The sequence below is a fragment of the Oncorhynchus mykiss genome, chromosome 9 (assembly GCF_013265735.2).
Source record: "Oncorhynchus mykiss isolate Arlee chromosome 9, USDA_OmykA_1.1, whole genome shotgun sequence".
Lineage (NCBI taxonomy): Eukaryota > Metazoa > Chordata > Actinopteri > Salmoniformes > Salmonidae > Oncorhynchus > Oncorhynchus mykiss.
This window is the reverse complement of record NC_048573.1, coordinates 12,174,264-12,245,281: the sequence shown is the minus strand read 5'-3', so window position 1 is coordinate 12,245,281 and position 71,018 is coordinate 12,174,264. Positions and strand designations below refer to the sequence as shown.

The following is a 71,018-nucleotide window of genomic DNA, read 5'->3' as shown; positions in this document are numbered from 1 at the left end:
CAATTTTTCAGGCTTTCCTCTGACACCGCCTACTATATAGGTCCTGGATATCAGGAAGCTTGGCCGCTGTGATATACAGTGCCGTACGCACTACCCTCTGTAGAGTCTTATACCAGGCGGTGATGCATCCGGCCAGGATGCTCTCGATGGTGCAGCTGTAGAACTTTTTGAGGATCTGGGGACCCATGCCAAATATTTTCTGTCTCCTGAGGGGGAAAAGGTATTGTCGTGCCCTCTTCAAAACTGTCCTGGTGTGTTTGGACCATGATAGTTTGTTGGTGATGTGGACACCAAGGAACTTGAAACTCTCGACCTGCTCCACTTCAGCACCGTCGATGTTAATGGGGGCCTGTTCGACCCTCCTTTACCTATAGTCCACGATCAGCTCCTTTGTCTTGCTCACATTGAAAGAGAGGTTGTTGTCCTGGCAACACACTGACAGTTCTCTGACCACCTCCCTATTGGCTGTCCCTTTGTTGTCGGTGATCAGGCCTACCACTGTTGTGTCGTCAGCAAACTTAATGATGGTATTGATGTTTTGCTTGGCCACACAGTTGTGGGTGAACAGAGAGTACTAAGAGGGGACTAAGCATGCAACCCTGGGGATCCCAGTGTTGAGGATCAGCGTGGCAGATGTGTTGTTGCCTACCTTACCATCTGGGGGCGGCCCGTCAGGAAGTCCAGGATCCAGTTGCAGAGGGAGGTGTTTAGTCCCAGGGTCCTTAGCTTAGTGATGAGCTTTGTGGGCACTATGATGTTGAACGCTGAGCTGTAGTCAATGAACAGCATTCTCACATAGGTGTTCCTTTTGTCAGTGTGGCAGTGTGGCATGTGATTGAGTCATCTGTGGATCTGTTGGGGTGGTATGCGAATTGGAGTGGGTCTAGCTTTTCTGGCATGATGGTGTTGATGTGAGCCATGACCAGCCTTTCAAAGCACTTCATGGCTACCGACGAGAGTGCTACAGGGCAGTAATCATTTAGGCAGGTTACCTTCATTTTCTTGGCCACAGGGACTATGGTGGTCTTTTTGAAACATGTAGGTATTACAGACTCGGCCAGGGAGAGTTTGAAAATGTCAGTGAAGACATTTGCCATTTGCCATTTGGTCTGCGCAATGCTGAGTACATGTGTACCATGTGTATGTGACAAATAAAATGTGATTTGATTTGATTTGATACATGTCCTGGTAATGCGTCTGGCCCTGCGGCTTTGTGAATGTTGACCTTTTTAAAGGTCTTGCTCACATCGGCTAAGGAGAGAGAGCTCACACAATCTTCTGGAACAGCTGGTGCTCTCATGCATGCTTCAGAGTTGCTTGCCTCGATGCTAGCATAAAAAGGCATTTAGCTCATCTGGGGGGCTCATGTCACTGGGCAGCTCGCAACTGGATTTCCCTTTGTAGTCCGTATTAGTTTTCAAGCCCTGCCACATCCGACAAGCGTCAGAGCCGGTAACGTCCTGGTAATCCTTCTGGCCCCACAGCCTTGTGTATATTGACCTGTTTAAAGGTCATACTCACGTTGGCTACGGAGAGTGTGATCACACAGTTGGCCGGAACAGCTGATGCTCTCATGCATGCCTCAGTGTTGCTTGTCTTGAAGCGAGCATAGGAGTGATTTAGCTCATCTGGTAGGCTCGTGTCACTGGGCAGCTCGCGGCTGTGCTTCCCTTTGTAGTCTATAATAGTTTGCAAGCCCAGCCACATAAGACGAGAGCCGGTGTCAGAGCCGGTGTAGTATGATTCAATCTTAGTCCTGTATTGACACTTTGCCTTTTTGATGGTTTGTCTGAGGGCATAGCGGGATTTCTTATAAGCGCCCGGATTAGTGTCCCGCTGCTTGAAAGTGGCAGCTCTAGCCTTTAGTTCGGTGCGGATGTTGCCTGTAATCTATTGCTTCTGGTTTTGGGTATGTACGTACAGTCACTTTGGGGACGACGTCATTGATGCACTTATTGATGAAGCCGGTGACTGAGGTGGTATACTCCTCAATGCTATTGGATGAATCCCGGAACATATTCCAGTCTGTGCTAGCAAAACTGTCCTGTAGTGTAGCATCTGCGTCATCTGACCACTTCCATACTGAGCGAGTCACTGGTACTTCCTGCTTTATTTTTTGCTTGTAAGCAGGAATCAGGAAGATAGAATTATGGTCAGATTTTCCAAATGGAGGGTGAGGGAAAGCTTTGAATGCTTCTCTGTGTGTGGAGTAAAGGTGGTCTAGAGTTTTTTCCCTCTGGTAGCACATGTGACGTCATGGTAGAAATTCAGTATAACGGATTTAAGTTTGCCTGTATTAAAGTCCCCGGCCACTAGGAGCGCCGCTTCTGGATGAGCATTTTCTTGTTTGCTTCTGGCCTTAAACAGCTCATTGAGTGCGGTCTTCGTGCCAGAATCAATTTGTGGTGGTAAATAGACAGCTGCGAATAATATAGACAAGAACTCTCTTCGTAGATAGAATAACTCATGATAAGCTGTAGATCACACTATCTCAGGCGCGCAATACCTCAAGACTTCTTTTATATTAGACATTGCGCACCAGCAGTTATTGACAAATAGGCACACACCCCCGCACCTCGCTTTACCAGATGTAGCTGCTCTGTCCTGCCGAAACACTGAGAAACCAGCCAGATCTATATTATCCATGTCGTCTTTCAGCCAAGTCTCGGTGAAACATAAGATATTACAGTTTTTAATGTCCTGTTGGTAGTATAGTCTTAATCGTAGATCGTCCAGTTTGTTTTCCAATGATTGCACATTGGCTCATAATACAGAGGTTAGTGGTGGCTTACCTACTCGTGCACAAATTCTTACAAGGCACCCCGCCCTCCTCCTCCTTCTTCTCGGTCTTTTCTTCACGCTGATGATGGGGATTTGGGCCATGTCTCGGCAAAGCAGTATGTCCTTGGCGTAATCACTGTTCTGATGTCCAGAAGCTCTCCTCTGTCATAAGAGACGGTAGCAGCAACATTATGTACAAATGAGTTACAAACAATGTGAAAAAAATAAAATAAATAACACAGTTGGTTAGGAGCCCGTAAAACGGCAGCCCTCCCCTCCGGCACAATTATTTACAGTACTTGTCCTCAACACAAGGTGCACTTGTGTAATGATCATGCTGTTTAATCAGCTTCTTGATATGCCACACCTGTCAGGTGGATGGATTATCTTGGCAAAGGAGAAATGCTCACTAACATGGATGTAACACATTTGTGGACAAAATTTGAGAGAAGTAAGCTTTTTGTGCGTGTGGATATTTCTGGGATCTTTTTTATTTCAGCTCATGAAACATGGGACCAACACTTTACATGTTGTGTTTATATTTTCGTTCAGTATAGTTAGACAGGCCCTCTAATAACCAATAGCGGTGCGTGGGTAAAATCACTGTGGAGGCCAAGCCATAAAAAAAGCAATATTACAACTTATGTGTTCTGATAATTGCATTATTTGGTCTATAACCTGTGTGTGGCTGTGTGTGTTTGTGCAAGTAGAAAAAACATGTTGACCCACCTTACTTGTAGAGAAATGCCAATGTCATCCTCTTTCATGTTGACAAAACGCTCTATGACTATCATCCTAACACACTTTTAGTTTTTGTTGTGCTAGGTTACTTGGCTAAAATGCTTGCTTGCTAACCTAACTTATTTTCATGGCAACGTTAGCTAGTTAACAATAGCCTTCTACATCTAGCTACATATAGAACTTCCATCCTCTCAGTCCAAGGGCACAATGTATGAATTAATGGTTGTATCAGAATCTCCATTGTAATCATTGCCCGCTATGGATAATTAAGTAAAACCTCAAGTCCAAATCCCTATCGCCATCCATGGCTTATTTAGGAAAGGGACACTTTTAGCTAGCTAGCCACTGGAGGACAACAAGATGCAACAATTCATGTTGTTTCTGTCAATTCCCTTGGTGCGTCAGGACCATTCACAGTTGAGTTCACTCAGTTTAGCTCAACGCTGATTGGCTATTATTTTATAACAAAATATTTCAAGGGAGGCCAAAAGCTCACTGGCTTCCTTTGCATTCAATGAAAACATTTTAATCGTCTTAATTCGACAGCATCAGATAGATAGCCTACACATACAGAGACAGAGGGGCACTGTTTCACTCGTTCGGATGCTTTCTCTGGTGAGATGGAATCAAGCCTCTTTTGCGAATTGAAGGAAAACTATGAAAGACAGAGAGACGAAAGATACATTATTTTATGTTTTGTTTCTTTCTTCTTGGTACATTTTTTGGGGAAGCCTGGCTTCCCTTGTCATCCATGAATACACGCCACTTCTAGTAACTTTGATCAACTCTAAGTTCAACTCAGACTAACTGGTAGTGTACCATGAAAAGGGCTCACCTTTTAGCCAGGTACATTTCTATGGCAGTGAATCATTCAGAACTAACCTGATCTCCAACTTCTAATTTAAAGATCCGCCCCTTCTTTCCCAAGTTTAGCCTAAAATGACATACCCAAATTAAACTGCCTGTAACTCAGGCCCTGAAGCAAGGATATGCATATTATTGGTACCATTTGAAAGGAAACACCTTGAATTTTGTGGAAATGTGAAAGGAATGTATGAGAATATAACATAATAGATCTGGCAAAAGATAATACAAATGTTTAAAAAATTGGACCATCATCTTTGAAAAGCAAGAGAAAGGCCATAATGTATTATTCCAGTCCAACTGCAATTTAGATTTTTTACTCTTATACTGGTGCTGTTCAGTACTCTTATACTGGTGCTGTTCAGTACTCTGATACTGGTGCTGTTCAGTATTCTTATACTGATGCTGTTTAGTATTCTTATACTGGTGCTGTTTAGTATTCTTATACTGATGCTGTTCAGTATTCTTATACTGATGCTGTTTAGTATTCTTATACTGGTGCTGTTTAGTATTCTTATACTGATGCTGTTCAGTATTCTTATACTGATGCTGTTCAGTATTCTTATACTGATGCTGTTCAGTATTCTTATACTGTTGCTGTTCAGTGCTCTTATACTGTTGCTGTTCAGTAGTCTTATACTGGTGCTGTTCAGTACTCTTATACTGGTGCTGTTCAGTACTCTTATACTGGTGCTATGTCAACAATGTAGCCTATTTGTTTACGTGTAACTCTGTGTTGTTGTTTGTGTTGCACTGCTTTGCTTTATCTTGGCCAGGTCACAGTTGCAAATGAGAACTTGTTCTCAACTGGCCTACCTGGTTAAATAAAGGTGAAATAAATAAATAAAATAAAATACAGGCTACCCAACCCCTCAAACAGTTGCACTGGACCAGATCATTACCATCTTGCAATTTGCACATTTAGGCCCATGGGGTTAGAATCTCAGTTACTAGAGGGTAAACATCTTAGTAGGCAGGATCTCAGTTACTAGAGGGTAAACATTTTAGTAGGCAAGATCTCAGTTACTAGAGGGTAAACATTTTAGTAGGCAGGTTCTCAGTTACTAGAGGGTAAACATCTTAGTAGGCAGGATCTCAGTTACTAGAGGGTAAACATCTTAGTAGGCAGGATCTCAGTTACTAGAGGGTAAACATCTTAGTAGGCAGGTTCTCAGTTACTAGAGGGTAAACATCTTAGTAGGCAGGTTCTCAGTTACTAGAGGGTAAACATCTTAGTAGGCAGGTTCTCAGTTACTAGAGAGTAAACATCTTAGTAGGCAGGTTTAGGAAGGAGAGAATATTAAAGTATTGCAACCCCAAAAAACAGAAGCAAATGCATTGGTTTTGCTTGGGTTAGGCCTATTCCCAGGTTTTCCAGAAACCTAGGAAGTCAGGAGGGAATAATTAGGGAATCTGGGAATCCCCCATCCAGAAATCTATGGAAGGTTATTGATATTTTGCAACCTTATGGGGAATCGTTAAAATCGACACATTACATTAGAGTTTGGGGCGGCAGGGTAGCCTGGTTAGAGCATTGGGCTAGTAACCGGAAGGTTGCAAGTTTAAATCCCCGTGCTGGCTGACAAGGTACAAATCTGTCGTTCTGCCCCTGAACAGGCAGTTAACCCACTTCCTAGGCCGTCATTGAAAATAAGAATTTGTTCTTAACTGACTTGCCTGGTTAAATAAAGGTAAAATATATCTTTTTTTTCTTAAATGAAAACAACCCTCCTCCATTCAGAAGCAACGAGGCGACGAGTATAAGGTTATACTGTTCGTCATAACCTTACTAGAGGGTAATCAAGAAGAATACTGGGTAGGGTTAATTTGGAGACAGGATAATACTAGAGGGTTAATTTGGAGACAGGATAGTCATGTGATTAATGAGGCGCATCCAGACGCTGCACTTGATGCATTTATGAAATTGCTTCTTCCAATTATTGATAAACAGGCACCTGTTAAGAAACTGACTGTTAGAACTGTTTTTTGTTGTTTTTTTTCACCTTTATTTAACCAGGGAGGCAAGTTGAGAACCAGTTCTCATTTACAATTGCAACCTGGCCAAGATAAAGCAAAGCAGTTCGACACATACAACGACACAGAGTTACACATGGAGTAAAACAAACATACAGTCAATAATACAGTATAAACAAGCCTATATACGATGTGAGCAAATGAGGTGAGATAAGGGAGGTAAAGGCAAAAAAAAAGGCCATGGTGGCAAAGTAAATACAATATAGCAAGTAAAACACTGGAATGGTAGATTTGCAATGGAAGAATGTGCAAAGTAGAAATAAAAATAATGGGGTGCAAAGGAGCAAAATAAATTAATTAATTAAATACACTAGGGAAAGAGGTAGTTGTTTGGGCTAAATTATAGGTGGGCTATGTACAGGTGCAGTAATCTGTGAGCTGCTCTGACAGTTGGTGCTTAAAGCTAGTGAGGGAGATAAGTGTTTCCAGTTTCAGAGATTTCTGTAGTTCATTCCAGTCATTGGCAGCAGAGAACTGGAAGGAGAGGCGGCCAAAGAAAGAATTGGTTTTGGGGGTGACTAGAGAGATATACCTGCTGGAGCGTGTGCTACAGGTGGGAGATGCTATGGTGACCAGCGAGCTGAGATAAGGGGGGACTTTACCTAGCAGGGTCTTGTAGATGACATGGAGCCAGTGGGTTTGGCGACGAGTATGAAGCGAGGGCCAGCCAACGAGAGCGTACAGGTCGCAATTCTGGGTAGTATATGGGGCTTTGGTGACAAAACGGATTGCACTGTGATAGACTGCATCCAATTTGTTGAGTAGGGTATTGGAGGCTATTTTGTAAATTACATCGCCAAAGTCGAGGATTGGTAGGATGGTCAGTTTTACAAGGGTATGTTTGGCAGCATGAGTGAAGGATGCTTTGTTGCGAAATAGGAAGCCAATTCTAGATTTAACTTTGGATTGGAGATGTTTGATATGGGTCGGGAAGGAGAGTTTTCAGTCTAACCAGACACCTAAGTATTTGTAGTCCACGTATTCTAAGTCAGAGCCGTCCAGAGTAGTGATGTTGGACAGGCAGGTAGGTGCAGGTAGCGATCGGTTGAAGAGCATGCATTTAGTTTTACTTGTATTTAAAAGCAATTGGAGGCCACGGAAGGAGAGTTGTATGGCATTGAAGCTTGCCTGGAGGGTTGTTAACACAGTGTCCAAAGAAGGGCCAGAAGTATACAGAATGGTGTCGTCTGCGTAGAGGTGGATCAGAGACTCACCAGCAGCAAGAGCGACCTCATTGATGTATACAGAGAAGAGAGTCGGTCCAAGAATTGAACCCTGTGGCACGCCCATAGAGACTGCCAGAGGTCCGGACAGCAGACCCTCCGATTTGACACACTGAACTCTATCAGAGAATTAGTTGGTGAACCAGGCGAGGCAATCATTTGAGAAACCAAGGCTGTCGAGTCTGCCGATGAGGATGTGGTGATTGACAGAGTCGAATGCCTTGGACAGATCAATGAATACGGCTGCACAGTAATGTTTCTTATCGATGGCGGTTAAGATATCGTTTAGGACCTTGAGCGTGGCTGAGGTGCACCCATGACCAGCTCTGAAACCAGATTGCATAGCAGAGAAGGTATGGTGAGATTCAAAATGGTCGGTAATCTGTTTGTTGACTTGGCTTTCGAAGACCTTAGAAAGGCATGGTAGGATAGATATAGGTCTGTAGCAGTTTGGGTCAAGAGTGTCCCCCCCTTTGAAGAGGGGGATGACCGCAGCAGCTTTCCAATCTTTGGGAATCTCAGACGACACGAAAGAGAGGTTGTACAGGCTAGTAATAGGGGTGGCAACAATTTCGGCAGATAATTTTTAGAAAGAAAGGGTCCAGATTGTCTAGCCCGGCTGATTTGTAGGGGTCCAGATTTTGCAGCTCATTCAGAACATCAGCTGAACGGACTTGGGAGAAGGAGAAATGGGTAAGGCTTGGGCGAGTTGCTGTGGGGGGTGCAGTGCTGTTGACCGGGGTAGGAGTAGCCAGGTGGAAAGCATGGCCAGCCGTAGAAAAATGCTTATTGAAATTCTCAATTATGGTGGATTTATCAGTGGTGACAGTGTTTCCTATCTTCAGTGCAGTGGGCAGCTGGGAGGAGGTGTTCTTATTCTCCATGGACTTTACAGTGTCCCAGAACTTTTTTGAGTTAGTGTTGCAGGAAGCAAATTTCAGCTTGTTAAGGCTCCATGGATTGATGTGGAATTGAACATCTGTATGGTTGAAAGAGACGGGGCAAAAGGAGTGGCTAATAAGTCTGGCTGTACATCTGACTGGCTGACTTACTGCAAATTGAGAAATAATGTGACTAAACTCAACAAAAAGAAGTAGAAACTCTATTATGAAGCCAAGATCAATGATATAAAAATTGTGTTTGACCAAATACAATGCTATTTCTCTGTAAACAAATTAACAACAGACTTTCAGCATGCTTATAGAGAAGGGTACTCAACATGTACTGCACTGACACAAATGACTGATGATTGGTTGAAAGAAATTGATAATAAGAAGATTGTGGGAGCTATACTGTTAGACTTCAGAACAGCCTTTGATATTATTAACCATAACCTGTTGTTGAAAAAACTTAAGTGATTTGGCTTTTCAACCTCTGCTATATCGTGGATTCAGAGCTATCTATCTAATAAACTCAGCAAAAAAAAAACGTCCCTTTTTCAGGACCATGTCTTTCAAAGATAATTTGTAAAAATCCAAATAACTTCACAGATCTTCATTGTAAATGGTTTAAACACTGTTTCCCATGCTTGTTCAATGAACCATAAACAATTAATGAACATGCACCTGTGGAACAGTCGTGAAGACACTAACAGCTTACAGACGGTAGGCAATTAAGGTCACAGTTATGAAAACTTAGGACACTAAAGAGGCTTTTCTACTGACTCTGAAAAACACCAAAAGAAAGATACCCAGGGTCCCTGCACATCTGCGTGAACGTGCCTAAGGCATGCTGCAAGGAGGCATGAGGACTGCAGATGTGGCCAGAGAAATAAATTGCAAAGTCCATACTGTGAGATGCCTAAGACAGCACTACAGGGAGACTGGAAGGACAGCTGATCGTCCTCACAGTGGCAGACCACATGTAACAACACCTGCACAGGATCGGTACATCCGAACATCACACCTGCTGGACAGGTACAGGATGACAACAACATCTGCCCGAGTTAAAACAGGAACGCACAATCCCTCTATCAGTGCTCAGACTGTCTGCAATAGGTTAAGAGAGGCTGGACTGAGGGCTTGTAGGCTTGTTGTACGGCAGGTCCTCACTAGACATCACCGGCAACAACGTCACCTATGGGCACAAACCCACCATCACTGGACCAGACAGGACTGGCAAAAAGTGCTCTTCACTGACGAGTCATGGTTTTGTCTCACCAGGGGTGATGGTCGGATTCGCATTTAACATTGAAGGAATGCGTGTTACACCGAGGCCTGTACTCTGGAGCGGGATTAATTTGGAGGTGGAGGGTCCATCATGGTCTGGGGAGGTGTGTCACAGCATCATCGGACTGAGCTTGTTGTCATTGCAGGCAATCTCAATGCTGTGCGTTACAGGGAAAACATCCTCCTCCCTCATGTGGTACCCTTCCTGCAGGCTCATCCTGACATGACCCTCCAGCATGACAATGCCACCAACCATACTGCTCATTCTGTGCGTGATTTCCTGCAATACAGGAATGTCAGTGTTCTGCCATGGCCAGTGAAGAGCCTGGATCGCAATCCCATTGAGCACGTCTGGGACCTGTTGGATCGGAGGGTGAGGGCTAGGGCCATTCCCCCCAGAAATGTCCGGAAACTTGCAGATGCTTTGGTGGAAGAGTGGGGTAACATCTCACGGCAACAACTGGCAAATCTAGTGCAGTCCATGAGGAGGAGATGCACTGCAGTACTTAATACAGCTGGTGGCCACACCAGATACTGACTGTTACTTTTGATTTGATTTTTATCCCCCCCCCTTTTTCAGGGACACACTATTCCATTTCTGTTAGTCACATGTCTGTGGAACTTGTTCAGTTTATGTCTCAGTTGTTGAATCTTATGTTCATACAAATATTTACACATGTTAAGTTTGCTGAAAATAAACAGTTGACAGTGAGAGGACGTTTCTTTTTTTGCTGTGTAGAACTCAAAGGGTTTTCTTTAATGGAAGCGTCTCTAATGTCAAACATGTAAAGTGTGGTGTACCGCAGGGCAGCTCTTTAGGCCCTCTACTCTTTTCTATTTTTACCAATGACCCACCATTGGCATTAAACAAAGCATGTGTGTCCATGTCTGCTGATGATTCAACCATTTTCGCATCAGCAACCACAGCTAATGAAGTCAGAGAGAGAGATAAAGCCCTTTGAATTGAATTGGCGGTGATGCAGTCAGACCAGTCAAACCAGTCAAACCAGTCAGACCAGTCAGACCAGTCAGACCAGTCAGACCAGTCAAAGCTCATGTTCAACATAAAGTAAGTTTATGCCAAATTATTCTTACTCAGGCAGTTGCCTTAGACCTTCACCAGGGACCACAACAGCACATAGACCTAGTAATACTGGGCCATAGGATCAGCCTAAACTAGTGTCGTGTGTTTACTATCATTAAATTGAAGACTTAGTTTATATCAAAGATTCTCTGTAATTAGTATTACGCGATTAAACTGATTAATCATGTAACTGTAATTAACTAGGAAGTCGGGGCACCAAGGAAAATATTCAGATTACAAAGTTACAATTTCCCAATATAACTTTTCAGATATTTTATATCTGATCAATTAGTCTTCGAATTAATGAATTATTTACTTTACCTCACGTTAGTCTCATTCCAAACGTCGTAAATTGTTAGGTATCTGCACAAACCCAGTCTTCACTATGAGTCATCCATACATCAATTGTCTTAAATCATTTATTCACTAACTAAGTAACTCACAGAAATGCATAAACAAACAAACAAAGTGAAAATGGTATCAAGAAATGATAGGGGAATGTGCCCTAGTGGGCTAAACTGGCATGGCGGCTTGGGGGCTCACAAAGCGCTGACCTCAATCCTATAGAAAATCTGTGGGCAGAACGGAAAAAGCGTGTGCGAGCAAGGAGGCCAGAAAACCTGACTCAGTTACACCAGCTCTGTCAGGAGGAATGGGCCAAAATTCACCCAACTTATTTTGGGAGGCTTGTAGAAGGCTACCTGAAACTTTTGACCCAAGTTAAACAATTTGAAGGCAATGCTACTGAAGGGTTGAAATTGATTATGGGGTTATTATTTTGCTTACGTTCCATTGTACTTATGCTCACTGTATAGCTGAAAATTGAGGTCTCTGTCTGTGTCTAGCTCTCTGCCAAAACCCACAGCCTGGCGTCTGTGAGAGAAGGTGAGAAAAGGGACTTAGGGTGATAGCGAGACACAGAGAGACAGTGGCTGTTTTCTCTGAAACAAGGGCAGGTTTGCATGCCACTGAGACAGGTTCTCAGAAACCTTGTGTTAAGAATAACTTGTTCTTTGAGCTGCACATGCAGGGTTTGACAGAATCAAATCAAAGTTTATTTGTCACTTGCGCCGAATACAGCAGGTGTAGTAGACCTTACAGTGAAATGCTTACTTACAGGCTCTAACCAATGGTGCGGAAAAAAAGTGTGTGTGTGTGTGTGTGTGTAGGTAAGTAAAGAAATAAATCAACAGTAAAAAGACATTTGAAAAAAGAGTAGCAAGGCTATGTACAGACACCTAGTCTGTATATAGTCAGGCTTATTGAGGTAGTATGTACATGTAGGTATTGTTAAAGTGACTATGCATATATGATGAACAGAGAGTAGCAGTAGCGTAAAAGAGGGGTTGGCAGGTGGTGGGTGGGACACAATGCAGATAGCCCGGTTATCCAATGTGCGGGAGCACTGGTTGGTCGGCCCAATTGAGGTAGTATGTAAATGAATGTATAGTTAAAGTGACTATGCATGTGATAAACAGAGAGTAGCAGCAGCGTAAAAAGAGGGGTGGGGTGGGGGGCACACAATGCAAATAGTCCGGGTAGCCATTTGATTACCTGTTCAGGAGTCTTATGACTTGGGGGTAAAAACTGTTGAGAAGCCTTTTGATCCTAGACTTGGCACTCCGGTACCGCTTGCCATACGACGGGGGTGGCTGGGGTCTTTGACAATTTTTAGGGCCTTCCTCTGACACTGCCTGGTGTAGAGGTCCTGGCTGGCAGGCAGCTTAGCCCCAGTGATGTACTGGGCTGTGCGCACTACCCTCTGTAGTGCCTTGCGGTCAGAGGCTGAGCAATTGCTGTACCAGGCAGTGATGCTCTCAATGTTGCAGCTGTAGAACCTTTTGAGGATCTCAGGACCGATGCCAAATCTTTTTAGTTTCCTGAGGGGGAATAGGCTTTGTCGTGCCCTCTTCACAACTATCTTGGTGTGTTTGGACCATTCTAGTTTGTTGTTGATGTGGACACCAAGGAGCTTGAGGCTCTCAACCTGCTCCACTACAGTCCCGTCGATGAGAATGGGGGCGTGCTCAGTCCTCCTTTTCCTGTAGTCCACAATCATCTCCTTAGTCTTGTTACGTTGAGGGATAGGTTGTTATTCTGGCACCACCCGGCCAGGTCTCTGACCTCATCCCTATAGGCTGTCTCGTTGTTGTCGGTGATCAGGCCTACCACTGTTGTGTCGTCTGCAAACTTAATGATGGTGTTGGAGCCGTGCCTGGCCATGCAGTTGTGGGTGAACAGGGAGTACAGGAGGAGACTGAGCACGCACCCCTGAGGAGCTCCAGTGTTGAGGATCAGCGTGGCAGATGTGTTGCTACCTACCCTCACCACCTGGGGGCGGCCCGTCAGGAAGTCCTGGATCCAGTTGCAGAGGGAGGTGTTTAGTCCCAGGATCCTTAGCTTGGTCATGAGCTTTGAGGGTACTATGGTGTTGAACGCTGAGCTTTAGTCAATCAATACCATTCTCACACAAGTGTTCCTTTTGTCCAGGTGGGAAAGGGCAGTGTGGAGTGCAATAGAGATTGCATCATCTGTGGATCTGTTCTGGCGGTTTGAAAATTAGAGTGGGTCTAGGGTTTCTGGGATAATGGTGTTGATGTGAGCCATTACCAACCTTTCAAAGCACTTCATGGCAACGGACATGAGTGCTACGGGTCTGTAGTCATTTACGCAGGTTGTCTTTGTGTTCTTGGGCACAGGGTCTGCTTGAAACAGGTTGGTATTACAGACTCAATCAGGAACATGTTGAAAATGTCAGTGAAGACACCTGCCAGATGGTCAGCGCATGCCCGGATCACACGTCCTGGTAATCCGTCTGGCCCCACAGCCTTGTGTATATTGACCTGTGTAAAGGTCATACTCACATTGGCTACGGAGAGTGTGATCACACAGTTGGCCGGAACAGCTGATGCTCTCATGCATGCCTCAGTGTTGCTTGCCTTGAAGCGAGCATAGAGGTGATTTAGCTCATCTGGTAGGCTCGTGTCACTGGGCAGCTCGCAGCTGTGCTTCCCTTTGTAGTCTATAATAGTTTGCAAGCCCGGCCACATAAGACGAGAGCCGGTGTTGGAGCCGGTGTAGTATGATTCAATCTTAGCCCTGTATTGACACTTTGCCTGTTTGATGGTTCGTCTGAGGGCATAGCAGGATTTCTTGTAGGCTTCCGGGTTAGTCCCGCACCTTGAAAATGGCAGCTCTACCCTTTAGCTCAGTGTGAATATTGCCTGTAATCCATGGCTTCTGGTTGGGGTATGTACGTACAGTCACTGTGGGGACGACATCCTCAATGCACTTATTGATAAAGCCAGTGACTGATGTGGTGTATCGGAAGAATCCCGGATGTTCCAGTCTGTGATAGCAAAAGAGTCCTGTAGTGTAGCATCTGCTTCATCTGACCACTCTTTCATAGACCGAGTAACTGGTGCTTCCTGCTTGAATTTTTGCTTATAAGCAGGAATCAGGAGGATAGAGTTGTGGTCGGATTTACCAAATGGAGGGAGAGGGAGAGCTTTGTACACATCTGTGTGTGGAGTACAGGTGATCTAGATGTTTTCCCCCTCTGGTTGCACATTTAACATGTTGATAGAAATTTGGTAGAACTGATTTAAGTTCCCTGCATTAAAGATTCCGGCCACTAGGAGCGCCACCTCTGGGTGAGTGGTTTCCTGTTTGCTTATTTCCTTATACAGCTGGCTGAGTGCTTTCTTAGTGCCAGCATCTGTCTGTGGTGGTAAATAAACAGCCACGAAAAGTATAGCTGAGAACTCTCTAGGCAAGTAGTGTGGCCTGCAATTTATCACAATATACTCTACTTCAGGTGAGCAAAATCTGGTGACTTCCTTAGATTTTGTGTTACCAAATATGTACAGCCCGCCCACCCTCGTTTTACCAGAGTGTGCTGTTCTATCTTGTCAGTGCAGCGTATATCCCGCTAGCTGAATATCCATGGCGTCATTCAGCCACAATTCCGTGAAACATGGGATATTACAGTTTTTGATAACCCGTTGGTAGGATATTCGTGATCGTACCTCGCCTAATTTCTTGTCCAATGATTGCACGTTGGCAAGTAGTATTGACGGTAGGGGCAGCTTTCCCACTCGCCTTCTCCGGGTCCTGAGCAGGCATCTGGCTCTTTGTCCTCTGTACCTGCTTCCTCTTGCAAATTATGGGGATGTAGGCCCTTTGGGGTGTTTGGAGAATGCCTTGTGCGTTCTCTTTGTTGTAGAAAAAATCTTTGTCTAATCCGAGGTGAGTGATCGCTGTCCTGATATCCAGAAGCTCTTTTTTTCCGTAAGACACGGTTGAAGAAACATTATGTACAAAATAAGTTACAAATAACGTGGAAAAACTCCACATAATAGCACAATTGGTTGGGCGCCCGTAAAACTGCTGCCATTTCTTTTGCCGCCATTTTATTCCTGTCACCATCGTTACACGCACATTTGCGTCATCGCTCACCTGAACACCATCTCTTCCTTGATTACCTGCCCTATATATGTCACGCTCTTTGGTTCCTTCCCGAGGCGTAATTTTTTCTGTTCCAGTGTCATGTCTGTGAGTTGTTCGTGGTTTCTTGTCTTGTATTACATTACGTTTATTTATTAAAACACTCCCTGAACTTTTCTTTCCGACTCTCAGCACACACGTTAGTCTTTTGTCTTCTGGACTGACAGAAGACCCGATGCACTTTCTGAACATTAACACGCATTGTTTACAGTACGGTTTTGGAAACATAAAGAAACCATCTTTCATATCAGTGAGAAATTATTTTGAAGAAACAGAAGGTTAAATTAGTACATACAGTGGGGCAAAAAAGTATTTAGTCAGCCACCAATTGTGCACGTTCTCCCACTTAAAAAGATGAGAGGCCTGTAATTTTCATCATAGGTACACTTCAACTATGACAGACAAAATGAGAAAAAAAATCCAGAAAATCACATTGTAGAATTTTTAATGAATTTATTTGCATATTATGGTGTGTTGGAGTCAACAGAAATACAAAATTACAACATAAATATTCCCTTACCTTTGATGATCTTTCATCAGAATGTAGTGCAAGGAGTCCTAGTTCCACAATAAATCATTGTTTTGTTCCATAATGTCCAATACTAGTAGCTGCATTTGCTATCATGTTCAGCTCACGTGCCCAAAAACTGACTGCTGGTCCAAGATAACTCGCACGAAAACTTCCAAAAGATATATTCCAGGTCGAATAAACTGGTCAAACTAAGTGCAGAATCAATCTTCAGGATGTTATTATCATATATATCCAATAACGTTCCAACCGGATCATACGTTTTCATCTGGAGCCAAATGGAACAGCCGTAGCACCCACAGAGAAATGCGCCACAGCAAAATGGCATTCTGTCGGGACACTGACTATTTTCCCTCCCATTAGGTCAAAGTTCACAGCAAATGCTCCATTACACTTTCTACTGAATGAGGACATCTAGTGGAAGGCGTATGAAGTACTTCCAGATCCATATCTTGTTGGGAAAGGAGGGGGCGATGACGTCAAAGTTGCCCCAACTTTCAGAATTTCACTTCTTGTTTGGAAGATTGCCTGCCCCATGAGTTCTGTTATACTCACAGACATAGTTCAAACAGTTTTAGAAACTTCAGAGTGTTTTCTATCCAATAGTAATAATAATATGCATATATTAGCAATCTAGGACAGAGTTTGATGCAGTTCACTATGCGCACGCAATTCCTCCAAAGTGAAAATACTGCCACCTATCCTCAACAGGATATAACTTATTAGAAGATAAGTTTCAGATGTCTGGGGTTCTCGAGGGCAACTTGCAAATCCAACATGGGGATATGACTCTGGTATAAAATGGAATCCACTCTACATTACTACAGAGGTGACCTCTTCATACGTCAACACTTGCTACTCTTTGGTTGCGTGTTTTGTCACAAGAAATGTTATTTTGAAGACTGATGCCTGACTGAACGTACTATTCAACGCAGATATTTCAAAAGGAGGCAAATAATTTACATGAAAATATTTTGTCATTGTGATGTAGCCAGATTGTCTGTAGATGCAGTATAACTTTAGCTAGCTAAAGTTAGCATTCATTTTCCAACTTATTATTTTCCTACTTTAGCAATGTCATTTTATTTCAGGTCCACTATAGTGTAATTTAGACTAAACAGTCATTAGCCCCACTTGACTTTCAAGCACCACTTTGGCTGAGGCTAAATATAAATGCTGACGCTAGCTAGCTTAATACATTACATGGGCTGAAATTGACCTATGAAATCATGAAGTGTGATTTGTAAACACAACACCACTGTTAAGGGTATGTACTGGAGACGAAGTCAGGTGCAGGAGAGCAGAGTGTAGTGAACAGGCACACTTTTTATTCCGGTCCAACGAAAGCACAAAAGTACATAAATGTACCCAAACACGGAACAGACAAAAAGTATGGCGCGTAAGAATACCCACATAACATAAATACATGCAGTGTGATTAGGGAATGAAAACCAGGTGTGTATGGAACAAGACAAAACAAAAAAAAGCCAGTGACATCGATCACCGAACGCCGCCCGAACAAGGAGAGGAGCCGACTTTGGCGGAAGTCGTGACAACCACAGACTCTGCAAAGCAAATGCATGTGGTGCTTAGAAAAGTTAGGCAAGCGAGTTAGTCTGGCTAGCTCTACAACATGTCAAAAATATATAGCCTAACACTTTGTTGGAACATAGCACAATTCATTTTAGATGACTAACTAGATAGACATAAGGTATGATTTCTACCAAAAATTAATAGCAAGTAGCCCTAAATGTTGCTAAACTAACATTCATTTTGAGGTTTGGCTTACCAGGTTTGAGTACTTCAACGTTAGGGTCCATCAGTTCCCGAAGTAGATTTATCCAGTCTATCCGATCACATGAGTCTTTCCATAACCTTCATCCAACTTCCCTTTTGGCTGACCAACATATTATTTAGCAGATAAATGCTGTCAGTCTCCTGTTGAAAGCATAGTATTAGTGAGATTTTTCTTCATCCCTTTCCGAAATGTATTGTTGTGGGGTGACTGTCTGGGCAACCTTCTAAGTGGGTGACTGTAGTCTAATCAGGTGCTCTGGGGTCTTGGGAGAGCCTTGCCACTTTGATATGGCCATTTAGAGCTATCTGAATGAACAATTCTTACATATTTTACCTTTAAAGTGGCCCTCCAGTCTCCTTTCACCTAATTTGACACCTTATTTACTTACTAAAAGGCACATCTCAATAGGTGATCCAGGTAGTCATGACATCACAAGTGGGGGGGGCTTTCCTCTTTTGTTCAACGCTCCTCTATTGTTCCTCAAACAAGGGGGAGGCCGATGACATCACAGATTCCCATCAGACCAACTCCTTGAAGTTTATAGTTGCGTCTCAAAAACACTATTTATTTGTTTTGTTCAAAACGTATTTGTTTACCTGTGTCTTTAGTGTGTGTACTTTTCTGTATTTATACTTGGGATATTGCTTTTCAACAATTAAAAAGAAGCTATAACTTAGAAAGTAGGTACCGATTTTATGCAGACAAATGTACTTAGGCTTACGTGGAATTGCTAACCGTTTCCACAAAATAAATCAGATTTAAGAAGCTAGCGGTTAGTTTACGCAACCACTAGCTAACTCATCTAGTCTAGCGAGTTCGAACCTTGCACTTCCAAACTCTCTGCAAAGAAAGACTGCAAATGTGGTCCTAATGTTTGGTAAATGTGTAGCTTAGCATCTGAAAATCCAATAGAGAAGTGGACAGAACGGGCAAAATCAACCGTTGTAGAGTGTGTTCAAAGTCTTCCCTCTAGCAGCCTACTTGCTAGAAGACAATCAATCCTTCCCCTACTAGCCTCATCCCTCCCACTCACTATCCCTGACTAGTCCATCACTGCTGCCTACATCCCCTCTCTCTCCTTCAACAGTAGCCACACAGAATGTGTATGTGTGCCATGCAAACTCCCATGCCAATTCTTTATTGGTGAGAGATTATATGTTCTGAAGGAACATGTGGCAGTTGAAAGAGCCACCTTGCCGTCCTATAAATCCGCATTTAAAAAATGTTTATCTTGTAATCCAATTGAATAAAATTAAGTAGATTCTTTCAAAGCTCTGGTGCTTAGGCAATCGTTGTTCAAATATATATACTGTATAATCAGGGAAAAATGTATAAACAATGCATACATAAAAATGTTATTAAATTGACATAGTTAGTCTTGAAACTGAACCCACGCAAAGGCAACAGAAGTTGCACAAGCAATCGGTCTTCTGTCTCTTCCTCTCCCTCCTACCCCATCTGTTCACCAGCAGTACAATATTCCTGCAGAAAACAAAAGCTCCATTCATACCCGCTCCTCTCGTGCTGCTGGCGGAGGAGAATTAACCTTGAGGGGGATCCGGGGGAACACAAGCCATGCAAGAGAACAGAGACTTTTGGGGCCCCTGTGACTGAGAGAAAGACAGAGTGGTCGCTTGATCAGTCTTTGAGGTTTCACACATTTTTTTAAAAGAGCTCATCTAGTGTTTACTTGCTGGATTTCCTTTCAGATTAAACTCATTTCATCCCAAACTCTTCCTCTCTACTAATTGTATAGCAAACAGAAGCTTAGCCAACAGGTCTAAAACAGGTACACAGTAGAGACACTTCTTTTTCAGAACTTTATGTGTCTGAAAAGTGGACCGCAGAGTATGTATGATGTTTCTGAGTGAATCAGGGGCCTCCCTAGCCTAGCTAGACAGGAACTTTTCACATGTTATGTTACTCATACTCTTCACCCCAGCCACCTCCCTCTGCAATTCTGGTTCCACTGCTCCACATTCTCTCTCTCCCACCTTTCTCTTTCGCTCTCTGTCTTCTCTCTCACATGTACACTAGTGATGTGCGGGTCAGCTGTTTGCTCACTAGCACAATTTGCTAATAAACACATTTTTATTTAACTAGGCAAGCCATTTAAGAACACATTCTTATTTACAATGACGGCCTACCAAAAGGCCTCTTACTGGGATGAAATATATATATATATATACACATATACATACACACACACACACACACACACACACACACACACAGGGGCAAAAAAGTATTGTCAGCCAACAATTGTGCAAGTTCTCCCACTTAAAAAGATGAGAGAGGCCTGTACTTTTCATCATAGGTACACTTCAACTATGACAGACAAAATGAGAAGAAAAAAAATCCAGAAAATCACATTGTTGGATTTTTTATGAATTTATTTGCAAATTATGGTGGAAAATAAGTTCAAGGTCAATAACAAAAGTTTATCTCAATACTTTGTTATATACACTTTGTTGGCAATGACAGAGGTCAAACGTTTTCTGTAAGTCTTCACAAGGTTTTCACACACTGTTGCTGGTATTTTGGCCCATTCCTCCATGCAGATCTCCTCTAGAGCAGTGATGTTTTGGGGCTGTTGCTGGGCAACACGGACTTTCAACTCCCTCCAAAGATGTTCGATGGGGTTGAGATCTGGAGACTGGCTAGGCCACTCCAGGACCTTGAAATGCTTCTTACGAAGCCACTCCTTCGTTGCCATGGGCGTTGTGTATGGGATCATTGTCATGCTGAAATACCCAGCCACGTTTCTTCTTCAATGCCCTTGCTGATGGAAGGAGGTTTTCACTCAAAATCTCACGATACATGGCCCCATTCATTCTTTCCTTTACACGGATCAGTCGTCCTGGTCCCATTGCAGAAAAACAGCCCCAAAGCATGATGTTTCCACCCCCGTGCTTCACAGTAGGTATGGTGTTCTTTAGATGCAACTCAGCATTCTTTGTCCTCCAAACACGACGAGTTGAGTTTTTACCAAAAAGTTATATTTTGCTTTCATCTGACCATATGACATTCTCCCAATCTTCTTCTGGATCATCCAAATGCTCTCTAGCAAACTTCAGATGGGCCTGGACATGTACTGGCTTAAGCAGGGGGACACGTCTGGCACTGCAGGATTTGAGTCCCTGGCGGTGTAGTGTGTTACTGATGGTAGGCTTTGTTACCTTGGTCCCAGCTCTCTGCAGGTCATTCACTAGGTCCCCCCGTGTGGTTCTGGGATTTTTGCTCATCGTTCTTGTGATCATTTTGACCCCACGGGGTGAGATCTTGCATGGAGCCCCAGATTGAGGGAGATTATCTGTGGTCTTGTATGTCTTCCATTTCCTAATAATTGCTCCCACAGTTGATTTCTTCAAACCAAGCTGCTTACCTATTGCAGATTCAGTCTTCCCAGCCAGTGCAGGTCTACAATTTTGTTTCTGGTTTTGACAGCTCTTTGGTGTTGGCCATAGTGGAGTTTGGAGTGTGACTGTTTGAGGTTGTGGACAGGTGTATTTTATACTGATAACAAGTTCAACAGGTGCCATTAATACAGGTAACGAGTGGAGGACAGAAGAGCCTCTTAAAGAAGAAGTTACAGGTCTGTGAGAGCCAGAAATATTGCTTGTTTGTAGGTGACCAAATACTTATTTTCCACCATAATATGCAAATCAATTCATTAAAAATACTACAATGTGATTATCTGGATTTTTTTTCTCATTTTGTCTATCATAGTTGAAGTGTACCTATGATGAAAATTACAGTCCTCTCATCTTTTTAAGTGGAAGAACTTGCACAATTGGTGGCTGACTAAATACTTTTTTGCCCCACTGTATATAGGACAAAACACACATCACAACATAAGATAACAACATAGCAAGGAAGCAACACATGACAACACAGCATGGTAGCAGCACAAAACATGGTGCAAACGTTACTGGGCACAGACAACAGAACAAAGGGCAAGAAGGTAGAGACAACAATACATCACGTAAAGCAGCCACAACTGTCAGTGAGTGTCCATGATTGAGTCTTTGAATGAAGAGATTGAGATTAAACTGTCCAGTTTGAGTGTTTGTTGCAGCTCGTTCCAGTCGTTATCTGCAGCCAGGCAACCCAGGGATGTGTGTCCTTTAGGGACCAGTACGTGACTGGCAGAATGGGTGTTGTATGTGGAGAATGAGGGCTGTAGTAGGTATCTCAGATAGGGGGGAGTGAGGCCTAAGATGGTTTTATAAATAAGCATCAACCAGTGGGTCTTACGACGGGTATACAGAGATGACCAGTTTACAGAGGAGTATAGAGTGCAGTGATGTGTCCTATACGGAGCATTGGTGGCAAATCTGATGGCCGAATGGAAAAGACCATCTAGCCGCTCGAGAGCACCCTTACCTGCCGATCTATAAATTATGTCTCCGTAATCTAGTATGGGTATGATGGTCATCTGAATCAGGGTTAGTTTGGCAGCTGGGGTGAAACAGGAGCGATTACGATCGAGGAAACCAGGTCTAGATTTAACTTTAGCCTGCAGCTTTGATATGTAATGGGAGAAGGACAGCGTACCGTCTAGCCATACTCCCAAGTACTTGTATGAGGTTGACTACCTCAAGCTCTAAACCCTCAGAGGTAGCAATCACACTGGTGGGGAGAGGGGCATTCTTCCCACCAAACCACATGACCTTTGTTTTGGAGGTGTTCAATACAAGGTTAAGAGTAGAGGAAGCTTGTTGGACACTAACAAAGCTTTGTTGTAGAGCATTTAACACAAAATCCAGGGAGTGGTCAGCTGAGTATAAGACTATCATCTGCATATAAATGGATGAGAGAGCTTCCTACTGCCTGAGTTATGTTCTTGATGTAAATTGAGAAGAGCGTGGGGCCTAGGATCGAGCCTTGGGGTACTCCCTTGGTGACAGGCAGTGGCTGAGGCAGCAGATGTTTTGACTTCATAAACTGCACTCTGAGAGAGGTAGTTAGCAAACCAGGCCAAAGACACCTCAGAGAGACACCAATGCTCCTTAGTCAGCCCACAAGAATGGAATGGCCTACCGTATCAAATGCTTCGGCCAAATCAATATAAATATCAGCACAACATTGCTTAGAATCATGGGCAATGGTGTTATCATTGAGGACCTTTAAGGTTGTAGTGACACATCCATAACCTGAGCGGAAACCAGATTGCATACCAGAGAGAATACTATAAACATCAAGAAAGCCAGTCAGTTGATTATTGACAAGTTTTTCCAACACTTTTGAAAAACATGGCAAAATAGAAATTGGCCTATAACAGTTAGGATCAGCTTGATCTCCCCCTTTGTTAAATAAAGGATGAACCGTGGCTGCCTTCCAAGCAATGGGAACCTCCCCAGAGAGGAGAAACAGGTTAAAAAGGTCAGCAATAGGCTTTGCTATGATAGGGGCAGCAACCTTAAAGAAGAAAGGATCTCAACCATCTGACCCAGATGTTTTTTTGGGGTCAAGTTTCAGGAGCTCTTTTAGCACCTTGGACTCAGTGACCGCCAGCAGGGAGAAACTTCGTAGCAGGGCAAGGGAAAAAAGAGGGAGGAGCATCGGGGATAGTCATATTAGAAGGGGTGAGATATGAGGAAATGTTGGACGGGCAAGCAGGCATGGCTGAGTCAAATAGGAATCCTGACTTAATGAAGTGGTGATTAAAAAGCTCAACCATGTGCTTCTTGTCAGTAACAACCACATCATCAACTTTAAGGGACATGAGCAGCTGTGAAGAGGAGGGTTTATTCTTCTGGTATTTAACCGGTTTCCAGAACTTCTTGGGGTTAAACAAAAGTAACTAACTTTGGCCTTCCGGCTAGCCTGAGTGCATTTATTTCTCATTTGCCTGAACGAGAGCCAGTCAGCCTGAGTATGCGTGTACCGAACCCAAATGCAATTCCTGAGGTGGAGTATCTCTGCAAGATCACTGTTGAACCAGGGGCTGAACCTGTTTTTAATTCTCATTTTCTTTATGGGGGCGTGTTTGTTAACAATTCCACTGAGAATATCAAAAGTGTCTATGACAAATCAGGACAGGTAGTTTCACTGAGCAGCCATTACGAACACAGGCTGCAAAACAGTTATCACTAAAGTTATTACAGAAAACACTAGACTAATACCTATCAGGATTATTTGTGAGGAAAACATTGATGAGACTAGCCTTTTCTGGGTGTTTGGAGTCATACTTTGTGGGATTGGTAATAATCTGAGAAAGATTTAGGGAGTCTCATTGCTTTAGGACTTGGTCAGGTGGTTTAAGCATATCCCAGTTTAGGTCACCTAGCAGGACAAATTCAGACTTCGTGCAAGGGGCCAGGAGAGAGGGCAAGTGGGGTACAGGCCGGTGCTGATGGATGACGATAACACCCAGCAACAGTCAACAAAGAGCTATTTGAAAGTTGAATGCTTAAAACCAGCAAATCAAATTGTTTGGGGACAGACTTGGTGGAGACAACAGAGCACTGAAGGTGATCCTTGGGAAAGATTGCCACTTCCCCACCTTTGGAAGATCTGTCTTGCCAAAAAAGGTTATAAACAGAAAGGTTAACATCAGTATTCAAAACACTCTTCCTTAACCACGTCTCAGGAATGACCAACACATCGGGATTGGAGCTGTGAACCCACACTTTCAATTGATCCATTTTAGGTAATAAGCTTCTAGTGTTAACGTGCAGAAAACCCAGGCTTTTACGAGAGCAGAAATCAGTGAAGCAGATATCATCAGCAGTAATACAATCAAGGCACGGCAGAAGACAAGGAGAGCTCTGCAGTGCTGATTTATGACATATGAATGTGCATTAGATGGCAACAAGATCATATTGTACAGCAATTTCATCAGGTAACATGAATACAAAGCCGGCGAGCTGCAACTGCCCAACTATATGTGATAGATTTTCACTCTGAGGCCCACATCCGACCATAAGCCGCAAATTTAGAAAATGCGCTGTACAGTCAGAGATGCGTGATTTTTTTTGTTTTGTTAAGCCTAATTTAGATAGGTCTATGTTTCTGCTTATAATTTCCGACATTTTGGTAGTTTATCTATAAGCCTAATTAGATACAGGCAGGTTCTCTTCTGTCATTACTTGTTGCCCTAGAAGACTAAATAAACCCTTGCTCGACAGGAAATATGTCGTACATCAGTGGAATTAATCTTTCCAGCTATTTGACATCGGTAAAGCTTTCTCTTTCATCTCTGCCTCTCCTGCAGCAGACATTTAGGGAACGGGGAGAAAATGCAACAACGAAAAAAAACATTCGGGAACAGTTTTCTGTGAAAAATGTCTAAATGACATCAGTAGGACCGGTTTTAAAGGAATTAAAAGCTATGAGAATGACCCAACATGTTTCTGATAAGATTTTGGTTTGTCTTGGATGCATATTTTTTGTGGTTGAAATTCAATCATCTTTTTTGATGCTGATAAAAATAGCACCTCTACAGACGGTCCCTAACAAAGCATTAATTCTCTCAAGATGCTGAAATAAATAAATCACTTTTATCCACTCCTCTTCCCAAGTCACAACTTATATTTGGTGTTTCATTTTACTGCAACAACTGCTTACTTCTGCATTAGTTAATATTATATTAGGCTATTTGAACCCACAGAGAGAAGCACAAGATTGAATTTCACTCAACTTCCTAGAGCAGTGGTCACCAACCGGACAATCGCAATCAACTGGTCGATCTCCAAGGCATTCCTAGTCGATCGCCAAACATTTCTGTTAAAAACCCAACGATAAAGCCTTGTATTCCTATTTTCTTGGTTTGTCAAGGAACTCGTGAATCCAGTGATAGAAAAAGTACCCAATTATCATACTTGAGTAAAAGTAAAGATACCTTAACTGGAAATACAAATAGCAGATACATTCCATTACAGCTGCGTCATCGTAGGTTTCAACAGCAAGTTTGTCCGGGAAGTTAAACACAGAGTTGGCATCACACCCACTTGACACATCAAAGTAGCCCAAGAAACATTCTTGAATAACACCCTGATCATCTACATACCTGACATCTACAAGCAGACTGGTGGCACCATAGGTCCCAGAGCAGGGGGCAATTTTTATCCTCTGGGGCCCGGAGTTTTTCCTCATCTGTTAACCTAACAAGGAAAACTCTGGACCATATAAGGTATGACAGTGATTAATCAGTTGTAAAAAGGTTTTATAAGGGCTATGATGGGACCAGTGTTTCGTAATCAGGTCACACAGTTTTAAACTGAGAAAAAAAAACTCCTGGCCCTGGGGTAGATGAAAACCCTTTCAAACTGCAGCAACCTTTTACTTGCTCTTATTCATTATATTTAGATTAGCAGGGGGATTTCCTCTACCCAGACACAGAGACAACTGATAGACAATATTACTCACAGGGCTGAGCTTGCTTTATGAATGTTTCCATCATGCAGTTATATGCAACTGTAGGCCTTATAAACCAATTAACTCACATCTGTCATCACTATTATGTTGATTGATTAATTCCAGTCAATAATTTTGGATTGAAAACGTTGTGGCAGCCTAGGCAGACCAATTTCAAATATATTACCAAATTTGATCACGTTCACATTTTGTCCTGACACACAAATGGACTATAAATACATAACGTTACCAATTAGTTTACCCTGACCAACCTGACAGCTCACATAGGCTACCAATAAGAGTATATGCATACAGCCTACAGTTGATCAGACTGAATGGTCTAGTTTTCATTCCATACAGCATCTCTAATGTTTAGGTGTAGCCTAGGCTGCTGCAATATTTATATCATGAAATTTGTTTGTCTGTAAATAAATACCGGAGGAAAGTGGGGCCTACTTGAGCACCTAAACCTCTCACTTTAATTTTTTACTGGATGATGCGATGGAAGTTATCAAATCATTCAGAACTGATTTCAACATCCCAGAAAATACCGTTGAAATTTCAATATGCAAGTAAAGCATTGTTACGTGCAATTACCGCTGCAAGCTCATTGTAGTTTCCCTTGTCGGCAAAATTTACCAGCGTGTTGTAAAGGTTTTCTTGTGTTGAAGGAGAGGCGGACCAAAACGCAGCATGGTTATTATTCATGGTTCTTTAACAAAGAAACTATACATGAATGGACTAACAAAACCAAGAAATGTGAAAAACCAAAACAGCCCTATCTGGTGCAAACACAGGAACAATCACCCACAAACACACAGTGAAACCCAGGCTACCTAAATATGGTTCCCAATCAGAGACAATGACTAACACCTGCCTCTGATTGAGAACCATATCAGGCCAAACACAGAAACAGACAAACTAGACACACAACATAGAATGCCCACTTAGATCACACCCTGACCAAACAAAACATAGAAACATACAAAGCAAACTATGGTCAGGGAGTGACACTTGTAGTGTCCTCGAAAAGCAAATTCTTGCAAGCCCAAAAACGTAGTGGTGTTGACAAGCCGCTTGAGAACATCCCTGTTTCTTCTTTCTCGTTGTGTCGCACAGTTTGAATACGCAGACCTTCGTCATGATCGATGCAGCTTTTTCCCTGAAGCATGAATCTGATGTGGGCATTTATATGCTGCCTGCGGAACGATTGGTGTTCTTCAGGTCCCTGTACCCACCTTTTGACCAGGTCTCAGACCTTCCAAAAAGCAGGCAAGGCAAGCAATACAGGCGGCTTGATGAAAGGCTCCATGTTAACCAACTAACGTTATACTTTTGATACCAGTTGGTATTGAAAGCCTGCACCTTTTCACCCTTCTTCATGAAACTGATCTAAGGCAGAGGTCGACCCTCACTTTTAATTCGCACCGTGTACCCAAGAGAATTAAAGGGGTTCTTCAACAAAAAGTCCACAACATTTTCGGCATGTTGGTTATTCTACTGTACCATTCTGGCGGAGAAAACTGAACACTCGCACTGGTAGCTAGCTAGCTACTGAAGTTAGCAAGGCAAATTTAAATTAATTGCACTAACTACACACAAAAATAAAGCTAAAAAAACGAGAAAACAATGTATAATATACTTCCTCCGTCTCCTGTAAATTGATTTGAATAATATTTTTAAAAATGCTCAACTATCACTTTTCACTCTTAATCTCTATCCAACAATGTCACCAAGCTTCTCAACATATAGAACCCCCATAATGAACAATCCCAATACAACTCACTAGGTTCGTTCTCTGATCCTAATTCTATGATTGGATGGACAACATGTCAGTACATACTGCAAAAGTTTTGATTGGTTGGAGGATGTCCTCCGGAAGTGGTCATAATTACCATGTATGCCTATGTAAGGCCTACGAGCCTCCTAGGTTTTGTATTGAAGTCATTGTAGCCAGACACCTACACCATGGAGCTACCCCACAGTGCTGTTGAAGTTACTGTAGATGTTCATTACAAAACAATGTATTTTAATAAATTATTTGGTGACATATGAATATATTAAATACAGTTTTATCAAAAAATGATAACTTTTTTAATGTTTAACTATTTTTATTTTTATTAAATTTCACTGGGGAGGATGGTCCTCCTCTTCCTCCTATGAGGAGCCTCCACTGGATGAAACCAAGATTGAACTCTTTGGCCTGATTGCCAAGCATCACGTCTGGAGGAAACCTGGCACTGTCCCTACGGTGAAACATGGTGGTGGCAGCATCATGCTGTGGGGATGTTTTTCAGCGGCAGGGACTGGGAGACCAATTGAGATTGAGGGAAAGATGAACGGAGCAAAGTACAGAGAGATCCTTAATGAAAACCTGCTCCAGAGTGCTCAGGACTTCAGACTGGGGCGAAGGTTCACCTTCCAACAGGACAACGTCCCTAAGCACACAGCCAAGACAACGCAGGAGTGGCTTCAGGGCAAGTCTCTGTGTGTCCTTGAGTGGCCCAGCCAGAGCCCGGACATGAACTCGATCAAACCTGAAAATAGCTGTGCAGCGATGCTCCCCATCCAACCTGGTGGAGCTTGAGAGGATCTGCAGAGAATAATGGGAGAAACTCTCCAAATACAGGTGTGCCAAGCTTGTTGTGTCATACCCAAGAAGACTCGAGGCTGTAATTGCAAAAGGTGCTTCAACAAAGTACTGAGTAAAGGGTCTGAATACTTACGTAAATGTGAAATTTTAGTTAATTTTTTTATAAATAGTTTTTGCTTTGTCATTATGGTGTATTGTGTGTAGATTGATGAGGGAAAATAACAATTGAACCTGTAACGTAACAAAATGTGGAAAAAGTCAAGGGTCTGAATACTTTCTGAATGAACTGCAGCTCTCAACCCATCTTGTTTATCATGATTTATTGTTTGTTTTTATTGAACTTTTGACAAGTGAACTTTTAACGAGGCACACGTGTTCATTTTAAGGCATTCCAGCTCATGAAGCCGTTTGAGAGAATGCCAAGAGTGTGGAAAGCTGTCAACAAGTCAAAGGGTGGCTACTTTGAAGAATCTAAAATATGAAATATATTTTGATTTGTTTAAACACTTTTTAGGTTACTACATGATTCCATGTGTTATTTCATAGTTCTGATGTCTTCACTATTATTCAACAATGTAGTAAATGGTCAAAACAAAGAAAAACCCTTGAATGAGTAGGTGTCTAAACTTTGACTGGTACTATATATATATAGTATAGCCAGGGATTCCTAAAAAATAAATTATGCAACAGGGACACCTAGTGGTGAAATCTTTTTGGCTTACGAATGTACACTGCGGACATCACGGATATATATTTATTTATTTTATGCGACAAGTGACAACTGTTTCCGGTAAGTATTAAAGATACATGATTTATAGCATATTTAAACTACGAACTGGTATTCGCAGTTGGCAATGGGGCGTTCGGTAAAAGGTAATTCCTACGGTCAGGCCAAATTAAATTCGGTCAAAAGCTTGCCTGACAGCGGTGGGATTCGAACCCACGCCCCCGAAGAGACTGGAGCCTTAATCCAGCGCCTTAGACCGCTCGGCCACGCTATCCTGTGCTATTTCGTGTACATGGAACTAGAGTACTTTCCTAGACCGATTTTTATATATTGTTTTAAATCCATACAATATAATGGTATTTCTATCATTTGCTATTCATAACTTCAGCATACAAAAGATGGTTCACATTTACTATTGTTTTAATGCCGTTTTATTCAATTCTGAAAAACAAAGATCCAGCACACTTTATTTTAGCTGTTTCAATATGAAACATTGAATATACAAGGATGAAAACATTTCCAAAGTAAGCAATTCATTATAATTACAAACAGATCTGAATCAATTAATCAAATCTGTTTAATAAATGAATCAATCAATTTATCATCAGTGTGTGACAAAACAAATTCCACATTCTGTGACCATTTTCTACACATTGAAAACATAAAATGAACACCAGCGAAATATTTGGAAGAAAACACAAAATTGTAAAAACAATGCTTACTTCTGGCCAATCTCATAAAAAAATATACAAATATTTGTATGTCTAAAATGTGAAGCATTTAAACGAAAAATGAGACCATAGAACCGCTGGCAATGCAGTTAATATAGCAGAACACTACAGACATGTTCCTAGAGAGCTGATGCATCTGTCAATCACACCACAACATATTGGATTCAATTTGACAGGAAGTGAAACTTGTAGATCCACCTAGATCTTTATCTCCTGACTTCTGCAATAAATCCACCTAGATCTTTATCTCCTGACTTCTGCACTAAATCCAGGAACAACAGAGTTGAGCGATTCCATGAGATGGAATTAGATCAAAAACAAAGAGTCCCTTAGTTTTTCCTGACCACAGCATGAGGTGACTGGGAAAAACCCCAGGCCTTAGGTGGTCTGCTGCCAATAGGGCATTTTTTCACTCAGATCACAGGGTGAGGAAAAACTCAGGGGTCCTAAAGTGATGAAATGTGTGTGTGTGTGTGTCCTCTTTCACCAAGGCCTCCACATAGAGGGGTCTCCCACAGGGCCGAAGAAAGGGGGCAGGGGGGCGGGGTGAGACACCCCTGGCTGGGGGAGGTTGGGTGAGCTAGAAGGGGAGGAGGCAGGCAGCTGCTCCCTCCAATCTCTCCCAGAATGCACCTGCCTGTGGGGGGCATGGAGCGGGGAACATCTTGTGGGCGGGGTCAACGGCGGCGAGGCATGATGCATCTGTAAACGGCGAGGTCGGAATAGACCTACGCCTCCAGAAGGCAGTGAAAGCGGAGACTGGGGAGGGGATCCAGGTCCAGAATTGGGACTAGCACCACTACTACTACTACCACCACCACTACCAATTCTACCGTTACAATTACCAATGGCCCTTATCAGAGTCCCATTGACCTCACCAGTGATAGGCCTTGTTGGGGTCCGATTAGGCCCATTGCCACCAGTGTTTCCAGGCCCAGTCTCTAAGCTGATGTGGGGCAGAGACTTAAGGAGGTGATTGAGGAGCTGGGCCCCTAGAGGCTTGTCCATGTCTGGACAGCCCAGGAGCAGGTTATGGACCTCCTGCATACACTGGATGTATCCACTGCTGTAGCGCTGCCGGGACTGGAACCCGACACGGGGACCAGCAGGGATGCCAGTACCTAAATACAGAAGAACCACAGGGGAGTGGCAGTGAGTCAGGGGTGAGAACAACTCAGTCAGGTTTAGAACGTCCTACAATGCATCAGAGGAGGCTGGTCGGAGGAGCTATAGGAGGAGGGGCTCATTGTAACGACTGGAATGGAATTAATGGAACGGTATAAAACAACATACATATCAAATGTTATTGGTCACATACACATGGTTAGCAGAGGTTAATGCGACTGTAGCGAAATGCTTGGACACCACGTGATTGACTCCGGTCCATCGATCCCATTTCAGCCATTATAAATGAGCATGCTTCCTATAGCTCCTCCCTCCAGCCACCACAATGCATAGTTACAATATTGTTGGGAATGCAGAATATTGATGGTGTTATGCACTAATGTATATGCAGTGAGCTGAGTGAACACATTTATATCTGTCAATTAAATGTATTACTTTATATAACAAATAAAATAAATCGGTTATCAACTGGTGAATGTGATCAGGGTGGTGAAGGTGGTTCTCTCTCATTCCCTGGCTTGCTTTGAATTCCAGTTTGTCAGGAGCTGTCAAACAGGTTTTCTGAATTTACCCAATAGGAGCTCATTGATATGTAGAGTGAAGGACCCCTATCGGGAGACATTAGTCAATGATTGACAACACATGATAATCCCACCCACTATAAGGGTTCCAATCAATGATATGTAATAACCCTAGATTACCAACAGGGGTGCTGTTTAGAATCCACCGCACATCCATTTTGGAGCTATATGTTAAACAAAAATATATAAAAGCATTTTTTTTTTAGACTATACATTTTTCTGTCCCCACTACAACAAAGAAATGCTTAATTATTTTTTTTATTTTATTTAAATAGGCAAGTAATTTAAGAACAAATTCTTATTTACAATGACAGCCTACTCAGGCCAAATCTGGATGATGCTGGGCTAATTGTGTACCGACCCTATGGGACTCCTAATCACGGCCGGATGTGATACAGCCTGGATTCAAAACAGGTACTATAGTGACACCTCTTGCACTGAGATGCAGTGCTTTAGACCACTGCGCCACTCAAGAGTAACTTTGTCCCCTCTTATATATATATATATATATACACACACACACACTGGAGAATTCCAGTATAGACTGCTCCTTCGGAGGAGTACCAATATGGCGGCCGGTGGCTTCAAAGCCTCTCATTGGCAATTACCTAGCATCAGCAATCTAGGGTTTATACATATTATTGGTTCCAGTGCTTACATTACCCCATGCAGCACTGGAGTATAATTTACAACCAGCTCTGTATGTTCCATTAGAACTTGGAACAATATTGCATTAAAAGTGGGCTACGGTATTCTGTCATTGATTAAAGTGATGGTGTGTGTCTGTATGTGCTTACCATGACCCTTTTGTAGACCCTCCATATGTTGGACAGTAACCTCCAGTACATCAGCCTTCTCCAGTTTAGATTGCTAACAGAAGTCAGAGTTAAATAGGGAAGAAGATCATGCAAATGTTCTGAAAGTTTTGTGGTTTATCAAAAATATTCTCATTGTGCGTCTATGCATAAGTGTGGGTGTACTCACATCTAGGTTATAGGCGTCCACCATGATCCCCTTCAGCTGCTCAAGGCTGCAGTTGATTCGCTCACGCCTCTTCTTCTCTATCAGAGGCTTCCGCAGCTGTCAATCAAATCAACACTACAACTAATACCTCTGTTTAAGTATTAATCAATTGAGCTGGGGTAATGTGGGTTTGGTACTTTAAAGCCAATTATCTCAGAATCATATTTTTGTAGGTAAAACCAAGCTCTCAATTTTAGTTTTGGAATGAAATATGAGAAATGTTACTCCGTTTGATACTACAATAAAATGATGAGTCTGCAGCTAGACCCTGTTGAAGAGAATTCAACAACCTGCAGCCAAACCTTTTGCAAAGTCTACCAACTGTCTCTGCACATTGCATAAAGGCATGCATCTTATTAAATGTAGTAGTGGGATATGCATGCATTCATTCATTTGCATCAGGCAATTAAGGATTTTAATGGGGGGGGGGGATACTTCGAACAATTCCTGCACAACCCTTACCTTGATGTATTACCCAGTTTTACAAAATTCCTCATATCGAAAATATTGCGTTTAGGCCAAGACAATTGCAAGCCTACCTTTCGTTCATCTTTGGCGTTAAAATTCTTCTCGGGAGCATTTCCTCCATGTTCCATGTTGGAGGCCGTCATCCTCGCGCTGCAGAGCGCACACCAAACCAGCCGACCAACTGATAGCTCAACTTCACAGTCCACACTATCCGTGTCCTGATCTCCCGTGGGCAGTCTGCACGCAATTAACCAAATGACGCTAGATTTGACTTCTGGCAGTTGAAGGCTATCCACACACAGAACTCCGTTTGTACTGTTTTAATGGCTAGGTAACGAATGGAGAAACACTGAGTGAAATAAACTAGAATAGAAGCAGGAGTAAAAGTACTCTCCCCGTGTGGGTGTTAAGCACCACAGCCTCCCGCCCCCAACACCTCGACCCACCGACATTACCATGACAATGTGTGGGTTCTCTCTTCCCCGAACTTTCCCACAGCCCCGCCGTGGGCACGTTTCATGGCACATGGTCCAATTCTCCCCGCTGTTGTCAAGCGGGAGAATGGGGAAGATAGGAGGGGGGCGCGGGTAAGACCTGCAAAGCGCGGACGGCACTGGAGTTTGAAAAGGTGACGTTTTGGATGGATTGATGGATGGTGCCAGCTAGAAAACTGGGTACACACTAGTTGAATCAACGTTGTTTCAATGAAATTACGTTGAACCAACCGGGAATAGTAATGGATCGTTGACGAAGGAATGGCTATTTTTGAATTAATTTTTTTTGCTGAACGTCTGGAACCGAATTGCATCAGCGATTGAGCCGTTCATTTGCATACTGCTACCACAGATAGAACAATGAGCCAGATATTTCACTAAATGCATCAATGTGAAGCATCCGGTTGGCGTTTCCACAGTTTTGATGACAGCTGAAAATGACATTTGACATGGTGATAAAGTGTATCACTTATTCAGGCTTTATGCCGCTCAATTGAAATAAAAGCAATAGGCTTGGCCTATACCTCAAGCGTCAATAAACAACACTTCAATAACAGTGGATAGGCTACTTAATCTGTAATAAAATGAATCAGACTGTTTAGAAAATGTATTAATTCATACAAACAACATCAATTAAACTCCCCATGCCCCCCCCCCCCCCCCCCCCCCTTTCAGCACTCAAACACAAAACAGATCTCTCCACAACCAAAAAAAGTAAGTTAGACAGGGTGGAAAAAGTCACACAACAATAGCAGCTAAAGAGATCTCCCCGCAACCTTTATTTTCAAACTCCAAAATCCTCAAACTATTAGCATTGTCCCTCCTCCCTGTCCCGCCCCGATTTCCTGCACTTCTTTTAGCTACCAACCCCTCCTCACTCCAGCTTATTATTCTCCCCCTTTTTATCTGGTGGATGGACACACTCCAGTGGAGCGTGTTGTCTCTTTAGCTCTTTCTTTTCTGCCCTATAGTCCAGCTGTAATGACCCCCAGTTAGCAGAATAATGGTCCAGGTGCTAAAGTCTTTACGCCTATCTTAAGACCATAAAATCCAAAGTCGTTTTTTTCCCTTAGCTCTAGCTCACTCCTGCACCTGATCAATGTCCAAGGCGTTGGGGGAAGGGTTTTATGGCTTAGTTTGTTTGACAGGCTATAGTCTCTTGATTTTGATTGATAGATTGACAACGATTTGGTTCAGAAATTATGTCACTTTACTCAAGTATTTGTTTCTTGGCCTAGATGTCACAATAAGAATAGTTGTGGTAGTCTGTCCTAGTTTCAATGTTCCGGGTATCCCTCTGTGTCTGTTGTTTTCACTTTGCAGAGTGTGTTGGTGACTTCTTCATCTTTTCTCAGCAGTGGAGAGCGGGAGCAACAGTTAAATAGTGAAGGCCAGATTCAACCCCACAGACATATTGAGATGCCTAATACACACATGCACGCACACACACACATGCGCACGCTCAAGCGCACGCACACACACACTTCTCTATTTTTTTGTACAGCTGCCCTAAAGAAAACTTCACCTGCATCAGTTCATCATCACCTCCTCAGTTCACACAAGACAGCCTGTCACATTTTCACGCACTGCACTCCTTTTTTTGGCCCCATGTGTTGACCTCAATAGCGCTGTCATGCAACTGATAAACTACTCTAACGGACTGCCCTGGATATGACTGCCTTGTGATTGTGTGTGATTAACTACTACTCTCTTGAGAGAAAAGTTGAAGATTTAGATTTGTAGACAAGACACATGGGAAAAGTCCTAAAGATGCAATGAAGTGTTTTCTCACACAAAATGATTAAGATGAGCAGCTACAGGTGGTGCAGTCGGCTTAGCTCTGGTCTCTTATCAGTTTGTGCTTTAGCTAGGTCCTCTGATGTATAGTCAAAGGAGCTGGCTATAAAGCATACACATCTGAGACCAGGCTATGCTCTGCTTGTAAGAATCCCAAAATAATCAACCACTCATAGTGGTCAAAGACAGGAACATTTAGTCACAGTGCAGGGTTATTATTGACATGGGACTGATATGTATGTTATGGTAATTTGCACAACATCTGTAATTATCTTGCCGTGTTTCATTTCACAAAGGCAACGGTTGACTATGTGGTTATAACTTGAAGAAGAAACTTCTGTTCCGCAATCTCACACCCACACACTGTCACACAGGCCTAGGCCTGTTTCTTAAACGCTAACAACCTCAATCTGTAAATACACGCGCATGCGCACACACACACACACACACACACACACACAGACACACACACACACACAGACACACACACACAAACACACACACACACACACACACACACACACACACACACACACACACACACACACACACACACACACACACAGACACACACACACACACAGACACACACACAAACACACACACACACACACACACACACACACACACACACACACACACACACACACACACACACACACACACACACACACACACATAATATGGACTTGGTCTCTTACCAAATATGGCTATCTTCTGTATACCACCCCTACCTTGTCAAAACACAACTCAAACGCATTAAGAAGGAAAGAAATTCTACAAATTAACTTTTAACAAGGCACACGTGTTAATTGAAATGCATACCAGGTGACTACCTCATGAAGCTGGTTGAGAGAATGCCAAGAGTGCGCAAAGCCATCATCCAGGCAAAGAGTGGCTACTTTGAAGAATCTCAAATAGAAAATATATTTTGATATTTGTTTATAATTTTTTGGGTTACTACATGATTCCATATAGTTCTGATGTCTTCACTATTATTCTACAATGTAGAAAATAGTGAAAATAAAGAAAAACCCTGGAATGAGTAGGTGTGTCCAAACTTTGGACTGGTACTGTACGCAAGCACTCACACTCACACACGCGTGCACACACAAAGTATCTTAAACTCAGTGAAATGGCGTTGCCACAAACAGATAATGAGATGAGCGAGGTGCAAGACTTCACACAGTCACACACAGTATGTGCTTCGCGGCACGTAAATTAACCCACTAATATGTTTACTTTCTACGCCATATCGCTGTCTACCTTTAAGTTATTATTGATTTATTTGTGGTATTCATTTTGATATAATTAATGAATATACTACAATTAATTTATGTAATAATAATATACACAATGATGACTCAAAATTTGCATCTGTCTATTTACCACTGAGGGCAGGAGCCCACAGGAAGTGGTATTGCTCGGAGGCAACAGTGATACCAAAGAGAGGAAGTAGTGGGTTGGTGTGGAGGATGGGATGGGGGGGTAGGGAGTGTTAAAAACACTTTATGCTGCAATGTAAAAATCCTATTTTGACATTGAAGCCACAGATTGTGTAGACATTTTTGTGACTGTGTATGGTCAGCTTTGAGATATTTTAGTAAAAGAATGTGAAAAATAAATAGGAACAGAAACATTTGAAGCTTGATAAAGATGTACTGTATCTACACCAAGCAAACTTTTAGAAAACACATTTGATACAACTTTGAAATAGTCACTTACAAACGAGCTTACTCGGTGTAAAATGTATAATTCAAGAGAATGGCAATATAATGTGCATTGCATTCAAGGGGTTTGTTTTTGACACCGTTGATGTCTTGTCGCTGAATTATGATTTCTTAACTTTAACACCATCTTAAGTTAACATTCTATCATCTTGTACATCCTATCATCTTGTACATCCTGTCCCTTTGAGTTGCCTTGTCAATTCCACATACAGTGGGGAGAACAAGTATTTGATACACTGCCGATTTTGCAGGTTTTCGTACTTACAAAGCATGTAGAGGTCTGTCATTTTTATCATAGGTACACTTCAACTGTGAGAGACGGAATCTAAAACAAAAATCCAGAAAATCACATTGTATGATTTTTAAGTAATTAATTTGCATTTCATTGCATGACATAAGTATTTGATCACCTACAAACTAGTAAGAATTCCAGCTCTCACAGACGTGTTAGTTTTTCTTTAAGAAGCCCTCCTGTTCTCCACTCATTACCTGTATTAAATGCACCTGTTTGAACTTGTTACCTGTATAAAAGACCCCTGTCCACACACTGTATCAAACACTTATGTCATGCAATAAAATGCAAATTAATGACTTAAAAATCATAAAATGTGATTCTGTCTCTCACAGTTGAAGTGTACCTATGATAAAAAAAATTACAGACCTCTACATGCTTTGTAAGTAAGGAAACCTGCTAAATCGGCAGTGTTTCAAATACTTGTTCTCCCCACTGTGTATGTTTTCTGTAGCTGTGTGAAATCTATAAATAAATCTAAGTGTCAAATTAACACATGATTCAGACTATGGATTGTAGTTTGTTTAAATGCAATCTCTCTCTCTACCATGAAATGTATCACTGTCTTCCAGTTGCAAGTTCGCAGCATCTATGAAAGCTCTCACCGATGCAGCTCTGTCTACAGACAAGGGTGGATTTATCCAAGTAGAATTTTCAAAGTTCTAGAACAGCACTTTGTTTTCACCACGTAGATAACATTTCTGTTCTGTTCTGCCAGTTCGTCTTGTCAAGTCAACCAGCGTTTTTCTTGTGAAGTCTTTGTTTTTCTAGTCCTCCCAGTTCTGACCTTTGCTTGCCCTTACACTGAGCCCGCCTGCACTGACCTCGAGCCTGCCTGCCACTCTGTACCTCCTTATGATCTTTTGCCTGTCCACAACCTGTCTCTTGCCTGCCCCTTGTTTTATAATAAATATCAGAGACTCCAACCCTCTGCCTCCCGTGTCTGCATCTAGGTCTTGCCCTGTATCGTTATAGCCTCCACTATTCCAGCACCATTTCAACTTCAACATTTCGACATCATGAAATCACCTATGCTTAGTCTAATACAGTGACATCTAAAATATTCCAAAAACGATTTAGTCCAATCAACATAAGCAAATGTTCAGCCACCTGAAATTGATCCAAGGCTGTTTAAAATGTGTAATGTTGCAAAATAGTAACGAATGTTACTATTACTTTGATTAGATTTAACAATTGATTATAGGCTCTTTAAAAACTGTAAAATAAACTGCATTTGTATTTGAGCTCTGATTAACTGTAAAAAAATAAAATAAAAACTTTTGGATCAGTGTTTATTGCAGATGTTGCTGTTGGATGATTCTAAAATGTTTTATTTTTTACTTGGTTTGGAGTCTTGATGTGTTTTTCAAAAATGTTGAAATATATTGGATGTTAGGATATCGTTTTATTAATGGGAAAATATGTACATTCTTACCTATCATGTGGCTGTCCATGGTACTGATTTTTGTGTTTGTGTGCGTAAGGAGAAAATGTGTTGACTCACCCTACTTGTAAAGAAAGGCCAATGCCATCCTCCTCTCATTCATGTTGCCGAAACGTCTATGACTCTGTCATACATGCTTTAAGTTTATGTTGTCCTAGACTACCTGGCTAAAATGTTGCTTGCTATCCTAATTTCCTTTCATGACAACATTAGCTAGTTCACATTAGCCTTCTAAATATTGAACTTCCATCCTGTCAGTCCAGGGGCACAATATATGAATTAATGGTTGTGTCAGAATCACAGAATTGGCCAGTGTGGAGAATGAAGTAAAACCACAAAATCCCTATCTCTGTCCTTGGCTAATTTAGGAAACTAGATACAACAAATCACGTTTTTTCTGTCAATGATGTTTGGCTGGATTTGATGTGACTGGTGTGAAGCCAAATCCGAACTGGCTTCCCTTTACACTTTCTTTCGGTGCACCAGGACCATTCACAGCTGAGCTCACTCAGTTTAGCTCAACGCTGATTGGCTATTATTATTAATAATTATTAATCCCTTTTATTCAATGCTACAAGCAGCAGCAATATTATACTATTTTTGACCAGAAAGCATCAGATAGATGAGCTACACATACAGAAATATAATATTTTTTCTTTTTTTCTTGGTGATTGTTCTGGGGAAGCCTGCCTTCCTTTGGCATCCCTGAATACATGCCACTGCATAGTCCGAAACTTCAGTATGAGAACCAACTGATTGCACATGGATGATCCAATATCTTAACACCTTGGGTGTTAGCTTGGCGTAGAACTACACATCATAAATCCAATATAATCACCATTCTATATCTTGGCAGTACATGGAACGTGCTTTAATACATTTTTACCAAAACAATTGGCGGCCGGCGGGGTGAGGGATTTGTTGTTTTTTCAAATCCCAGACTGTATCTTTAGAACATTAAGTGTTGAAGGGGGCTCTGGAGTTGTTACCCTCAGAGTTCTGACTGTTGAGTGGGAACATCCTCCTCATGGCGTCCATATCCACCTTCTTCCTGAACGTCTCCGTGGTGAAATAGTACGCCAGTGGATCCAAAATGGCGTTCAGACAGGCCACCATAAGGCTATAGCGGTATGCCGACAGTAGGGGGCATGATACCGCTTTCCTATGGACATAGAGGAGTGCCAGAGTCCCATGGTAGGGCAGGAAGCAGGCCAGAAATATCACCAGGTTGGTGGTAATCATCCTCTGGATCTTCCCAGAGTTGATGAGTTCTGTCTGGGCTACAGCGCTCCTTGTGATGGTGCGGATCAACGCCGAGGAACAGACCAACATCACCACCAAGGGGATGCCGAAGCCGACGGTTAGTGTCGAGGCGACTGCCGTTGCCTGTGTGGCGTAGACTGGAAGGTTCCCGAAACAAAGGTCCTGCATCTCATTGGATGCCTCTCTATGTTTCAGCCGAAAGACAGAGAGAGAGAAAGGGAGAAAGAGGGAGGGAGAGAGAGAGAGAGAAAGGGAGAGAGAGGGAATATAACAGGATATATAAATGATACAGGGTTGGGTCTGATGTGATGTTACAGAGCCCTTTCTGTGTTTGCAAACATTGCCGCACGAGGGAGATGAGCGCAAGTTGGTGGCAGAACAAGGGGGAGTTCTCATAGAACGGCAGCAAAAAAAGCCTCTATTTACATGTTGCTAATGGGTGCATTTCACACTGCTTTTGGATTATAATTGGATTTTAAGGCTCATATGAATGTCCTGCTTAAAATAATGTTTGTGTCATCATCGCGAATGAATACCTTGGTCCTAGTGAATGAATACCTTGGTCCTAGTTGACCTGACCAGGAGAATACCTTGGTCCTAGTTGACCTGACCAGGAGAATACCTTGGTCCTAGTTGACCTGACCAGGAGAATACCTTGGTCCTAGTTGACCTGACCAGGAGAATACCTTGGTCCTAGTTGACCTGACCAGGAGAATACCTGGGTTCTAGTTGACCTGACCAGGAGAATACCTTGGTCCTAGTTGACCTGACCAGGATAATACCTAGGTTCTAGTTGACCTGACCAGGAGAATACCTAGGTTCTAGTTGACCTGACCAGGAGAATACCTGGGTCCTAGTTGACCTGACCAGGAGAATACCTTGGTCCTAGTTGACCTGACCAGGAGAATACCTTGGTTCTAGTTGACCTGACCAGGAGAATACCTTGGTCCTAGTTGACCTGACCAGGAGAATACCTTGGTCCTAGTTGACCTGACCAGGAGAATACCTTGGTCCTAGTTGACCTGAACAGGAGAATACCTTGGTCCTAGTTGACCTGACCAGGAGAATACCTGGGTTCTAGTTGACCTGACCAGGAGAATACCTTGGTCCTAGTTGACCTGAACAGGAGAATACCTTGGTCCTAGTTGACCTGACCAGGAGAATACCTGGGTTCTAGTTGACCTGATGAGGAGAATATCTGGGTCCTAGTTGACCTGATGAGGAGAATATCTGGGTCCTAGTTGACCTGATGAGGAGAATATCTGGGTCCTAGTTGACCTGATGAGGAGAATATCTGGGTTCTAGTTGACCTGATGAGGAGAATATCGGGGTCTTAGTTGACCTGATGAGGAGAATATCTGGGTCCTAGTTGACCTAATGAGGAGAATATCTGGGTCCTAGTTGACCTGATGAGGAGAATACCTGGGTCCTAGTTGACCTGATGAGGATAATACCTGGGTCCTAGTTGACCTGATGAGGAGAATATCTGGGTCCTAGTTGACCTGATGAGGAGAATATCTGGGTCCTAGTTTTACCTGGGTTTGGAGATGTAGAATGGGAGGCTGGCTCCGATGGTAAGGACCCAGACACCGAGGCAGACCAGTGGGGCTTTCTTTCGGCCCTCCCGAATCCGGCAAGACATGGGGAAACATACGGCTACACAGCGGTCGAAACACATGCAGGTGAGGAGAAAGATGCTGCCATACATGTTGACCAGCAGAACCAGGCCCACCCCTGGAATAAATGCATGAATTTATAAATTAATGAATGTGTGAATGGAAAAAAATAAAACCTCTACTGCCATATGGGAATTTGTTTTACACATCATAAGAAAAGCAATTAAAATGATATTTGTAATTAAAAAACAGGACACGGACGGACAAAACAGAGAGTGCAATATATAACATTCAAGGACAAAAATCCTAGATTGTAGATTCACTCAATGTCATGATAAACATGTTTGGCTTGACAATGACATTAATGAGTTGGCATGATAGCACAAACAGATATTGTGACTAAGCTAACATAACAGCAAAGAGTCAAGATTTATCTTCACACAGAACCTGAGGTAACCTGGACAAAGCCTTTATTTTCACACGGAACCTGAAGTAACCTGGACAAGCGTTTATCTTCACACGGAACCTGAGGTAACCTGGACAAAGCCTTTATTTTCACACGGAACCTGAAGTAACCTGGACAAGCGTTTATCTTCACACGGAACCTGATGTAACCCAGACAAGCCTTTATTTTCACACGGAACCTGAAGTAACCTGGACAAGCCTTTATCTTCACACGGAACCTGATGTAACCCAGACAAGCCTTTACCTTCACACGGAACCTGAGGTAACCTGGACAAGCATTTATCTTCACACGGAACCTGATGTAACCCAGACAAGCTTTTACCTTCACACAGGGCCTGAGGTAACTGAGGTAACCCAGACAAGCGTTTACCTTCACACAGGACCAGAGGTAACTGAGGTAACTCAGACCAGCATTTACCTTCACACAGGACCTGATGTAACCTAGACAAGCATTTACCTTCACACAGGGCCTGAGGTAACTGAGGTAACCCAGACAAGCGTTTACCTTCACACAGGACCTGATGTAACCTAGACAAGCATTTACCTTCACACAGGACCTGATGTAACCCAGACAAGCATTTACCTTCACACAGGGCCTGAGGTAACCCAGACAAGCATTTACTTTCACACAGGACCTGAGGTAACTGAGGTAACTCAGACCAGCCTTTACCTTCACACAGGACCTGATGTAACCTAGACAAGCATTTACCTTCACACAGGGCCTGAGGTAACTGAGGTAACCCAGACAAGCGTTTACCTTCACACAGGACCTGAGGTAACTGAGGTAACTCAGACAAGCCTTTACATTCACACAGGGCCTGAGGTAACTGAGGTAACTCAGACAAGCGTTTACCTTCACACAGGACCTGAGGTAACTGTGGTAACCCAGACATTCCCAGATGGTAGTAGATCCTCAGGGGCAGAGTGAGGACCAGGAGAAGGTCTGCGATGGCCAGGTTAGTCATGTAGACGGTGGTGTGAGACCGAGACTTGGTGTAGCGGAAGAACACCACTAGTGCTGTGAGGAATAAGAAAATGGACGTATTGTGGCATAACAAAGCTGCAGCATTGCATTGACGTCTAGCTATTAAAGACATGCCATTCATACATGAAACAAAGCTTAAATTGCCACTTATTACCAAGTGAGTTAAAAAAATATATATATATACGTGTTTGATCTTGGTTCCAAACACATTTTCATTGATATAGACAAGAAGATAATAATGTAAGAACATTCTCTCCATAATACCTGTGAGGTTGAGGATGAGGCCAACCATGAAGACCATGGAGTAGACCCCAACAAAGAGCCAGTTACTCTGGGGCTCTGTGCAGTTATGAGTGGTGTTGATGGTCATGACTAATATTTTTGTTGTTTCTGAGGAGAGGGATGGAAAGAAAGAGAGAGAGAGAGAGAGAGAGAGAGAGATGGAAGGAGGGAGGGAGGGATAGATAGAGATGGAGAGAGAGACAGAGAGAGAGGTGGAGGGAGGGAGGGATGGAAAGAGAGGGAGAGAGAGACAGAGAGAGGCAGGAAGGGATGGAAAGAGAGGGAGAGAGAGAGAGAGACAGATGGATGGAGAGGGAGAGAGAGACAGAGAGGGGCAGAGAGAGAGATAGAGAGAAAGAGAGGGACGGGTAGAAAGAGAGGGAGAGAGAGAGGGCGGGCGGGAAAGAGTGGGATTAGCAGGCTACAGAAATGATACAGGATTGTGTCTCTTATGATGCAATGTCATACACAGGGGGTCCAAAAAGACAACAGTACAGGCAGGGAAAAGGCTAGTAAGTCCGGGAGATCAGGCAATAGGTTGATAACAGGAAATCCGATAAACTACAGGCAGGGAATAGGCAAAAGGAGCCGTTAGTGAGGCAGGCAAAAACTATCATACACAGGAGGAGTACATTACGGGAGAAACAGAGCTCTGAGTGTGTCACAAAATAAACAATACCTCACAATGATGGGGTGCAAAGAACTGACCTAAATAGTGTGTGATAATGACATACAGGTATGTTAAGAGGTGATCAGAATTCAGGTGATTGGGGTCTGGAGAGTGAGCTGCGTTCAGGGAATCTATGTGTTTGAGAGTGTGAGCTGGAAAGTGGGCTGTAAAGTGAGCTGCGTTCAGGGGATCTATGTGTTTGAGAGTGTGAGCTGGAAGGTGAGCAACTTTCAGGGGATCTACGTGTTTGAGAGTGTGAGCTGGAAGGTGAGCAGCTTTCAGGGGATCTACGTGTTTCAGAGTGTGAGCTGGAAGCAGACGTTACACTCTCTCCATTCCTCTCTTCTTCATCTCTTTGTCTCACACTTGCAAAACACCTTTTCCTGTCCTGATCTGTATTGTAACGTTCCTCTGTAGTTATTGTGACATAGGCACCATTTCCCTAACCGTCCGTCTGTGTATTTTTAGCCTGTCTTAGTGGTATCCCCTGGTCGACATTACACAAAGACTGCAAATGACACCCTATTTCATTTGGGCTTTGCTCAAACGTAGTCCACTATAAGGGGAACAACCATTTCACTGGAAGGTCTACCGACACCTGTTGTATTCAGCGCATGTGACAAATACTATTTGATATGATTTGATTTGAATAGGGTTCCATTTGGGAGGCTGGGATGCGCCCCTATTTTCACGGTTGTCGTCTTATGCATGCAAAGAGGGTAAAACTGCTGATGAATTAAGGAAGCTGAACAGCCAGTCGGTGAGGGAGGAAGTTATTTTTAACGCTACAAAGATCTTTGTCTGATAGACCCTGTTTATGTACAAGAACCTCTATCAATCTTTACAGTGGAATACTGTTTCAGTTTCAGATGCTTATTTTGCGTTCACCAAAGAGGAACAAGAAGACATTTTGTTCCACTATCATTCTGACTTCAGTGAAAGCTAAATAAATGACTTCATTGAGGTCTCTATGGAAACCGTGAACCTACCTTTCCCCAGTTAAAGCAGAAGCAGACACATGGCTGCTAGCATTGCAGAAGAGTTGAGAAATGAACATAACGTTACGTGTTTTTTTTTTTTTTGCATTTGCATTCACTATTCATTCACCTCAATTGCAATGGTATCTGTAACTGTATTTTCCACGAATGAGAGAGTGAAACCAAACATTTTTAAGAAGCCTTTTTACTCTCCTCATTTTCTCTTTCTCTCAATAACAGTAGTCGAAGCACAATTACACACACAGGTGACCAAGTTATCCTGTTACCCTGTCTGTTATTGGTGTTGTGATACAGTTACAGTACCAGTGTGAAGTGAATATGATGTTGGCATGGTACACACAGAGACTAGAGTAATACACTGTTACATATTCTGAGAAGCACTCACCCGTTTGATGCTTATGAGTAGAATATTTTGATTGTGATGGTCTTGAGTTCCAAATACAGTGCCTTTGTCAGGAAATGAAAGAGAGAGAGATGATGAGAACCCTCGCTCTCTCTTCTTGTTCTCTCTCTCTCTCTCTCTCTCTCTCTCTCTGTCTCTCTCTCTTATTTTCTTCATGTTTCTTCCTCTTCTTGTTTTCTCTCTCTGATTTACCCCTTCTATTTTGTTCTATATATTGCAACTCTTTCTCTTCTCTCACTCTATCCATATCTGTGTTAGTGAATGTGTATCTCTCTGTCTGTGACATGACTGACTGTTCATTTTCTGCATTTATGGGGAAGCTCTTAATTTATTCACACTCACACACACACTCTGTAACAGTCCATATAAAAGGTCTGCCCTGACACTCTGCCAGGAAAAGCCACTGACTTATACGTGACTGGAAAGAGAAGGAGAGGGCATTTAAATTCACATGACAAGGCTTCTGTTAATCATGACATAGCTATAATTTGGTTTAAGAAAAACAACGTTTTTAAATCTAAAAATTATTTAAGTCTACATCCGATTAGAACATTATCGGTATGAGAATATTTTTGTATATATATATTTTAGGCCAACATTTCGAAAATTGTTCGACCAAACCAGGAGAACCATTTTCTACAATGTAACAAATAACGGCCACAACATACTTTCCTACCACAAACAGTGATCAAGAATTCTATACCTCAATGCACCACCATTTGATACGGACCTCGTGGCGCAACGGTAGCGCGTCTGACTCCAGATCAGAAGGTTGCGTGTTCAAATCACGTCGGGGTCAAAATATTTTCCACAATTTATCTTTCCCTTATAAACCGTATGGATTTACCATCGGATCATTTTTTCAATGCAATGCTGTGATTACGTAATGAATGGTAATTAAACATATATGTTCTATTGAGTAAACTCCAACTATGAGCATATAATCTATCTACAATTTAGACTATACTATTTAGATTAAAACAATTATAATTTAACCAAATCAAAGTTTATTCATCACTTGCACAGGATACAGCAATCAGGTGTAAATTGTACAGTGAAATGCTTAGGAGCTAGCAAACTAGCTTGAACTCTTATTCTACTAGAACAAAGTCCCTCGTTCTATGTACCTTGAGTTTGTCTACTAGACCAACCGTCATAAAGGCAAATGTATTGATCTTGTGTCAGATACTGGGTTGGGCGTTTCTCCGTGGGTTGTTTCCAGTATATAGGCTTAGACATACTAGAACAGACAAAGTCCCTGCTCTGTGGATCTTGGATTGCACACAGTGTCATGAATAGTTTTGTTTTTAGGATCCCCATGGTCTGTTGTAAATGCAGTAGCGAGTCCAAAAGATAGATCTATCTGTGTCTCTATCACTCTAGGTAGCCTACCTGCACCCAATTTGGTGGGACAATGGAAACTGCTGGAGTTGTTTCATGTATAGAACACGGATAAATGACAGGTATGCAGTATCTGTATATTAATCAGAACGCTGGGGTCAATCACCATAGCTACCAATAAGAAGTAATTAGTGCTATGGCTTGGGGATTCCCTGTGTTCTTCATCTGCTTGTCTGTGAGTGTGTGTTAGTGTGTGCATGAGTACGTGAGTGGCAGGAGTAGGCTTGTGTGTATGAGTGTGTGTTTGAGTGTGTGTGTGTGTGTGTCAGGTGTATATAACATATTGTTTAATTACAATTTAGCCTTCAAATATTTGAATGAGAAAATAATAACTAGGACATAAAGAAGTTGAAGAAACATTTTTCAGCCTTTATTACAAAATGAAACAAATTAAAATCTGCATAGAATTAAATTAAAACACGAGAAACAACAATTTACAGAAGATGCAAATGTCATACCAATATAAACATGACTATAGGCTACATATTACAGTCCCTGATGTGTATATCATAAATACTCTAGGCCCCAGAGCAAAGATAAAGTAAATATAATCACTCTTCAAATAACCATTCATTCCTCTTGACGAAGGAGAGTAAAAGGGTGGGGGGTTGTTGCTGTCAGTTCTTTACGGTCCTCAAGTGGTCGTGGTTGAAAAGTGGTCACAGTCGATGGTCATCATTGATCATCACGCTTCCTACTGGCAGGAGATAAAGATCAAAGGTTAGGTGAACACTTTCTTTCTTACTCCCTCCCCATTCCCCTTCTCCCCCTGCCCCCTCCCCCTCTCTCACCTCCTTTCCGCCACAGGTACCACAGATGCATCCGAACAGTCCGTTGACCATCTGTATTACACACAGCACCAGCTCCACACTAGCAGCCACAAGTAGAGTGGCGAACAGGCCGATATTAAACTCCACAACATCCTTTGGCTCTTCACAAGTCGTCCAGAGTTCACTGTCACCCAGGTAGCTGCCGTTGCTGCAACGATGAACATTCAATCAATCAATCAATCAAGCAATCAATTGTATTGATCTTTTTACATCGGCAGGCATCATACAGTTATTTACGGTAGCTAAAAGAGATAGAAATAAGAATAGTTGTGTTATCAGAAAAAATATAAAAATACGTACTTTTTGAAGAAGGGCCTCCCCCAACTTGCATCTTTGTCACCTGGAGCCTTGAATAAGCAGACAGGCCCGTTGGCCAGGACCAGGGCAGCCGTAGCCAAACTGTACAGAGCTCCAACAACCCCAGCAGCAGCAAACCCAATGGACAGGAACATCTGAAGAGAAGAGACACACACAGGGGTCAGAGGTCAGAGACGTTAGGGAGGAGGTCCGGGGAAGAGAAGGGAGATTTTATAGCAAATGTTAGCTTTTTTGTGTATTTACCACGCGGAAAATAGGTTTTGTTCTTAATTAGGCTTCTACAAACTCGTTTTCAATATGGTATGGCAAATAAATCGAATCCAAGGCAGGTGTGTTTCTGAGCCATGAGTTTCTGCTTGAGTGATTCCTCGAGTAATCTAACACTTTTTACAAACTGCTTTCACTGGGAAATTAGAATGACCATAATGTAACTGAGGGTTACATTGTGGTCCAACATCAGACAGAACCATAAACGGACAGTTTATTATTTCCTGACATTACACGGTTCACAGGTTGTGGGTGGTGAAGTCAAGGTGTTTTTTCTTATTGAGCTATTGTGATGAATTTATAATACACAAGCTGTCATTGGCCCACCCATATACCCAAACCTAATGTTGTGTGCTGCAGTAGGGAGACTGATACAGGTTTAGATATTTACTCATCCCTTTAATGCAGTGGTTCTCAATCCTGGTCCTGGGGACCCAAAGGGGAGCACATTTTTGTTTTGCCCTAGCACTACACACCTGATTCAAATCATCAAAGCCTTTTGATGAGTTGATCATTTTAATCAGCTGTGTAGTGCTAGGGCAAAACAAAAAGGTGCACCCCAGCACCAGGATTGAGAACCATTGCTTTAATGGTTAAGGTTAGGATTGGGGGAGTTTAATCTGATCCTAGGTTTGTGGTTAGGGGCTGTTGTTTGACTTACCCCACAGCGGTTGGCACAGCAACCCTTACTGCTGGTCAGGTGGATGTGGATGGCTGGGATAAGGCACTGAGAGAGAGAGAGAGAGAGAGGCACAGAGAGAGAGACACTCACAGAGAGAGACACAGAGAGAGACACACAGAGAGAGACAGAGAGAGAGAGACACACACAGAGAGAGACACAGAGAGAGAGAGAGAGAGAGAGAGAGAGAGAGAGAGAGAGAGAGAGAGAGACACAGAGAGAGACACAGAGAGAGAGAGAGAGAGAGAGAGAGAGAGAGAGAGAGAGAGAGAGAGAGAGAAAACACACACACACTCTTCTTCAACTGTTTTGTCATGGAGTAGCATATTGAGGCAGCATATTTCAGATGTACAGATCCATTCAGCATTCAAATGAATTCACACTTAGGAAACTGTTGATTATGAAAAGGGTACTTTTATTTTTCTTAAAAAGTACTAAACAAACCTGTGATCATGGTATGACCAATGCTCTATAGAATCAGCATGTCTAAACCAAGATTGGGGTCAATTCCATTTCTATTCAGTCAGTATTGTTTTTCAATAAGAAACTTTGGAGTTAAAAAATGGAACTGACCTAAACACTGGTCTTCTAAACCAATCATGTTACATAATATTTAAAATTAAACCAATCATGTTACATAATATTTAAAATTAAACCAATCATGTTACATAATATTTAAAATTAAACCAATCATGTTACATAATATTTAAAATTAAACCAATCATGTAACATAATGGACAAAATTAAACCAATCATATCATAATATGGTCCAAATTAAACTAATCATGTTATGTAATCATCAGAATGAAACCAATCATGTTACCTAACGGCCAAAATTAAACTCACCATGAGTCCGCCGCCGATGAACCCTCCCATATATTTAACCTCATCTGTGATCCGGTCTCCATTCCCATCTCTGTCTTCCTGAGCGTACTTCGTCGACCAGCCAGGGAAGAACGCAATGATGTTACAGATGATTGAGACCCCGGCCAGGACATAGAGCGGGATCGCAATGACCTTAGAGCACTTTCCTGTACACATGTTGCTGGTTGTACACTTTCTTCAACGTTGAAAAACTCAAGAATGTTGCGTAGATAAATCAAGACTCTATTTGGTGTCCTCGTAGAAAGAGATATGAGACGAATTCAGAAGAAGAATTTCCAGACTGCTCCTCCTTCACTCTCTTCTCAGCCTAGGTCCAGCGTGGCTCTAGTGATGGATGCGAAGCTGCTTAAATCCTGAGGTGAAGGGAAGCTTGGTAGAGGAGGGGTTAGTTAGGCGATAAGACTGGCTCCACACCCCGGTGATTACATCACCTTCAGTTGGCCTGAGCGGTGAGTCATAAAACTGGGTTCTTTCGTCCACTTTGTATTTAACCGCCATTTATCAAGAAAGTCCTGTTGGGGTCAGAAGACCTCTTTTACGAGGGAGCTCAATAACTAGCTCATGTATAGAGTTAGCCGTATTAAAACAAAGCCGCTCTATGTAGGCCGGCAGGTAGCCTAGTGGTTGAGAGCATTATTTATTTAATTGAACATTTATTTCCCTAGGCAAGTCGGCTAAGAACAAATTCTAATTTACAATGTCGGCCTACCAAAAGGCAAGAGGCCACTCCACACATCTCTGATTCAGAGGGACACATTTAAGTTGAATGCATTCAGTTGTACAACTGACTAGGTATGCCCCTTGCCCTTCTTTTCATGCAGGGACGGGGGCTGGGATTAGAAATACAAATATAGGACAAAACACACATCACGATAAGAGAGACACCACAACACTACATAAAGAGAGACCTAAGGCAACAACATAGCATGGCAGCAACACGGTAGCAACACAACACGGCAGCAGCACAAAATGGTAGCAAAACATGGTACAAACATTATTGGGCACGGACAACAGCACAAAGGGCAAGAAGGTAGAGACAACAATATTAGCCAAGTAACTGAAAGGTCATTGGTTTGAATCCCCTAACTTAAAGGGATGTAAAGGTATCTTGGGTCATTACTGGAAAGAGAGAAACAGGGTTGGGTTGCTTCACAGTTTGTCTCCTCCACGTAGATGTATTAGAGTAGACTCTGTGTGTTGGTACAGTCATAAATTAATATATATCTATTGCTCTGGGTAGCCGACACCCAATAGAGTGGGCCAATGGAAACTGCTGGAGTTGGTGTCGAATTTCGATGTGGCACAGAGTTACAATGTGAAAACGGTCAATAAATTGAACATTCCAAATTAGATATGGATGCTTGTATTGGCTACGGCACCCGTCACTCAGAACATTCACTGCTGTTCCACTCATTTCCGATTCACTGCTGATCTATCCATTGGTCGAAATGTTCCTGTTGAAGTTGCACACATTAGGTGGCCAATCGCTTTTAGTGGTTCAATTTGTTCAAACATCCGTAAACTTGGTAATGTCACGTTTTCAACCCTGTGACATATTCTGGAATCTGAACAGTGATAGTAATGCTCAGTTTATTACTTCAATTTGATTTACGTTTTGTCCAATGGGTAACCTCTACCTGAATATACTCCAGAGTGTACCTGTGGTTTTAGAGTATGCAGTATCTGTGTATTCATCAGAGTACTATGGTCCATCACCATAGCTACTGATAAGCGGTAATCTAGTACCGGGGGAGGGTTGGAGGATTGGGTGTGTGTTTCATCTGTGTGTCTGTGAGATGTATAATGTGATGTGAGAATCTGTGTGTCCTTGACATATGTGTGTGTATGTGTGTGTGTGTGTGTGTGTGTGATCTCTGTACCCTATCTTCTGCTGTATTGCAGCTTGTCAGAATAGGGAACCATAATATACTGATACAACCATATCAGACAAACACACGCAGATGACGACCATAAAGCATGATGGGAAAAACTGACAAGACCTGTTGCGTCTTATCAAAGACCAAGGACACATTTTCCATTACACTTTTAAGGAGACTTTAATCCAGTGGGGAAAAGTCATGGCAGAAAAATATTTTTTTCAACCAATCATGACAAGGTGTCACGGGACACTAGGAGTGGTGGATTGGAATCAGGCGCAGAGAGCAGGGTTCAGTATATCGTGAATTTATTCTCCGGCAAACAAACGGTCAAACAAACAGAGTAACAAAAAGAATCCCGCACAAAACAAGGGCGGGACAACCTACTATATATAGGGAAGCTAATTAAACTAAAATACACACAGGTGAAACTAATAAGACAAAACCAACAGACAAACGAAAAAGGGATCGGTAGCGGCTAGTAGGACGGTGACGACGACCGCCGAGCACCGCCCAAACAGGCAGGGGAGCCAACTTCGGCGGAAGTCGTGACAGTACCCCCCCCCCCCCTGACGCGCGGCTCCCGCAGCGCGCAGCCACCGGCCTCGAGGACGACCCGGAGGACGAGGCGCCGGACGATCCGGGTTGGAGGCGGGGGAAATCTCTCAGGAGAGAAGGGTCCAAAATGTCCCCCACCGGAACCCAGCATCTCTCCTCCGGACCGTACCCCTCCCAGTCCACGAGTTACTGTAGGCCCCTCACCCGGCGTCTCGAATCCAGAATGCCACGAACCGTGTACACCCGGGACCCCTCGATGTCCAGAGGGGGCGGAGGGACCTCAGGCACCTCACCTTCTTGCAGGGGACCAGCCCCCACCGGCCTGAGGAGAGACACATGAAACGAGGGGTTAATACGGTAATACCTAGGAAGTTGTAACCTGTAACACACCTCGTTTATTCTCCTCAGGACTTTGAACGGCCCCACACACTGTGGCCCCAGCTTCCGACAGGGCAGGCGGAGGGGCAGGTTTCGGGTCGAGAGCCAGACCCTGTCCCCCGGTGCAAACACGGGGGCCTCACTGCGGTGCTGGTCAGCGCTCCTCTTCTGCCGTTCTCCCGCTAACCTTAGCGAATCCTGGACGGCTTTCCAGGTGTCCTTGGAGCGCTGTACCCATTCCTCAACTGCAGGAGCCTCGGTCTGGCTCTGATGCCATGGGGCCAGGACCGGCTGTTAACCTAACACACACTCAAAAGGGGACAAGTTAGTTGAGGAGTGGCATAGGGAGTTCTGAGCTAGTTCAGCCCAAGGAACATACCGTGCCCACTCACCAGGCCGGTCCCGGCAATAGGACCGCAGAAACCTGCCCACATCCTGGTTTACGCGCTCCACCTGCCCATTACTCTTGGGGTGAAAACCTGAGGTTAAGCTGACCGAGACCTCCAGTCTCTCCATAAACGCCCTCCATACTCTGGACGTGAATTGGGGACCCCGATCAGAAACGATGTCCTCAGGCACCCCATAGTGCCGGAAGACATGGGTAAACAAGGCCTCCGCAGTCTGCAGGGCCGTAGGGAGACCGGGCAACGGGATGAGACGACAGGACTTAGAAAAACAATCCACAACGACCAGGATCGTAGTACTTCCCTGGGACGGGGGAAGGTCGATTAGAAAGTCCACCGATAAGTGTGTCCACGGCCGTTGTGGAATGGGGAGGGGTTGAAACTTCCCTCTAGGCAGGTGCCGAGAAGCCTAGCTCTGAGCGCACACTGAGCAGGAGGAGACATAAAATCTCACGTCCTTAGCCAGCGTGGGCCACCAGTATCTCCCTCTAGGACTCCGCACTGTCCTCTTGATGCCAGGATGACCCGAGGAGGGGAGAGTATGAGCCCACCGGATCAGCTTATCCCGGACCCCCCTCGGCACGTACTGAGTCCCCACTGGACAGTTAGGGGGGGCCGGCTCTAGCCGTGAGGCCCTCTCTATCTCCGTGTCCACCTGGAAGTTGGCTCAACGGACCGCTCCTCGGTATCATAGAGGCGGGACAGCGCGTCGGCTTTGGTGTTTTGGGAGCCTGGCCGGTATGAGATGGTAAACCGAAACCTGGTGAAAAACATGGCCCATCTAGCCTGACGTGGATTTACTCTGCCCGGATATACTCGAGATTACGATGGTCAGTCCAGATGAGAAAAGGGTGTTTCGCCCCCTCAAGCCAATGTCTCCACACCTTGAGAGTGCCTTGACTACAGCTAACAACTCCCGGTCCCCCACGTCATAGTTTCGCTCCGCTGGACCGAGCTTGCTCGAAAAGAAAGCACACAGGCGGAGCTTGGGTGGCACGCCCGAGCGCTGGGACAGCACGGCCCCGACCCCCGCCTCAGACGCGTCCACTTCCACTATGAACGCTAAAGAGGGGTCCGGATGCACCGACACGGGCGCATTGGTGAACAGCTCTTTCAACCGACTGAAAGCTCTGCCCGCCTCTGCTGACCAACGCAAGCGCACCAGTCCTCCCTTCAGCAGTGAGGTGATGGGAGCAGCCACCTGACCAAAACCCAGGATAAACCTCCGGTAGTAATTGGCAAACCCTAAAAACCGCTGCACTTCTTTCACCGTGGTCGGAGTCGGCCAATTACGCACGGCTGTAACGCGGTTATCCTTCATCACCACCCCGGAGGTGGAAATACGATAACCCAGGAAGGAAACGGACTGTTTGAAAAACTCACATTTCTCCGCCTTGCAATACAGGTCCAGCAGTCGCCCAAGTACCTTACGCACCAGAGACACATGCGCCGCGCGTGTGGCAGAATAGATCAAGATGTCATCGATGTACACTACCACTCCCTGCCCAAGCAGGTCTCGGAGAATCTCATCTACGAAGGATTGGAAGACGGCTGGAGCATTCTTCAACCCACATGGCATGACGCGGTACTCATAATGACCAGATGTAGTACTAAATGCGGTTTTCCACTCATCTCCTCCCCGGATACGTACCAGATTATACGCACTCCTCAGGTCCAGTTTTGTGAAGAAGCGCGCCCCGTGAAATGATTCCACCGCCGTAGCGATGAGAGGTAGTGGGTAACTAAACCCCACTGTGATGGAATTTAGACCTCTATAATCAATGCACGGACGCAGACCTCCATCCTTCTTCACAAAAAATAAGCTGGAGATGGGTGATGTGGAGGGCCGAATGTACCCCTGTCCCAGCGATTCAGTAACATATGTTTCCATCGCTACTGTCTTCTCCTGGGACAATGGATACACGTGACTCCTAGGAAGTGCAGCGTTCTCCAGAAGGTTTATCGCGCAGTCCTCTCGACGATGGGGTGGTAATTGAGTCGCCCTCTTTTTACTGAAGGCGATAGCCAAATCGGCATATTCAGAGGGAATGCGCACGGTGGAATCCTGGTCTGGACTCTCCACCATAGTCGCTCCAACGGCAACTCCTATACACCTCCCTGAACACTCCTCTGACCACCACCATAAAATCACCGGGTTGTGTTGAGCTAGCCAGGGAACTCCCAACACCACTGGAAACGCAGGTGAATCCCTAGCCTTAACGTGAGCCCACGATCCATGAAATTCCCAGCTGCGCCTGAATCGACTAGCGCCTTATGCTGTAGAGAGGGAAAAAACCCAGGGAAAGAAGTTAACACATACATATGACCGACAGGAAGCTCTGGGTGAGTCTGGTGCTTACTCACCTGGGGTGATCGAGTAGTGCTCCGCCTGCCCTCCCGACTCCCAGACGAGTTCCTCCAGCACCGGTCGGCCGTGTGCCCTCGCCGACCACAACTGGTGCAGGAGGACACTCCTCCAGTCCCCCTCAAAGCCGCCCCTCCTAACTCCATAGGGATAGGGGCAGGGAAGTGGAAACGACAGGACCTGATCCGAACGCCCGCGGGTAGCCAGCAGGTTGTCGAGACGGATAGCCAAGTCCTGCACGCTCCTCGTCTCCTGACGCAGGTGGAACAGCTGTTCACCCGCCGCCCGACCCTCTGGTGGATGGTCAAACACAGCTCGGAATCGGCAGGTGAACTCTGGGTAATTATCCCTCGCCGAGTCCGGACCATTCCACACTGCGTTGGCCCACTCGAGGGCTGGCCCAGTCAAACAGGAGACAAGGGCGCTCACGCTCTCCTCTCCGGAGGGAACAGGACGCACGGTAGCCAGGTACAGTTCCAGTTGGAGAAGGGAACCCTGGCACCCAGCCGCCGTTCCATCATACTCCCGTGGGAGCGTCAGCCGAAGAGCCCCGGAGCCAGATGTGGTTGCAGGAACAGGAGGTGCTGAAGGAGGGGGTGTTGGAGATGAGGTGGGAAGGCCACTCCTCTCCCATCGATCCATCCTCTCCATCATTTGGTCCAATGTCGAACCAATCCTATGAAGGACGCTGGTATGATGGAGGACCCTCTCCTCCATCGATGGCCACGTTTACATGCGCACAGTATTCCGGATAGTAGATCATATCCCATTTTAGGTCTTATTCAGGATAAGCAGCTTACATACATACACCTTTGATATGCCACTCATGAGTATCCCTGTTACTATGAATAAACAGAATATTCATCATTTAACTACAGTATATGGATTCAATGAAGTATGGACACTGACTGTGGGACTATAACCTCTCACATGTAGTGTAATAAAATATTAAGTTCTGCAGAATTATGCATTTGTTGCAGTGAAAGTATTCAGCAAATGTTTATTTTGTTTCAGGAACAGGAGTGGAGAAATAGGATTTATTTCAGCATCTTTTGAGAAGAACGTGAATGCTCGTGTAATGTGTTATCTTAGACACTGTTATGCAAGCAGACAGTATTTTAACCAAGTCAATATGCACCCATGATGAACTGTCTTATCAGAAATGTTTTTGTTTTTGTGTCATCTCCTTTTCTCAGCTTTCATTTCTTTGAAACCAGTCAAACTGATGACATTTGAACATTTTGCACAGAAATAATCTTTTGTTTGGGAGTTATTGCGTTTCCTCCCTGGTCCCTAAACGATGAGGGCCCTGTCGCTCCACCCCGCTCCGGCGGCCAAGGTTCGGAATTCCAGTGCGAACTCCTGGGTACTCCTCGTCCCCTGCCTCAGGTGGAACAGCCGTTCACCCGCAGCTCTACCCTCGGGCGGGTGGTCGAAGACTGCCCGGAAGCAGCGGGTGATTTCCGTGAAGTCATCCAACGCCACATCTCCTTCTACCCACACGGCGTTGGCCCACTCCAGAGCTCTTGCCGAGAGGCACGGATGAGGGCGGACACCCTCTCCCTCTTCCCGAAGGAGCTGGATAAACGGTGCCCAGGTAGAGGTCCAGCTGTAGTAGGAAGCCTTGGCACCGTGCCGCCGTCCCATCATACTCTCTGGGAAGGGCGAGACGCATCCCACTGGAACCGGGTACAGGAGGGACGGGTAGTGAGGACTCCTGTTGTGCTGGAGGAGGTACTGGAGGACCTCGCTGTCTCTCCCAGCGATCCATTATCTGACAGACGCGGTCCATGGTGGTGCCATGATGGTGAATCAACGCTGTGTGCTCCTCGACTCCTCTACCATAGGACCTGCTCCTGCTGACTCCATAATGGGTGTGGTATTCCGTCAGGTATGCGGAAATGGTTGTAAAAGAAGTCAGGTGCCGGAGAGCACATATGGTGTAGCCAACAGAGCCTTTTATTTTGGCGAACCAAAAACACACGACAAAGTGAACACGAAATAACAATACAGGGTAACATAACCCAGCGCAACAGACTAACGTGCGCAATACATGAAACAGAATAAATAATACCACACAAAGACATGAGGGAAACAGAGGGTTAAATACACAACACATAATGAGGGAAATGAGAACCAGGTGTGTGGGAAAACAAGACAAGACAAATGGAAAATGAGAAATGGATCGGTGATGGCTAGAAGACCGACGACGTTGACCGCCGAGCACCGCCCGAACAAGGAGAGGCATCGACGTCGGCAGAAGTCGTGACAGACAAGCTATAGCTTACTGTATGTTTGGCGAGACAACAGAAAGCAATCATTTTGTCATGCTTGTTTTCCATCAACTTCTCTACACTAAATTCTTTTACAGAAGTGTTTTGACTACAGAAGTGGAATTTCCTCAAATTCAAACGGCAATTGCATCATTAAAACATGTTTTAAATATCAATGGACAGTTTATTGTTTGGTGACTGTAGGAGACAGATAACATTACAGGTTACAGTCAGTTCTGAAGCGGATACCAATAAGGTTTATGGCCCCTGTTGCATGAACGTCACACTCTATCTACCAGCCTGTGCCTGGTACAAGCCCTGCCACGCACACAGGCACACACACACACTCACACACAACCACACACACACACCAGGTAATAAGTGTGTCATAGGTGTGATAATATGGTAATAATAAAAGCCTGGTAATATATTAATAAAACCATTGACGTAGATGGAAAGAGAGGTGTTCCTCTGATCCAAGGGTATTCATTATAGTGTTTTTATATTCATTTTTATTTATATATTTTTTTTAATTATTTCCAAAAAATGTTGTTTTTTGGTGTATATTTCTATTTCGTTTTTCTATTGATACTTAGTGATAATGATGTACAAGTTAGGCCTATTTGAAACATCACCATCTCTTGGCCACATTGACCGTCCAGGTTCAGTAAACCCCCAAAAGCTTGAAAACGCATTTACATTTCTGCCCAAAGTTTAGAAAAACTGAAAGTGAACATAATTAATGGTGTTTATTTTATTTTATTTCAGTTAGTTTTGGCGTCAAAGATAATAGTTTCAGTATAGTTATAGTTTTTTCAAACATATTTGTTAATTATTGTATTTCTCTAAATTGATTTTTCATGATTAGTTTTCATTTTCGTTTTCCTTTACTATAATAACCTTACTCTGATCTGATGATTTCAATACTATTTTCTTCATTGTAGAATAATAGTGGAGACATCAACACTGAAATAACACATATTGAATCATGTAGTAACCAACAATTCAGATTCTTCAAAGTTGCCACCCTTTGCCTTGATGACAGTTTTGCACACTCTTGGCAACCAGCATCACCTGGAAATAAAAATTGGCAGATTGGCTGTACCAACTTGAGATGAGTCCCAAGATGCTTGTGTGGGTTGTAGAGAGAGAGAGAGAGAGAGAGAGATACTGACTTTGCATATACATTGTGTAAGGGGGTTAGGTTAAACAAGAGATAGTTTATCTATGTCAATGGTTCATGCACAGGCCAGAACACTATCTAATGTAATGAACGTTTATTCATAGCTCACTACTGCCACCTAAATACAGATTCGAACAAAATGGCGCATGATTCTCGTTGTGTAGGCTATATTGTGCCTGTGCACGCAGTGAGTGTACTGTGTATTTATGCGCGCTGTACCACATGGCAATTTGTAAAAGTAGACAGGTACAAACAGATAGACGTACACGTAGCTACATAATTCCAACAGTTACTGGAAATAACAATGTAACAAATTGTTAATTGACAGGTTAAGACATTATTTTATATACAACTCCTACTCAACTAGAACAGCAGCTGCGATGGCCGAGTGGTTAAGGCGTTGGACTTGAAATCCAATGGGATCTTCCCGCGCAGGTTCGAACCCTGCTCGCAGCGATTGTTGGTTAACATTTTGCGCAAGTAAAACGCCTCATCGTGAAACTACACTTCGTTTCTATACGTTTCTGTTTACATCAGTTTATATGGGCACCAGCTACTCCAATGAAGACGGACCAACGAGAGAATATCAAGGTCAATTCACATTGACCACTCAAAAAAATTCAGACAGGGACGTTGTGAAAACTCGAAGCGAAAGTTAGTTCGTTCATGTGATTACACGCTCATGTCCAAACTGTATTCCGAATAAATATATAACTTTGAATGTATTAACTTATTGGGTAGACTATATGTGATGTTGCTAAACATATCCTGAGAACAAAATCACATACAGTTTTATTGTTTTAAAAGTAAAATACTAGTCCAGGGCCATCCGTTTTGCAGTCCGCAGAAAAAGTTGAGGTATTTAAAAGATTTTGGGACATAGGCTACTGACTGGCTTTGCCTATTCCCTTCAGGATTTTTTAACCACAGTATTTTGAAACATGCACACCCTTAAAAAAAAGATTGTAGTTTTGAAACTGCCGTAAAAGCACTCCGCTGTGATATTTTGGACGCAGTAATTGCAGATAACTGCAGTGTATTGCTGTTGAACTGCAGTTATACTGCACTGTAACTGCTTTAACACTGCAAAATTACTGCATAAAAAAAATGTGTTATTTTGGACGCAGAGTTGTAGTACACGGCAGTTATAATGCACTCTAACTACAGTTATACTACAGTTCACCGCAGTTAAAGTGCAATCTGACTGCAATTTTGATTCAAAAGTTATACTACAGGTTACTGCAGTTATACTGCAATCTGACCACAATCTGTACACTCGACTGAAATTTTGACTCCCGAGTGTCGCAGCCATCTAATGCACTTCACTTCAGCACAAAAAGGCGTCGCTACAGCCCCTGGTTCGAATCCAGACTGTATTACATCCGGGCGTGATTCGGAGTCCATTACAACGGCGCACAATTGGGCCAGCGTCGTCCGTGTTAGACAGTCATTGTAAATAAGAATTTGTTCTAAACGTTTTCTAAAGACGGGTTTCATTACAGCAGTGAGACTGATCACCTCGTGTCATGTAATATCACGTTTGTTCCAGACGGGGGTAGTGTAGTCAAAGAGACTTTCAAACCAACTCAATTCAATTTAACATTGCCAAAGCAAGTGAAATGAAACTGAAATAAAAAACGAACAGTAAACATTACACTTCCAAAAGAATAAAGACATTTAAAATGTCACATTATGTCTGTATATAGTGTTGTAACGATGTGCAAAAGGGAAAATAAATAAACATAAATATGTGTTGTGTTTTATCTTCACTGGTTGCCCTTTTCTTGTGACGACAGGTATATAAAGCTTAGAGGTCTAGCATGTTGTATAAAGTTTAGAGGTCTAGCATGTTGTATAAAGTTTAGAGGTCTAGCATGTTGTTGAATAAAGCTTAGAGGTCTAGCATGTTGTTGAATAAAGCTTAGAGGTCTAGCATGTTGTATAAAGTTTAGAGGTCTAGCATGTTGTATAAAGTTTAGAGGTCTAGCATGTTGTTGTATAAAGTTTAGAGGTCTAGCATGTTGTTGTATAAAGTTTAAAGGTCTAGCATGTTGTATAAAGTTTAGAGGTCTAGCATGTTGTTGTATAAAGTTTAGAGGTCTAGCATGTTGTTGTATAAAGTTTAAAGGTCTAGCATGTTGTATAAAGTTTAGAGGTCTAGCATGTTGTATAAAGTTTAAAGGTCTAGCATGTTGTTGTATGAAGTTTAAAGGTCTAGCATGTTGTTGTATAAAGTTTAGAGGTCTAGCATGTTGTTGTATGAAGTTTAAAGGTCTAGCATGTTGTTGTATAAAGTTTAGAGGTCTAGCATGTTGTTGTATAAAGTTTAGAGGTCTAGCATGTTGTTGTATGAAGTTTAGAGGTCTAGCATGTTGTTGTATAAAGTTTAAAGGTCTAGCATGTTATATAAAGTTTAGAGGTCTAGCATGTTGTTGTATAAAGTTTAGAGGTCTAGCATGTTGTTGTATAAAGTTTAGAGGTCTAGCATGTTGTTGTATTAAGTTTAGAGGTCTAGCATGTTGTTGTATAAAGCTTAGAGGTCTAGCATGTTGTATAAAGCTTAGAGGTCTAGCATGTTGTATATAGTTTAGAGGTCTAGCATGTTGTTGTATAAAGTTTAGAGGTCTAGCATGTTGTTGTATAACGTTTAGAGGTCTAGCATGTTGTATAAAGTTTAGAGGTCTAGCATGTTGTATAAAGTTTAGAGGTCTAGCATGTTGTATATAGTTTAGAGGTCTAGCATGTTGTTGTATAAAGCTTAGAGGTCTAGCATGTTGTTGTATAAAGTTTAGAGGTCTAGCATGTTGTTGTATAAAGCTTAGAGGTCTAGCATGTTGTATATAGTTTAGAGGTCTAGCATGTTGTTGTATAAAGTTTAGAGGTCTAGCATGTTGTTGTATAAAGCTTAGAGGTCTAGCATGTTGTATAAAGTTTAGAGGTCTAGCATGTTGTATAAAGCTTAGAGGTCTAGCATGTTGTTGTATAAAGCTTAGAGGTCTAGCATGTTGTTGTATAAAGCTTAGAGGTCTAGCATGTTGTTGTATAAAGCTTAGAGGTCTAGCATGTTGTTGTATAAAGCTTAGAGGTCTAGCATGTTGTATAACGCTTAGAGGTCTAGCATGTTATATAAAGTTTAGAGGTCTAGCATGTTGTATAAAGTTTAGAGGTCTAGCATGTTGTATATAGTTTAGAGGTCTAGCATGTTGTTGTATAAAGTTTAGAGGTCTAGCATGTTGTTGTATAAAGTTTAGAGGTCTAGCATGTTGTATAAAGTTTAGAGGTCTAGCATGTTGTATAAAGTTTAGAGGTCTAGCATGTTGAATAAATCTTAGAGGTCTAGCATGTTGTATAAATCTTAGAGGCCTAGCATGTTGTTGTATAAAGTTTAGAGGTCTAGCATGTTGTTGTATAAAGTTTAGAGATCTAGCATGTTATAGAAAGTTTAGAGGTCTAGCATGTTGTTTAAAGTTTAGAGGTCTAGCATGTTGTTGTATAAAGCTTAGAGGTCTAGCATGTTGTATAAAGTTTAGAGGTCTAGCATGTTGTTGTATAAAGTTTAGAGGTCTAGCATGTTGTTGTATAAAGTTTAGAGGTCTAGCATGTTGTATAAAGTTTAGAGGCCTAGCATGTTGTATAAAGTTTAGAGGTCTAGCATGTTGTTGTATAAAGTTTAAAGGTCTAGCATGTTGTATAAAGTTTAGAGGTCTAGCATGTTGTATAAAGTTTAAAGGTCTAGCATGTTGTTGTATGAAGTTTAAAGGTCTAGCATGTTGTTGTATAAAGTTTAGAGGTCTAGCATGTTGTTGTATGAAGTTTAAAGGTCTAGCATGTTGTTGTATAAAGTTTAGAGGTCTAGCATGTTGTTGTATAAAGTTTAGAGGTCTAGCATGTTGTTGTATGAAGTTTAGAGGTCTAGCATGTTGTTGTATAAAGTTTAAAGGTCTAGCATGTTATATAAAGTTTAGAGGTCTAGCATGTTGTTGTATAAAGTTTAGAGGTCTAGCATGTTGTTGTATAAAGTTTAGAGGTCTAGCATGTTGTTGTATTAAGTTTAGAGGTCTAGCATGTTGTTGTATAAAGCTTAGAGGTCTAGCATGTTGTATAAAGCTTAGAGGTCTAGCATGTTGTATATAGTTTAGAGGTCTAGCATGTTGTTGTATAAAGTTTAGAGGTCTAGCATGTTGTATAAAGTTTAGAGGTCTAGCATGTTGTATATAGTTTAGAGGTCTAGCATGTTGTTGTATAAAGCTTAGAGGTCTAGCATGTTGTTGTATAAAGTTTAGAGGTCTAGCATGTTGTTGTATAAAGCTTAGAGGTCTAGCATGTTGTATATAGTTTAGAGGTCTAGCATGTTGTTGTATAAAGTTTAGAGGTCTAGCATGTTGTTGTATAAAGCTTAGAGGTCTAGCATGTTGTATAAAGTTTAGAGGTCTAGCATGTTGTATAAAGCTTAGAGGTCTAGCATGTTGTTGTATAAAGCTTAGAGGTCTAGCATGTTGTTGTATAAAGCTTAGAGGTCTAGCATGTTGTTGTATAAAGCTTAGAGGTCTAGCATGTTGTTGTATAAAGCTTAGAGGTCTAGCATGTTGTATAAAGCTTAGAGGTCTAGCATGTTATATAAAGTTTAGAGGTCTAGCATGTTGTATAAAGTTTAGAGGTCTAGCATGTTGTATATAGTTTAGAGGTCTAGCATGTTGTTGTATAAAGTTTAGAGGTCTAGCATGTTGTTGTATAAAGTTTAGAGGTCTGGCATGTTGTATAAAGTTTAGAGGTCTAGCATGTTGTATAAAGTTTAGAGGTCTAGCATGTTGAATAAATCTTAGAGGTCTAGCATGTTGTATAAATCTTAGAGGCCTAGCATGTTGTTGTATAAAGTTTAGAGGTCTAGCATGTTGTTGTATAAAGTTTAGAGATCTAGCATGTTATATAAAGTTTAGAGGTCTAGCATGTTGTTTAAAGTTTAGAGGTCTAGCATGTTGTTGTATAAAGCTTAGAGGTCTAGCATGTTGTATAAAGTTTAGAGGTCTAGCATGTTGTTGTATAAAGTTTAGAGGTCTAGCATGTTGTTGTATAAAGTTTAGAGGTCTAGCATGTTGTATAAAGTTTAGAGGCCTAGCATGTTGTATAAAGTTTAGAGGTCTAGCATGTTGTATAAAGCTTAGAGGTCTAGCATGTTGTTGTATAAAGTTTAGAGGTCTAGCATGTTGTATAAAGTTTAGAGGTCTAGCATGTTGTATAAAGCTTAGAGGCCTAGCGTGTTGTATAAAGCTTAGAGGTCTAGCATGTTGTATAAAGTTTAGAGGTCTAGCATGTTGTTGTATAACGTTTAGAGGTCTAGCATGTTGTATAAAGTTTAGAGGTCTAGCATGTTGTATAAAGTTTAGAGGTCTAGCATGTTCTATAAAGTTTAGAGGTCTAGCATGTTGTATAAAGTTTAGAGGTCTAGCATGTTGTATAAAGTTTAGAGGTCTAGCATGTTGTATAAAGTTTAGAGGTCTAGCATGTTGTATAAAGCTTAGAGGTCTAGCATGTTGTTGTATAAAGTTTAGAGGTCTAGCATGTTGTTGTATAAAGTTTAGAGGTCTAGCATGTTGTATAAAGTTTAGAGGTCTAGCATGTTGTTGTATGAAGTTTAGAGGTCTAGCATGTTGTATAAAGTTTAGAGGTCTAGCATGTTGTTGTATAAAGCTTAGAGGTCTAGCATGTTGTTGTATAAAGCTTAGAGGTCTAGCATGTTGTATAAAGCTTAGAGGTCTAGCATGTTGTTGTATAAAGTTTAAAGGTCTAGCATGTTGTATAAAGTTTAAAGGTCTAGCATGTTGTTTAAAGTTTAGAGGTCTAGCATGTTGTATGAAGTTTAGAGGTCTAGCATGTTGTTGTATGAAGTTTAGAGGTCTAGCATGTTGTATAAAGTTTAGAGGTCTAGCATGTTGTTTAAAGTTTAGAGGTCTAGCATGTTGTTTAAAGTTTAGAGGTCTAGCATGTTGTTTAAAGTTTAGCGGTCTAGCATGTTGTATAAAGTTTAGAGGTCTAGCATGTTGTTGTATGAAGTTTAGAGGTCTAGCATGTTGTATAAAGTTTAGAGGTCTAGCATGTTGTATAAAGCTTAGAGGTCTAGCATGTTGTATAACGTTTAAAGGTCTAGCATGTTGTATAAAGCTTAGAGGTCTGAGAGTAAGGTTCACTGAGTCTCTCTCTCTCCTCCTCTCTCTCTCTCTCTCTCTCTCTCTCTCTCTCTTTCTCTCTCTCGCTCCCCCTGACCCCACCCCACACATAAACCACAAATCATGCCTGGTGCCACTATGTACTTTCAGTTAGACTCATTTTTCTAATTCTTTCCAAATCAGTAACCCTCTCTTACTTTCCCCTGGAGGTCTCTTACTAATCCATTACAGAGACCATCAAGCTAACCTCTGCTCTAACCAAACACTCTCTTTAAACCTCTACTGTAGCCAGAGTAGTCATTCAGGAATTTCCTCTATGTTAATTTGAGTCATTTAGAACAAAAGTTTCATCATCTGGGTAATATCTTCTGCTGTGTGATTTTAGCAGACACACTTATCCCGAGCAATTTACAGTAGCAATTAAGGTTAAGTGCCTTGCTCAAGTGGACACCAACAGATTTTTAATCTGGTCGGCTAGGCGTTTCAAACCAGCCAACTTTCAGTTACCGGCCCAACACTCTTAACCGCTTGGCTAACAGCAGCCTCAACGCCGTCATCACCGACAATCACCATTCATAATCTTATTTCACCCTGAACAGAATCAGTGAAATACAGTGTTGTATAACGTTTAGAGTTCTAGCATGTTGTTATATAAAGTTATAATGTTTAGCATGTTGTTGTATTAAGCTTAGACTTCTAGCATGTTCTATAAAGCTTAGAGGTCTAGCATGTTGTTTAAAGTTTAGAGGTCTAGCATGTTGTTTAAAGTTTAGAGGTCTAGCATGTTGTTTAAAGTTTAGAGGTCTAGCATGTTGTTTAAAGCTTAGAGGTCTAGCATGTTGTATAAAGTTTAGAGGTCTAGCATGTTGTATAAAGCTTAGAGGTCTAGCATGTTGTTTAAAGTTTAGAGGTCTAGCATGTTGTATAAAGTTTAGAGGTCTAGCATGATGTTTAAAGTTTAGAGGTCTAGCATGTTGTTTAAAGCTTAGTGTAACGTTTGTCATCTTCCTCTGATGAGGAGTAAGAGAGGTCGGACCAATTTGCAGCGTGGTAAGTGTCCATTTTAATCAGACAAACTGAACACTACAAAAATACAAAATAACCAAGTGAAACAAACGAAACGGTCCCGTAACAAACACAAACACGGAGAATAATCACCCACAACTCAAAAGTGACCCCAGGCTACCTAAATATGGTTCTCAATCAGGGACAACGATAAACAGCTGCCTCTGATTGAGAACCATACCAGGCCACAGAAATCCCAAAACATAGAAAAAGGAACACAGACAACCCACCCAACTGACACCCTGACCATACTAAAACAAAGACATAATAATAGAACTAAGGTCAGAACGTGACAGTACCCCCTCCCAAAGGTGCGGACTCCGGACGCAAAACCTAAACCTATAGGGGAGGGTCTGGGTGGGTGTCTGGCCGCGGTGGCGTCTCTGGCGCGGGACGTGGACCCCACTCCACCATAGTCCTTCTCCGCCTCTTTACCCACCTCCTTGGCCTCATTAACGCGGCAACCCTCGCCGCCGACCTCGGACTGGGGACCCAAGCCACGGGTCCCGAATGGACGGGAGATTCCGGCAGCACCGGACGGACAGGAGATTCCGGCAGCACCGGACAGGCGGGAGACTCCGGCAGCTCCGGAGTGAAGGGCGACTCCGGCAGCACCGGCATGACAGGCGGCTCCGGCAGCTCCTGGCTGACCGGCGGCTCCGGCAGCTCCTGACTGACCGGCGACTCCGGCAGCTCAGGACAGACGGGCGACTCCGGCAGCTCAGGACAGACGGGCGACTTTGGCAGCTCAGGACAGACGGGCGACTCTGGCAGCTCAGGACAGACGGGCGACTCTGGCAGCTCAGGACAGACGGGCGACTCTGGCAGCTCAGGACAGACGGGCGACTCTGGCAGCTCAGGACAGACGGGCGACTCTGGCAGCTCAGGACAGACGGGCGACTCTGGCAGCTCAGGACAGACGGGCGACTCTGGCAGCTCAGGACAGACGGGCGACTCTGGCAGCTCAGGACAAACGGCCGACTCTGGCAGCTCAGGACAGACGGGCGACTCTGGCAGCTCAGGACAGACGGGCGACTCTGGCAGCTCAGGACAGACGGGCGACTCTGGCAGCTCAGGACAGACGGGCGACTCTGGCAGCTCAGGACAAACGGGCGACTCTGGCAGCTCAGGACAGACGGGAGACTCTGGCAGCTCATGACAGACGGGAGACTCTGGCAGCACTGGACATGCGGGAGCACCTGTAGGGAGGAGACGGAGAGACAGCCTGGTGCGGGAGACCAGACCGTGAAGGCGCTCTGGAGCTCTCGAGCACCGAGCCTGCCCAACCTGACCTGGTTGAATGCTCCCCGTAGCCAGGCCAGTGCAGCGAGGTGGAATAGCCCGCACTGGGCTGTGCTGGCGAACCGGGGACACCATGCGTAAGGCTGGTGCCATGTACCCTGGCCCGAGGAGACACACTGGAGACCAGATGCGCTGAGCTGGCTTCATGGCACCTGGCTCGATGCCCACTCTAGCCCGGCCGATACGAGGCGCTGCTATGTACCGCACCAGGCTATGCCTGCGCACCGGGGACACTGTGCGCCTCGAGGCATAACACGGTGCCTGCCTGGTCCCTCTCTCTCCACGGTAAGCACGGGGAGTTGGCGCAGGTCTCCTACCCGACTTCGCCACACTCCCCGTGTCCCCAACCAAGAAATATTTGGGGCTGCTTTTCGGGCTTCCAGCCGCGCCGCCTCCTCATACCACCGCCTCTCGGCTTTCGCTGCCTCCAGCTCAGCCTTGAGACCCGACGTCACCAACCCCCCCCAAAAAAATTCCCTGGTGCTTCCAATATCGTCTGCAATCTGTAAGGACTGATGCTGGGAGACGAGAAGCAAGTACAGGGAGTGAACATTTAATAAACAACGGACATGAAACAGAACAAGGACAGCGTCTGGACAGTGGAATATAACAACATTAATGCAGACACAGGGAAGAAACTGATGAAGTGACAGATATGAGGGGGGGGTAATCAATAAAGTAATAGAGTCCAGGTGAATCCCATGAAGTGCTGATGCGCGTAACGATGGTGAAAGGTGTGTGTAATGATGGGCAGCCTGGCGCCCTCGAGCACCAGAGAGGGGGAGCAGGCGTGACACATGACAGTAATACTAATTGAATACAGTAGGCCTATTGTCAATTGGAGGTTAGTAAAAATAATGTTATTTTACTGGTAATTTTCTGTTCGATTTTACCGCAGTCCCATAGGCCTAACGACCTTGGCATATTTGTTGGATCTATAGGCCTACTGTATGTTCTGAGGAAAAACATTCTCTTTATGATGCAATCTATTGTGTTGTTTCAAAGGTTTTTGTAATGATGCCTGGGATAGTGTACTTTTCATAACATAATATAAATGGTGCTTTAGTAAGGATAAGGATCTTTTACTGGTAATCAAGGGACATATTGCTGGGAAAAGTGGTGAAATACAAATGTTTTTTGTGTGTGTGTGTGTTTGTGTGTCTATGCTTCTATCTCTCTGCGTGTGTGTGTGTGTGTGTGTCTATGTATCTATGTGTGTGTGTGTGTGTCTATTCTTCTATGTGTGTGTGTGTGTCTATTCTTCTATGTGTGTGTGTGTCTATGCTTCTATGTGTGTGTGTGTGTGTGTGTGTGTGTGTGTGTGTGTGTGTGTGTGTCTATGCTTCTATGTATGTTCCTGCTTTTTTGTCTTGTCTCAGGATATGTGTCTAATCTGTCGCATGCATATGCTCTTCTCATTCTAGAACTACCATGATGTCATTTCCTGTTGTCATTTCCCAGAGTGCCAAAGATATTATGACATGTGGGTGAGTGTGTCTATGTTTATGTTCATGTGTGTGTATGTGTGTGTGTTTATGTGTGTGCGTGCAAATGTGCGTGAGTGTCATATATCATGATCTACTGTACAGTGGTATTTGGCTGAGAAAACCGTGGGGTTCATAGAACGTATTGCCATGGGGAAGACATTAGTGGAGGGACTGACTCATTCTACATGAAAGACCCTTGACTGAAGCCCCTCCAGCAAAATTATGTTTTTTGTTGAATTTTTCTCTTTTTAATGTTTTTCCGTTCTCTCTCTCCCATCTCTCTCTCTCTCTCTCTCTATGTCCTCATCTCTCTATTTTACAAAACACCTAATTCACCAGGTTTTAAGCTAATTTAAGATTTTTTTAAATGTGAGTTTAAAATTCCTTTATACCTCAGGCCCTGTAGATGTCTTTATCATTCACTAATACACCTCTCCATCTGTACAAATTAAATATAACTCACAAAATGACTTCCACAGCTGTACCTTATGAGATGAGCACTTGAGTTGACTCGTTATCGACTCATAACTTAAATATGAAATCTTGCATTACTCTCTCTCTCTCTCTCCCCCTCATTTAACTCTAATACTATATTGCATTTCCTGAAATGATGCATCCTTTTCTCACTGTCAATACTTTTTATTCGAAACAATGACAGACTATTTACAATGTGAGAAATTATTGACTTTAATAACTCTACATGTACAGTTGAAGTCGGAAGTTTACGTACACCTCAGCCAAATACATTTAATCTCAGTTTTTCACAATTCCTGATATTTAATCCTAGTACAAATCCCTGTTTTAGGTCAGTTAGGATCACCACTTTATTTTAAGAATGTGAAATGTCAGAATATTAGTAGAGAGGATGATTTATTTCAGCTTTTATTTCTTTCATCACATTCCCAGTGGCCAGAAGTTTAAATAAACTCAATTAGTATTTGGTAGCATTGCCTTTAAATTGTTTAACTTGGGTCAAACGTTTCAGGTAGCCTGCCACAAGCTTCCCACAATAAGTTGGGTGAATTTTGCCCCATTCCTCCTGACAGAGCTGGTGTAACTGAGTCAGGTTTGTATTTTTGTTTCATCAGACCAGAAGACATTTCTCCAAAAAGTATGATCTTTGTCCCCATGTGCAGTTGCAAACTGTAGTCTGGCTTTTTTATGGGGGTTTTGGAGCAGTGGCTTCTTCCTTGCTGAGTGGCCATTCAGGTTATGTCGATATAGGACTTGTTTTACTGTGGATATAGATGCTTTTGTACCTGTTTCCTCCAGCATCTTCACAAGGTCCTTTGCTGTTGATCAGGAATTGATTTGCACTTTTCCCACCAAAGTACGTTAATCTCTAGGAGACAGAATGCATCTCCTTCCTGAGCGTTATGACGGCTGCGTGGTCAGATGGTGTTTATACTTGCCTACTATTGTTTGTACAGATGAACGTGGTATCTTCAGGTTTTTGGAAATTGCTCCCAAGGATGAACCAGACTTGTGGAGGTCTACAATTGTTTTTCTGAGGTCTTGGCTGATTTCTTTTGATTTTCCCATGATGTCAAGGAAAGAGGCACTGAGTTTGAAGGTAGGCCTTGAAATACATCCACAGGTACACCTCCAATTGACTCAAATTATGTCAATTAGCCTATCAGAAGCTTCTAAAGCCATGACATCATTTTCTGGAATTTTCCAAGCTGTTTGAAGGCACAGTCAACTTAGTTTATGTAAACCTCTGACCTACTGGAATTGTGATACAGTGAATTCTAAGTGAAATAGTCTGTCTGTAAACAATTTGTTGGAAAAATGACTTGTGTCATG

General features: G+C 43.0%; 3 protein-coding genes, 1 long non-coding RNA gene and 3 other non-coding genes across 10 annotated transcripts; 2 read left to right on the top strand and 5 right to left on the bottom strand.

The window, feature by feature from the left end:
- Positions 1 to 17,229: 17,229 nt before the first annotated feature.
- Positions 17,230 to 25,994, bottom strand: LOC118965995. The gene is made up of 4 exons (XR_005053177.1): positions 25,743 to 25,994; positions 19,239 to 19,338; positions 17,720 to 17,868; positions 17,230 to 17,495 (listed from the first exon to the last, which is right to left on the bottom strand). It is a non-coding gene; the product is annotated as an uncharacterized LOC118965995 (long non-coding RNA).
- Positions 25,995 to 29,601: 3,607 nt separating this feature from the next.
- On the bottom strand, positions 29,602 to 29,683 carry trnal-aag. Its single transcript has one exon. It is a non-coding gene; the product is annotated as a tRNA-Leu (tRNA).
- A 141-nt stretch (positions 29,684 to 29,824) lies between these two features.
- LOC110531462 (transcription cofactor HES-6) lies at positions 29,825 to 34,467 on the bottom strand. Of its 3 annotated transcripts, XM_021614673.2 has the most exons (5): positions 33,793 to 34,467; positions 33,409 to 33,574; positions 32,831 to 32,926; positions 32,644 to 32,716; positions 29,825 to 31,261 (listed from the first exon to the last, which is right to left on the bottom strand). In XM_021614673.2, the coding sequence occupies exons 2-5, from the start codon at positions 33,478 to 33,480 to the stop codon at positions 30,624 to 30,626; spliced, it is 879 nt and encodes a 292-aa protein (XP_021470348.1). In that variant the 5' UTR covers positions 33,481 to 33,574; positions 33,793 to 34,467; the 3' UTR covers positions 29,825 to 30,623. The 3 variants fall into 3 exon arrangements, with proteins under 3 accessions (XP_021470348.1, XP_021470347.1, XP_036843249.1); XM_021614672.2 differs by lacking the exon at positions 33,793 to 34,467 and having other exon boundaries at positions 33,409 to 33,784; XM_036987354.1 differs by lacking the exon at positions 33,793 to 34,467 and having other exon boundaries at positions 32,831 to 32,950; positions 33,409 to 33,780.
- A 3,329-nt stretch (positions 34,468 to 37,796) lies between these two features.
- LOC110531461 (lysophosphatidic acid receptor 6) lies at positions 37,797 to 46,072 on the bottom strand. Its single transcript, XM_036987353.1, has 5 exons — positions 45,759 to 46,072; positions 43,688 to 43,813; positions 43,292 to 43,456; positions 41,893 to 42,091; positions 37,797 to 40,541 (listed from the first exon to the last, which is right to left on the bottom strand). Exons 2-5 carry the CDS (start codon positions 43,791 to 43,793, stop codon positions 40,052 to 40,054), a joined length of 960 nt encoding a protein of 319 aa, XP_036843248.1. The 5' UTR covers positions 43,794 to 43,813; positions 45,759 to 46,072; the 3' UTR covers positions 37,797 to 40,051.
- A 431-nt stretch (positions 46,073 to 46,503) lies between these two features.
- Positions 46,504 to 46,575, top strand: trnaw-cca. Its single transcript has one exon. It is a non-coding gene; the product is annotated as a tRNA-Trp (tRNA).
- A 950-nt stretch (positions 46,576 to 47,525) lies between these two features.
- On the bottom strand, positions 47,526 to 50,513 carry LOC110531466 (transmembrane 4 L6 family member 4-like). Of its 2 annotated transcripts, none has more exons than XM_036987355.1 (5): positions 50,118 to 50,513; positions 49,254 to 49,319; positions 48,308 to 48,459; positions 47,969 to 48,155; positions 47,526 to 47,871 (listed from the first exon to the last, which is right to left on the bottom strand). In XM_036987355.1, exons 1-5 carry the CDS (start codon positions 50,310 to 50,312, stop codon positions 47,863 to 47,865), a joined length of 609 nt encoding a protein of 202 aa, XP_036843250.1. In that variant the 5' UTR covers positions 50,313 to 50,513; the 3' UTR covers positions 47,526 to 47,862. The 2 variants fall into 2 exon arrangements, with proteins under 2 accessions (XP_036843250.1, XP_036843251.1); XM_036987356.1 differs by having other exon boundaries at positions 47,526 to 47,874; positions 50,118 to 50,511.
- A 9,055-nt stretch (positions 50,514 to 59,568) lies between these two features.
- Positions 59,569 to 59,650, top strand: trnas-uga. Its single transcript has one exon. It is a non-coding gene; the product is annotated as a tRNA-Ser (tRNA).
- The last annotated feature ends 11,368 nt before the right edge of the window (positions 59,651 to 71,018 follow it).

Coding starts and splice junctions, on each gene's coding strand:
- LOC110531462 (XM_021614673.2), bottom strand. CDS start 33,480: ATGACGGCCTCCAACATGGAACATGGAGGAAATGCTCCCGAGAAGAAT. Junction 32,927..33,408: donor ACGCCAAAGATGAACGAAAG/GTAGGCTTGCAA, acceptor TTTGATTGACAG/CTGCGGAAGCCTCTGATAGA. Junction 31,262..32,643: donor GGGTCTACAAAAGGGTCATG/GTAAGCACATAC, acceptor TTCTGTATTTAG/GTACTGGCATCCCTGCTGGT.
- LOC110531461 (XM_036987353.1), bottom strand. CDS start 43,793: ATGACCATCAACACCACTCATAACTGCACAGAGCCCCAGAGTAACTGG. Junction 42,092..43,291: donor ACCTCAGGTCCTGTGTGAAG/GTAAACGCTTGT, acceptor CATTTATTCCAG/GGGTGGGCCTGGTTCTGCTG. Junction 40,542..41,892: donor TTCTACATCTCCAAACCCAG/GTAAAACTAGGA, acceptor GCTGAAACATAG/AGAGGCATCCAATGAGATGC.
- LOC110531466 (XM_036987355.1), bottom strand. CDS start 50,312: ATGTGTACAGGAAAGTGCTCTAAGGTCATTGCGATCCCGCTCTATGTC. Junction 48,460..49,253: donor GCTGTGCCAACCGCTGTGGG/GTAAGTCAAACA, acceptor TCTTCTCTTCAG/ATGTTCCTGTCCATTGGGTT. Junction 48,156..48,307: donor GGGAGGCCCTTCTTCAAAAA/GTACGTATTTTT, acceptor TCATCGTTGCAG/CAACGGCAGCTACCTGGGTG.